Source organism: Hakea prostrata, chromosome 7 (genome assembly GCF_041222555.1).
Source record: "Hakea prostrata isolate BN-2017 chromosome 7, UWA_Hpros_2, whole genome shotgun sequence".
In the NCBI taxonomy this organism is placed as follows: domain Eukaryota; kingdom Viridiplantae; phylum Streptophyta; class Magnoliopsida; order Proteales; family Proteaceae; genus Hakea; species Hakea prostrata.
Window position 1 is genome coordinate 61,582,974 of NC_142606.1, and position 72,089 is coordinate 61,655,062.

The following is a 72,089-nucleotide window of genomic DNA, read 5'->3' on the forward strand; positions in this document are numbered from 1 at the left end:
ATTTTTTGTTGTATCCCTCTTAACCAAGATTGCACTTACCACAATTGGTGAGATGGCTAGCTAAACAGTGAGACTCTCGCCAGGTGAAGGACAAGCCAATACTCGGGTTGTCCCCAGAGTCCTTTTGAACTCGTCGAATGCTATCTGGCATTCTTCGGTCCATATGTTTTCTTCTTTCTATGAAGTGGCTTTCAGAGCTTTAAAAAATGAATTGCATTTTTCTCCTCGCCTTGGAGATGAAGCTATTTAGTGCAGCCACTCTCCCGATTAGGCATTGGATATCTTTTATCATCCTTGGGGGCTACATTTATGCCAAGGCTTTGATCTTTTCAAGGTTCTCTCTGATCCCTCTTTGAGATACCCTAAACCCGAGGAACTTCCCGGATGATACCCCAAATGCACACTTTTCTGGGTTTAGCCACATTTGGTAGGTTCGCAACATGTTGAGTGCTTCTTCTAAGTTTGTCAAATGTGTCGCTCGAACCAAGCTTTTCACGAGCATGTCATCAACGTATACCTCCATGTTTTTCCTGATCTGATCTCTGAAGATCTTGTTCACAACCCTTTGGTAAGTTGCCCCTGCATTTTTTAACCCAAACGGCATCACCCGGTGGTAGTAGCTCTCCCTATCAATCATAAATTAAGTGTGTCTCTCATCATCCCAGTTCATCAATATTTGGTTATACCCCGAGTAAGCGTCCATGAAACTGAGTACTTTGTGACCTGTGGTTGCGACGATTAGTACATCTATCCAGGGTAATTGGTAGTAGTCTTTCGGTCAAGCCTTGTTGAGGTCAGTGTAATCAATGCACATTCTCCATTTCTTGTTTTCTTTTTTGATCATTATGCTGTTAGCCAGCTAGGGTGGGCACTCGATTAGTTCAATGAAGCCCGATCGTTCTAGTTTATCCACTTCTACTCGAATTGCTTCATGCTTTTCCAATGAAAATTTTTGTCTCTTTTGGATGATCGGGATTGCATCCTTCTAAATCAATAGTTTGTGTTCAACTACCCTCCTATCAATCCAGAGCATAACTTTTATTTACCAAGGGAAAATGTCTAAGTTATCCCTCAAAAACTCAATCAACTCTTTTTTGAAAAGTTCAGGTTGTTCTAACCTGATCATCGTCCGACATTCCGGATACTTAGGGTGTAATTGGATTCTTTCTAGCTTCTCTACCAGTTCGGCCCTCTGCATGTTTTCCTCATCCCAGTCATCTCGAACTTCGATGGTAAGTGCACTTCTTGATCCTTCAGACTTCCGCCTTTTCTTCAGGTAGTTGACATAAAATTGTCAGGACATAGACTGATCGGATTTGCATTCTCCTACTCCTGCCTCTGTCGGGAACTTGAGCTTCATGTGTCTGGGTGAGACTACTGCTTCTAAGATGTTAAGCGTCAGCCGCCCGAGTATCACATTGTACGCTGACAAGTCTCGTACTACCATGAAGTTTGCCCAAACCGATGCATCCCTGGGTGAGGTCTTGATCCTTAGATCAAGCTGAATTGTTCCCTCTGCTATGGCCGAAGACCATATGAACCCATACAGGGGGGGTTGCGCAAGGAGTCATCATTTCATCTTCCAGTTTTAACCTCTTGAATGCCTCAAATGACAGCAAGTCGACTAAAGACCGGTGTCTACTAAGACGCGGTGGACTTCCCGGTTGGCCAACCTTAGCTTTATGATGATTATGTTGTCATGAGGAGTGCTATCCAATCCAGATCTTTGTCAGTGAAGGTGATTGGCTCTGGACAAGATTGGTTCCTTCTTTTCTTCGGCAAGTGCACGGCCTCCACAAATCGGGCTTTTTGCTTTGCTTTCTTGATCGACACAACAATAGTTCCCCCTAACACCACATACATGGGAGTCTCTTCCCGATCTTTCCCTTCTCGGATTTTTTTCGTTGTTTTGCTTGGACTCAACGATCGGGGTCTTTTCAGGTTGTTGGGTGACTTGAGTGTGTCCCGAGCCTTTAATGAACTGACCAAGTTTGCCTTATTGTATTAATTTCTCTATTTTTGGATCTGAGACTTCGACAGTCGTCTGTGTGGTGGCCATAGTCCTTAGGGAAATGACAATACTTACTCATGTCTTGATCCTCCGGTTGGGAGTGTAGCTTCCTGAGCCATTTCAAGGACTTCTGATCTCGAATTCACATGAGGATTTTCGAAGGCTTGGTGTTGAGAGGGGTGTATCCTTTTCGGCCTGAGTCTCTTCTCCATTTTCCTTTAGTCCCTTTTTCCCGAGCGTTGGAGTGCTCGTCTCTCTCACGGTCTGGCTTGCGGTCTTTGTTGGCTTTTACTTGGGCGTTGATTACCTCGTACAAGCTTGCTTGTTTATGACACTTGTGAAATAATGTTCCGTAAGTTTTTTGTTTATCCAACAGCAAGACCTCTAGGAGTCTCTTGTGCGTGATGCCACTCCATAGGGCGCTATACGCTACTTGATCGTCCAATTCTATGATACCTCATCAAAGCGCTTCAGATAGTCCCGAATGGACTTGTTCTTGCCTTGCCTGATGGCGAATAGGCTATCAGATGTCTTCTTGTTGCCATCGCACTCCTGAACCTGGCTATAAATTTTCTGGCCAATTCTCTGAAGTTGTCGATGGAGCTGGGCTTCAAACTGCTGAACCATTTAATTGTCGGTCCCTTCAGAGATGCCAAGAAGGTACGATTGAGTAACTCATCTTCGCGACCTAGGACGGTCATGACGGACTTAAAGTAACTTATGTGTTCTTTCGAGTTAGTTTTTCCTTCAAACGAAGTGAATGTTGGCATAATAAAGTTGACGGGGATTGGCATGTTCATTATTTCGTTTGAGAAAGGTTCCCGATCGACCACATAGAAGCCCTCATCATGATTCGGGTCTTCTAATTTCCTTTCAACCTCTGCTACCCCTCCTTCGCAATCAATTCTGGCCCAACCGGTTCTGCCCAGATGACCTGGTACTTGCCTGAGCTGAACGCTATCAGGGGATTGATGTTCTCATTTTTTATCTGGTTTTCGTGGAGCAAGACTCATTTGAGAGTCCTTATGGATGACTCTCTCCCTCTTGGTCAACCTAATTCATTGGGGGGGGGGGGGGGAAGATTTTGGGTTTGCCTGAGGTGTGAGAGTCGATTGAAGGCACTAACCCTCGTACCTTCTCCAGGTCTTCTATCTGCTTGGGTGTCACGCCGCTTATTCCTTTGATCATTAGCCGGGATTGTGTTCGGCGACCGGCTACCCCTTGTCGCTCGGGTAGCTCGTTGCAATCTCCCCGTTTGGGTGTTGTGTGGGGGTCCTTGAGGGATTCCTACCTGGTGCATTTAGCCCAGTAGCTCGTGCATTTGGTGTTGCATCTCTCTCCGAATCTCGTTCAGATCTGCGGCGGTAGCTGGCCCTTGGGATTGCGCTGACGTACCCTCCCTAAAAGGGTTTGGGATTGCTCGAGTGTCATCCCAAGTGGTACGCTGACCTCCATCATCTCGAGAGTTTTGTCCACCATTTAGATTTTGATCGTCTAGGTTTTGATTCCTTGCAACCGGATTTCGCCGAGTAGCTCGTCCGTCATTGCTCGTTCGCTTTGTCATGACTTGTTTTTCTTTCCCACAGACGGCACTAAAGATTGTTGCGTCTTATATCTGATCCATGTCCCGACTTGTAGAAGAATGACTATTGCAAAAAAAGTTAAACCTGGGCTGGCTAGGATGCCAGGTAACCGTCTCTGATGGCTAAGTCAGTCGGGATCAGACTAGGATTTAGAGCAAGGTCTGCTCAGAGATGATCCAGAAAAAGTTTGTGTCATTACCGAAGGATTGGAACTTTGTTAAATAATGTGTTGGTTACCTTTCTTAGAATCGACAAAATCCCATATACTTGCTTGCCTAGCTGTTTTTGGGATGAGCCCCTGATTAGGAGTTTCCATTCATGTTAACAGTCATTTTTTGCCTTAGCGTAAATGTGGGATTCCTTATTGGTTTCATTCAACCGGGACTAGTCCCAACCTATAAACCAGGTGATAGGCCGAGTGATCATCCGATCATGTACTTGTGTGTGTGTCCACATATGTATATCTTATTTGTAACACGTACGAAGGAAAAGGTAACACCAGGTTGAGTTTACATATAAATTTCTTCTTCCAAATCACCATGAAGAGAAACACTCCTTATGTCTAATTGGTATGGTAATCAATTTTTTTTGTTGTTGCCACTTAATAGGAAACTTTGATTGAATTGTATAGTCATTAAAAGCAAATGTTACCATTAAACCATGTACCCAAAAAAAACAAAAATCAAAATACCATTGCACCATATCATAGGTTAAAGATAACCTATTTTCCTTCCTTCCTTTTTGCACGGGGGACACCTATTTTTATACTCAATTGCTAGAAATCGATAAGGTTGGAGAAGCAATTACATCACGTTCCTTATGACATGCTTATCTCCACCCCCACGTTATTGATCTCAAGCTCAAAAGCTGTTGCAGTCTTGAAGTTAGACAAATTACAAATATGTGTAATTTAATTTTCTGGTAAGAAATCAAACCTATTGAAGTCGTTGCATATGATGTTTGTTTGTTTTTTTTTTTTTTAAATATGTCCTTGGAATTATTGATTATTGGGATTTATTTGTTCCAATGTAATGCAAGTGCAGATATCTATAGCAAGCAACAAAGACTCTTATGATATCTGCTGCAAGCAAATTTATCTGACCTTTTGGATTTAGGCAACACAAGAGATGCATCCTCTAATTTTGCGGTGTGGGTCTTGCATTTCCATTTCAATTAACTATGGCTTAGGCTGCGTTTGTTTGCTGGAATAAAGGTGGGATGGAAAATAAGGGGTGGGAAAATTCTTGAAAAATGTGTAAATTTCTTACTTTTCCTTTAAATCCTAAAATGGTAGAGTGTTTGGTTGCTTGGGGTGGGAAAGTGGGAGATTCAAGGAACCTTGTCTGCTGATGTGACAGTTCAACTTTCCCACCCCATGCTATTTTAAAAGAATCTGGATCAGCGACCCCGACGGGGAGCACTTTGTGCTCCCCGGACGCCTCCCTGCTCGACACGTGTTTATGAAAAAAAAAAATTAATTTACGTTATCGACTCCGTTTCCGTTCCGTCTTCCGTCTTCTACGATTTTAAAACTTCACAATTGTTTATTTCGTTTCCCGCTAAAAGTAATTTTCATTTCAACTTCTTCTTCTCCGTCTCTCCTTCTCTCTTCATCTCTCATGCTTGAAAACCAAACCCAGTGAACGAAGCCATATTTTTCTCTCCATCGGCTACTTCTCTGTTTCAACTTCTTCTTCTCCGTTTCAACTTCTTCTTCCATCGACTACTTCTCTGTTTCAACTTCTTCTTCTCTGTTTCAACTTCTTCTTCTCCGTTTCAACTTCTTCTTCTCCGTTTCAACTTCTTCTTCCATCATCGACTACTTCTCTGTCTCTCTTCTCTCCTCTCATGGCTGAGAACCGAAGCACCTGCAAAAAACCCATCTTCCAGTCTCCGTCTCCATCTCCTTCTCTCTTCATGGCTGAAAATCAAACCACCATTGACAGAATCGTGTTTTCATCTCCATCTACATCTTCTCTGTCTTCTCTGGCTAAGAACCGAAGTAGCAACGAAAAATCCATATTTTCGTCTCCATCTCCTTGTCTTTTCATGCCTGAAAACCAAACCAGCAGTGAAGAACTGAAATCCATCTTTTCATCTCCATCTACTTATTCTCTGTCTTCTCTTTTCATGGTTGAGAACCAAAGCAGCAATGAAGAACTGACCAGCAAGGAAACGACCACTCTCTCTTCTGCTGTGCCTTTTCCCTGGCCTGATGCTCAGCTGAACCTCTCTCTATTGGCTGAAAATCACCCAATTGCTCATTTGGAAAGGTAAGGTGTCTCTGTTTCAATATAATGAATGTCTTTGCAGAAATAAAATCCTTGGTTTGGCTAACAAATGAACAACTCCATGGTCAAATATAATCTAATGGGAACCAAAATGGAGTTATATCTAATGAAGATTATGATCCGTGGTCTTTGGCTGTTAATTGTTTTGTGTTTTCCCCAAAGTTTTGTTTAGTGGTGGTGTGGGGAGGGAGATGGTATGGATTGTACTCCCATGGAATTGGAATATCATTGTCATTATTATTTTGGTTCCTTAATCCCTTTGGGCAAAATAGGATTAGATCAAAATCCAATCATGATTGTGTGTTTATATGTTGATGTCTTTTATGCTACTTTTTTTTTTTTTTCACTTCACCCAGTAGTGATAGTACTTTTGTATATCTTAATTTTGAAAGCTCTGCAAGTGTAGAAAGTGAGACGAGGGAGAGAGGGGCCATGATTTAATTTAGACTGAATCACTTTGAGTGTTTTTGACTCTCCAATACAGCCAAAGGAGAGTCTGTCTTTTCTAAATTGGATGAGTTTGCTTCAGTAGTTAGTTGGATTGCTTTGAAGTTATTTACTGATATAGGTGTGTTGTTGGTGGGATCATGATCCACATGAATAATAAGCTTGCCACTAGCCTATGGATATGCATTTCCTTTGGTGAATCCAACAATTGTTTAGTTTGTTTTTTACTAGTGTTTTACTCGTTTATATTATGTGACTATCGATCTCTTGTTAAAGGATATTTAACTTAAATATTTTCAGTATATATTTTGTTCTTTCAAATCTATCTACTTAAATATTACTACATTGATCATGTACAGAGGTACTATGAATATTAGTAGTGAGAGCAATTCAGAGATGAGTAATGAAGAAGAAGTAATAATCGAAGAAAATATTGAGCACATTACAAAAGGGAAAATGGGGATTGACAATATCAATGGTGCACCTATTTCAAGAAGAGGCAAAGATTTAGAAAATGTGATTCCCTTAGTCGGTATGGAGTTTGTATCAGATGATCAGGCTTACAATTTTTATAATTCATATGCCAAAAAAGTAGGTTTTAGCATCCGTAAAGGTAGATCTGGAAAAACAAGAAAAGGCTTGGTAATGAAAAGAATATTTGAATGTTCAAGAGAAGGATTTCGAAAAGTGGATAAAAGGACTCGTAATTTGAAAAAGAGTCAAGCAGAGACCAGAACTGGTTGTAAAGCAAGAATGGTGGTAAAACTCATTGATGGGATGTGGTTTGTTACTAAAATTGAATATGAACACAATCATTCTTTTGCAACTGAAAAGGAAGCATTTCTGCTTAGATCACATAGGGTTATAAAGCCCACACAAGCTTTAAAAATTTCAACATTTGATGGTTCAGGAATATCACCTACAGAAGGGTATGATTGCTTATGTGAGGAAGTTGGTGGACATGATAACCTTGGCTTTACAAAAAGAGATTACAAAAATCATTTGCGTAGCAAACGCATGAAGGATTTGATAAATGGAGATATTCAAGCTGTTTTAGAGTATTTGGAAAATAAACATCTAGAAGATCCAATGTTTTTCCATAGTGTTCAAGTTGATGAAGATGATAAAATGACAAATTTCTTTTGGGTGGATGCAAGGTCAGTTCGAGATTACTTTCTCTTTGGTGATGTTGTTTGTTTTGATGCAACCTATAAAACAAACAAATATGGTCGGCCATTTGCTCCTTTTGTTGGAGTAAATCATCATAGGCAAACTGTATTTTTTGGAGCTGCATTGCTTTTGGATGAAACAACAGAATCTTTTGTCTGGTTATTTCAATCATTCTTAAAAGCTATGTCTGAAAAGCGCCAAAAACAATTCTTACTGATCAACATGCTGCCATAGGGAAAGCTGTTGCCACTGTAATGCCAGATACGTGCCATCGCCTTTGTTTGTGGCATATATACCTAAATGCAGCTAAAAACCTCTCCATTGCTTATTCTCCTAGCTTTAAGAAAAAGTTCAAGAATGTCATATATGGTCCTGAAACTGAAGAAGAATTTCTCTTTGCTTGGGATGAATTGTTAAAGGAGTTCAATCTTGAAGAAAATAAGTGGTTGAAAGAATTGTTTTCAATTCGAAAGAAATGGGCTTTAGTATATGGAAGAGAACATTTCTGTGCAGACATGACAACCACTCAACGTAGTGAGAGTACTAATGCTTATCTTAAGAGGTACTTGAAAAGAAAATACAACTTGAGTCGGTTTTTGAAGCGGTATGAGAAGGCAATTGAAAGACGACGTTTGGATGAACTGATAGAGGATTTTAACTCCAATCATAAGATTCCAAAGTTATGGGCTGATGTGGCAATGTTAAAGGAAGCAGCCAAAGATTACACATTGAACATCTATGGTATGTTTGAAGAAGAATACAAAAGATGGATTGCATGTCACTCTAATATTGTTGGAGAGATAAGGCCAATTTGCACATATAAAGTTTCTGAGGAAAGGAGAAATTGTGAGAGATCAGTCACATTTGACTCTTCTAACAATACAATTACATGCTCTTGTAAAAAGTTTGAGTTCATGGGCATTCAATGTAGGCATGTCATTAAAGTACTCAATGAGAGAAAGATTTACACACTTCCACCTAGATATATATTGAAAAGATGGACAAAATCTGCTAAGGTTGGAATGGGAAGTGATAATGATGGTTGTGTTGTTCAAGAGGATACAAGCACAAGTTCCCGATATAGTGACATATGCCATCAAAGTGTTAACCTTGCAACACAAGCTGCCAATAGTGAAAAGGCAACTTTGTTCGTGAAAAGGTTGTTGAATGATGGACAAAAAAGAGTTGAAGAAATTTTGAAACAAGAGTTAGAATGGGAGCCTAAAAGAAATGCATTAAACCATTGCGATCAAATGTCTCAACAAGTAAGTGGAATTCAAGCAAAATATGATGGTGGACCAGGTGGTAGAAAGGTAAGCATTGTGGAGAAGAAAAGAAAAAATAAGTCTACAAACCCAAGAAATGGTCAAGCTAAAAAAGGCAAGTAAATGTTAATTTCTGTTTTTGTGTTCCAATGCTTTTGTTTTACTGATGATGAAAATTTTGTATTTTTTTCCATTTGCTTACAGGGCCAAAAAGTGAAATCTCAAAAAGAAGCAACCAAGCATCTACCCAAGCACAAAGCCAACTAAACCTATTGCCATGCCCATCAACTTTTAGTGGTCCTGTACAATTTCAATATGCCTTCTCATCTCTTGTTTCACAACATGTTACTAACCCTCAAGGAATGTCTATGGTAAGAACTATTCTAATTACTAATGCATAACCTTTTATTGAAATTATTCTAACTAACAAGCTTCCTTTCACAATTGTGTTACCAAACACCACCCTCTATAGTGTTAGTTATCAATTTCACCTGGTTTGTCATGCTCTACTTCATTTGTTATTCAATTGTCATGTGTCACTAAGTAGCATTTGCTGTAATAATTTTCAAATATTTTGTAGGATTTGGAGCTTCAGTTGAAGCGGCAAGAGGAATAACAATGCTAGAATGAGAAATGATAAGTGCTAGCAAAGGTGAGATTTTTTTTGTTTTTAAATGATTGAATTGAACTTTTTAATCTTTCTTCACTAATTCTAGTTATTGCAGGAATTCAATCACACCATCTAGCACTGGAAGCCTGAATTTTTGAACTTGTGCAAAGAGGGAGCTGCATTTTGCTTAGAAAGGGAAAAGAACAATGTACCCCAAATTTTGAATGCCTTGTTAGTTGCTGTAGGTGAAGACCTGGCTAAATGCTGCTTCACATTTTGGAGTTCAAGTTCAACAAATTCACTCATCTTATTGTAGTTGGAATGAAATGTTTCTTGTTCCCACCAAATCTTGGCCTTTACATTTAACCCCTCTGCTTCTTACACTTGTTATAAACTCTTCAATGTGGCGTTCATAACCAACTGACTTTGTTAGACTACCTTCACCAATGCATAGTCTTGGATTTACACCAAGGGACTTTAACTGCTTGTACACCAAGATGATAGCATGTTATTCTTACATTTTTACTATTAATATATTATGTAGCTTCTTAAAATATTCATCCTTATCTACAAGTATATTTTGATGTGCCTTATGCAGAAATACCAAGTAAACTTTGTTATGACAGGTTGTGTAACTGTATGTAGATACTATTGATGTTAGTGTTATTTGGTAGTTAGCAATATATAAGCCAGCTGCTATTATATAAACCAAAGGAACAAATAGAAATCAGAAACTTTGTCTTCACAAACCAATTGATGAGAAACAGGTGGCACTCAGTTTTCCATTCAGATACATTGTGGTGCAATCTCAACTCTCTTCTGCTGCATCTCATAGGTTTAATTGATCAACTCAAGTAAGAATTCAAGATGAGGGTGAGATGAATTATAACAGAAGAAGTTAACATGTGCCATTTTCTCACAACATTCCTTGCTGAAGTTTGCACACAAAGGGTCAGCATGACTCATTGAAATTATGCACACAAAGGGGCAGCATGACCTAGTTGGAGAGGATCCTAAATTTTCATAGTGCTTCTTCCCCAAACCATAACAGTGGTACACAACCCACCTTCAATCCAACTCTGATTTGGTGTGTACAAAGTCTCACCTTAAAAAAAAAAACTCTGTTTTCTTTCTTCTTCTTTTTTATTTTTATGTTGTGTGTTTTCTACAACTCTGTTTTTATGGGAAAGAATGGACTTCCATGGTTCTTCAATGTCACCATTTTTCTGAGAGCAACAAACGTATTTCAGAGAAAGTAAATAAGAAATTTGTAACAACGTTTTAAGAAAAAAATTAAAGATGGAAAGATGGGTTTTCTGCGGATGGATAAATGATCCACTGGAAGAGAGAAGGAGAGAGACAGAAAAAGAACTAAAACAATAAGAATCTATGTTTTAGCAGGAAAGAAAATCAGAAAATCTTAAAAGATTTAAAATAAGAATAACAGGTGAGCAACCGGCAATGGTGTTTTGATTTCAGAGATGAAGATGAAAAAACAATTCTGTCACTACTGTTTTGATTTTCAGCATAATATGAGAAAATCACTGCTGGGGATGAAGAGAGGAGAGACGGAGGAGAAGAAGATAGAAACGAATGCAGGAACCAAATTAGAAAATGGTAAAATAAGTTTCAAAATGAGAAACAATTGTGAAGTTTTAAAATCGTAGAAAACGGAAAACCAAATTAAATTGTGTCAATGGAGATGAAAACACGATTCTGTAAATGGTGGTTTGATTTTCAGCCATGAAGAGAGAAGGAGATGGAGACGGAGACTGGAAGATGGGTTTTTTGCAGGTGCTTCGGTTCTCAGCCATGAGAAGAGAGAAGAGAGAAGAGAGACAGAGAAGTAGTCGATGGAAGAAGAAGTTGAAACAGAGAAGTAGTCGATGGTCCTTCACTGGGTTTGGTTTTCAGGCATGAGAGATGAGAAGGAGAGACGGAGAAGAAGAAGTTGAAACGAAAATTACTTTTAGCGGAAACGAAATAAATAATTGTGAAGTTTTAAAATCGTAGAAGACGGAAGACGGAACGGAAACGGAGTCGAAAACGTAAATTAATTTTTTTTTTCATAAACACGTGTCGAGCAGGGAGGCGTCCGGGGAGCACAAACGTCGGGGTCGCTGATCCGGATTCATTTTAAAACCCCACATATTTAGTGGAATTTTGTGAGAAAGTTGGAAAAAGTAAAAAATGGGACCCACCCCATCACTTTTCCACAAAACCCTTTCCTTTCCTTTTCTTTTCCCTCACCCCACTACATGTGGGACCCACATATTTTTTTTTCCCACCCCACCTTTGCAAACAAACGCAGCCTTATAGTCCTTGTGTAAGTTCTATGGATAACAAGCCTCAAAACCCTGACAAAGTCATGTGCAGAACAGATTTCCGTGATGGCTTCGTTGACACTGGTTGTCTTTTGGTGTGAGAATCAAAGCTCAGGATGTTAGCAAATGATAAAGGCTCAATTCCTTGAGTGCCCACTTCATCCACAAGACTGTAGAAAGGCTAAACGATCAACTCTGGTCCACCCTGCCAGCACCTTGCCCGAGCAGGACCTCTACCAACCTTTTGAATATCCATTTTGTAAGCCAGGCTGATAGGTTACTGTTCAGATGTCAAATTCCACGACAGAGTTCAGATTCAATCGCATGGTAAATGTGTGTTCTTGTACAATCTAAATCACCAAGAACACTGAGAAGAAACTTTTCACTGCATCTGCCTTGTATGTATTACAACCCAATTGACATTCCAATTTTAATGGGATGTCTCCGAAGAGACTCAACCCAATGACAGTAACAACGGGTGAACGCCGAACGGCACTGTGCTACCCTGAAAACTGCAACTCGCCTCTATCACCATCAGATCCAAAAACCCAGCTAAATGTGCAGAATCACAGTAAGAGAAAGTCAGAACCCATGATGCAAAAAACTTCCCAAATAACAGTACACAAAAGATTGCCCATCAATATCACCATTGTTGTCACAAAAGGCACCCAGTAGAATAAAGAAGCATGGAAGATGTCCTTGATTTAAAACTTGGTAAATCAATTAAGGAACCTGAGACAATTTAATAGAAAGCAACAAAAAGGGGCTCGTAATTCACAATCTTCCAACCAACAAAAACAATATGGCTAACTTTTGAATACACACCTGAACATTACCATTTTTCACCTTCTCTAATGAATCCTGAACTACACGGGACTTGTCCATCAATGAGATGAATAGATTCACCATATTGGCCTACATCACATGGGACAATAGAAATTACTCTAAAGAATTTTCTCAAATTTTACCCAGGTTCCTAGTTACATCAACAAGAGGATATGAGGATATCATAGAGGTATGGGAAGGAATACCCCCTTCACCCAACTTCTTCCTTTCTAAAACCTCACCAGTACCCCCTTTGCCCTCTACCCCCTGCTCTTTAGAAAGTGGAGAATTCAATAAGTTCAAGAAAAGCACTTGAGCTTGTAGAGACTAGTGGTTATGTGAGTACACAGTGAGGAAAGTATCATGGTTATCAAAGCTACCAAAGGAGAGAAACCGTGAATGTAAGCATGAGAACCTAAAAAAGAAAACTAAAGATAACTATTGAAGATCTAAATTTTAAATTCCAGCTGAAACCTAACCCAACTCTTGGAAAGCAATTATATGGAAATCCAAGTTAGTGACTACTAGGTTTTGATGGTCTCAGAGGGTCATAATGTGGTAGAGAAGAAAAAAGCATTAGAAGGAAGGATAGCCCAATGGCAATGGAATCGAAATCCAACAGATAAAATTATTCTATGGCATTGCAGATCATTGTCTCCAATGAAGTTAGATCTTCAAGACCTCACAGACAAGGACAGAGAAGAAACAGAATGCATAATCACCATTTCTGGGTTGGTGGACAGCAAAAATGAGGGTAAAGCTCAGAAATCAACGAGGCAAGAGAGATTAGAAGGAAGGTGGAATGTAGGGTGGGGGGGGGGGGGGGGGGGTTGAGGAATAAGATTGGAATGGTATGAAACCGGTCAAATGGATCTTTCATGCTGTGCTGCCAAAGAAAGCCACAAGAGAGGGAAGACAGCTATCTATTGAAATAGCAAATCCAGTGAAACCCACTTATAAGAAGCAAGCCGGCTATGAACTTTGATGTGAGAAGTCATTAAGTAAAAAGAGCTGCTTTTGAAGTCTCCTATTGATGGTATCATCCTTTCCTTAAGCGTGCAGTGCCATCATAACATGCCAAAGACAGAAGCTGGAGCCTGGAGAGGAAAGAGAATGCTCACCCAGGATATCCTTCTCTCTGAATCTTGTTTGCTGTTTGTTTCCATATTGAAGTTTTGGATCCCCTTGGAAAAGGATTGAACTGTGAAAATTGGGACCAGAGGGGAGAGTTTTGATCGGGGCTACGGTTCTGAAGGTGAGGTGGTTTTGGGGGGGGCGGGGGGGGGGGGGGGTCAGGGCGAGGGGGAGCTGGGAGGAACTGGTAGGGCACTGCAAGATGTGGGGAAGTATTCCTTCACCCACCTCTATGAGGTTAGGAATGGGGACAATTTTAGGGGTTTAAGAACAAAATGGTAAATTTGTCTCTTAGGATGACTTAACAGCAAAGCTGACAGATTGGGTATAGTTGCAATGTTTTTAGGTAAGAGGAGAGATAAATGCCATTAGGCTAGGTTAGAGGGGAGGTAAATATCATTTTCAATTATTTTCAAACTTTTGCAGTGACAACTGCTGCAACTACAACCAGCAGGCGGCAGAGGACACAGCTGTTTGGTGAGGACTCCATGAAGTGGCAAGAGTGTGGCCTTGACATGTCTTCTAGAGCAAAGTATAACACACATCAAATTTAACCTTTTAATGGCAAAAATGCAACCTATAACATCCATTGCATGTTAATGAAATGGAGAAAAGAAGAAACAACTACATTAACAACTCAAGTCTTAAGCAATTACAACATAATTAAACAAACGTTAAGACTAGCAGGAGCCAAAATATGATATCAAGATAATGCAGGTAAGCACTATTTATCGACCTCCAAGTTAAGAATGCAGATTTCAACACTGCAAACAACTTCATGTTACTCCACTTTAGGATGAAAAACCTTTGGAAATATGAGAATATTATTTTTATTGGTTGGATAATGTATCTACTAAATGCTAGCTAAGGATGATCACATTTCTATTATGCAAAATATGCTTCTTTTATACATGTTTCACATACCTTTCATTTTTTTCTGCTGCAGCAACGACCATTTATGAGAAACAAAGTGGCAGCACAATTTTATTAACTCTGTTCTGGTAATCAATAGATGCGTCAAAATTTTTAATTACTGCTCTTTACGTAGCATTTAGCAATCCAAATTTATTCATAGCATTCTTAGCTTTATTCTGGACAGATTACATATATGCCAAATTCTTGCTTATCAGTATCATTATATCCAGGAAACCAAACCTTTACAGTGCTGTATCAAACTGTTGTGGGGAGCTAGAGTCCCGAGTCCCCATCTCGGGAGAGAAAGGCACCCCCGTGGGCGGGTGCATCTCATCCTTGAAGAAGGTCCCGAGGGCCTCATTCGGGAGAGATACCTCCCTCTTGGGCAGGCTCGTTTCTTCGTTGGAGAAGGTCCCGAGGGCCTCATTTGGGAGAGATACCTCCCTCTTGGGCAGGTTCATTTATTCGTTGGAGAAGTGCCACACTTGGGGAAAATATATATCTATATCCAACTCTAGCATTTCTCAGAAGACTCTCTTGACTAAGTCAAGAAGAGTTAGTTACGCATAAACACTCAGCATATCTATTCCGAGAATTGGGGAGGTGAGTCAGCATAACGGCATTATCAGGTGCGACAAAGAAGGAGCCGTTATTCCACTACTCCACTCACTCCTCAACTATCGATCCGGAACTTAAGGAATCGCCGCCTCCAGGTAACTTCTATATAAACCTACCTCCTACATGGAGAAAGGTAACGAGAACTTTCATCTGAGTACTTACTCATTACGTTCTTGAGAACTCTCTTAAGAACCATTATTGTTACCTAGGCTGATTTGAGCGTCGGAGGCGGTTCCCCGGCCAAAACTAGGCCGGACCGTTCTTGCTTTCTTTGTGTGTGCAGACATCTCAGTTATTCCAACTTAGTTGGAGAGCTCTTAAGGTGGTCATCTCAATATCCGGCTCTCGAAGAAGTTCTAGACGCAACAATTTGGCGCCGTCTGTGGGAAACGTCACAAAAAGTCATGACAAGACGTACCACACCTCAGGTGGCAAGTTCTCAAATTCTCACTCGAGCGAGAGAAAGGGAGACAGAAAACGGACGTGTTGAAGAACAAACTCTCCCTTCTCTAGATCGACAAATTCCTATTCCAGAGGAAGGTCAAGAAGGAGTTCCGCAGAATCCCCCGGTAACTATTCCAACTCCATTTGGAGAAGGCGGTTTGAGTCAACTTCCAATTCCAGCAACAGTGGCCGATTTGCAGAATATGCAAAGAGAAGTCCAACAACAAATGTTGGAACTCCAAGGAGTTGTTCGAGGCTTAGTCCATCAGATCGGGGTACCATCCGGACCCCCCAGAAATTCCCAAGAGGGACGAAGACGTGAAGCCGTCCGTCAGACTCGGGATAGGCAACGTCTGGTGAATGAAGAAAGGAGAAATCCCAGAATACCAAGAAGGCCAGCCGAACGAGTTGGAGAAAGATCTCAAGGAGTGCATATTGAAGAGCCACGTCCCCGAGAGGATCGGTCGAGGGGAAGTGTGTTCCACCGTTTGGCTGGGCTTAGACAAACTCAAGATTTCCCTAAAAAAGGGCGCAGAAATGAAGGAGTTCGGGAGCAAGAAGGAGAAAGCCACGGAAAAGGCCATTCTAGATCTAATAACCCGAGAGGGTCGGTTAGTCAATATGGATCTTCTCATGGACCAACTTCCCAATTCTGATTTCGGAAGTGTTCGGTCTCCGCAAGAGCGTCAAGAGGCGCATGGTCTCGGGAGAAGATTAGATGCCATGGAGAGACGGCTTGATGATCGGGACCTCGATGACGACTATGATGTGGTTGATAGAGAACCCTTCTCAGAAGGAGTCATGAGAGCACCTATTCCACCGAACTTTATCATGCCGACATTCACTCCCTATGAAGTGGCGTACAATGCGCTATGGAGTGGAATAACCCAAAGACGTTTGCTCGAGGTATTGCTCCAAGACAAGCCGAGGACTTGTGGAGCCCTTCTCAAGAAATGCCAAAAACAAGCAACGGTTGCAGAAGTTATCGAAGCCCGGGAAGAGTCTACGAGAGGCGTAAAGGAAAAGAAGAATTACGGAGAAAGAGGTCAAAATTCAAATGCTCGGGCAAGAGATGACAAAAAGGGAGTTTGGAAAGAAAGACTCGCTAATGGAGACTTTACACCTCTTAATACTAAGAGGTCAGAAATTCTATTACAGATCAGAAATAACGACAATTTGAAGTGGCCGGGCAAGATAAGAGCCCGACCCGAAGATAGGAATATGACAAAGTATTGCCGTTTCCACAAAGACTACGGTCACCATACGGATGAGTGCAGAAATTTAAAGATCGAGATCGAGAAGCTCATCCAGATAGGGCAACTTGAAAAATATCTTCAGAAGAAGCGACAAGATCGAGAGAAGTCCCCACCTAGATCAACTAAAAGACTCAGATCCAAAAGTCCCGAGAGGGCGGATAAGAATCCCGAGAAGAAACCCGACACTCGGGAGTTTTCCCCCATTTACATCGTTTTGGGAAATCCGACGGAAGAATCCATTAAGAAGGCGAAGCAAAAGGCACGGTTCGTTGGATCGATGCAATTGCCAAGAAAACGAAGAAATGACTTATGCCCAGATCCAATAACCTTCACCGACGAAGATCTCAAGGGCGTCACTTCTCCTCACGACGATGCTATAGTTATCAAAGTGAAATTGGCAAATCGAGAAGTTCACCGAGTTCTTGTGGACACGGGATCTTCCGCCGACTTACTATCTTATGAAGCATTTAAGAAATTGAAGTTTGAGGACGAGATGATGACTCCATGCGGGACTCACTTATATGGGTTCGCCGGGTCGTCCGCCATATCCGAAGGGACTATCCAATTGGATCTAAGGATCGGGACCTCCCCTCGGGATGCAGTCGTCCAAGCAACATTCATGGTGGTTCGAGACCTTTCAGCTTACAACGTTTTACTCGGGAGGCCAACTCTTAACGCCTTAGGGGCGGTGGTTTCTCCAACACATATGAAGTTGAAGTTTCCAACCACAGCGGGAGTCGGGGAGTGCTCTTCTTGATCAGCGACTCTCCAGACAATGTTATGTGAATTATCTTAAGAAAGTCAAAAAAGCCGAGAGATCGGGCAATACAATGAGTATTGAAATTCGGGATGACCAGGATGAAGAAGCTATGCAGAGAGCTGAACCAGTTGAAAAGCTTGAGCGAATTCAACTTCACCCGGATCTTCCCGAGAGAGGGACTATGATCGGGTCCAAACAACCTACGGAATTCAAGGAAGAACTCACCGATTTTCTCCAAAACAATCTAGATGTATTCGCATGGTCGGCCGAAGACATGCCCGGAATAGATCGAAGAGTTGCAGAACATAGCTTATGGATAAGGGACGATGCAATTCCAATGATCCAAAAAAGAAGGAATTTTTCGCTCGAGAAACATGCTGCCATCAGGACCGAAGTGGAGAAACTAGAGCAATCGGGTTTTATAAAACCCATAGAATGCCCAACTTGGTTGGCGAATGTAGTCATGGTGAAGAAAGCCAATGGCAAATGGAGAATGTGTACAAATTACATAGACTTGAATAAAGCATGCCCAAAGGATTGCTATCCACTTCCTCGGATCGACCTTTTGATCGACGCTACAGCAGGACATGAAGTATTGAGCTTCATGGACGCTTATTCGGGATATAATCAAATTATGATGAATCCCAAGGACGAGAAGGATATGGCCTTCATGACGGATCGAGAAAGTTACTTTTATAAAGTAATGCCATTCGGGTTGAAGAACGCTGGGGCCACTTATCAGAGAATGGTAAACAAAGTCTTCAAAGACCAAATAAGAAGAAATATGGAAGTATATGTGGATGATATGCTCATAAAGAGTATCGTCCGAAGAAGTCATCTGGAAGATCTTGAAGAAGTTTTTGATACTTTGAGAACATACCAGATGAGGTTAAACCCGGAGAAATGTGCTTTCGGAGTTTCTTCCGGAAAATTCCTTGGGTTTATGGTATCCCAAAGAGGAATTGAGGCAAACCCGGAGAAAATCAAAGCCTTGCTCGAGATGGAGTCGCCAAGGACGGTTAGAGACATCCAATGCCTAACCGGAAGAGTAGCAGCCTTAAACAGATTTATCTCACGATCGGGTGAGAAATGTTTGCCTTTCTTCAAAGCTCTTAAAGAGCTCGGGAAGGCAAAGGATACCTTATGGACCGATGAATGTCAGCAAGCGTTCGAGAAATTGAAGGAGAAGCTCGGGACTCCACCTCTCTTAGCCCGACCTTCAACGGGAGAACAATTATTCACATACTTAGCCATTTCTCCCAGTGACGAAGAAGCGCGGTCTTAGTAAAAGAAGAAGGTACTTCACAAAACCCTATCTATTTCATAAGTCATGTTTTAATAGATGCCGAGACACGATATCCGGATGTGGATAAACAAGCCTTAGCACTTGTAATCGCATCTCGGAAACTCAGACCATACTTCCAAGCTCATCCAATTGTAGTCTTGACCAACTTCCCGTTGAAGAAGATACTACAGAAACCAGACTTAACCGGAAGAATGGTCACATGGGCTATTGAGTTGAGCGAGTATCAAATTGAGTATAGAACTCGTCCAGCCATAAAGGGACAAGTTCTGGCCGACTTCATTCTTAAGAATAGCATGCCTAGTTCGGGAGTAAAAAATTCACTCGGTCCAGAGTTATGGACTTTACATGTTGACGGCTCGAGCAACTCTTCGGGGAGTGGAGCAGGAGTAATGCTTATCAGCCCGGATGGATTCACTATTCATTATGCTTTAAGATTCAACTTTAAAGCCTCTAATAATGAGGCCGAGTATGAAGCCCTACTAGCAGGACTAAGACTTGCCCGAGCCCTAAGAGTCCGAGAATTGGAAGTCCGAAGCGACTCCATGCTTGATCGTGAATCAAGTTCGTGGCGTGTACGAGGCAAAGGAAACAAGAATGGCAAATTACTTAGCCAAAATTGATGATTGTCGCCATTATTTCGATCATCTTGAGATAAAGCAAATTCCGAGAAAGGAAAATGAAGTAGCAGACGAGTTATCCAAGTTGGCTTTATCCAAATATTCGACCTTAGGCTCAGCCGTTTATATTGAACAGTTAGAAATTCCTAGCATTCGGGAGGCCGAGGCGATGGATATTGAAGAAGAGCCTAGTTGGATGAACCCAATAATATCATATTTGAAGAACGATATCCTTCCGGAAGACGTCAAGGAGGTTAAGGCGATTAAAAATCAAGCAGGAAGTTCACCATTATTGAAGAACAACTTTATAAAAGATCGGTCACACAGCCTCTTCTAAAGTGTGTTGGCCCTTCTCAAGCTCAATATGCCTTAGCCGAAGTACACGAAGGAATATGTGGAGCGCATATGGGAGGCCGAGCTTTGGCCCATAAAATAATACGCCAAGGCCTTTATTGGCCGACTATTCAGAAAGATGCCGTGGAATATGTCAGAAAATGCAAGCAATGTCAACTTCATGCATCTGTTCCGAAGACTCCGGCTGTCCCTCTTACATCTGTCTCCAGTCCGATTCCCTTCGCCATGTGGGGAATGGATCTGGTGGGAAAGCTCCCTAAGGCTGCCAACAATAGAGAATATTTGGTCGTGGCAATCGACTATTTCACTAAGTGTGTGGAAGCCGAACCTCTCTCATCCATTACTGAGAAACAAATGGAGAAGTTCTTTCAAGAAAGAATCATCTACAGATTTGGAATCCCAAAGATCCTTGTGACCGACAATGGAAGGCAATTTATCGGAGCCGGCTTCAAGAATTTTTGTGAAAGATATCACATTGAGCATAGAACATCATCCGTGGCGTATCCGCAGAGCAATGGGCAAGTTGAAATAACCAATCGGACGCTGTTGGATGGAATAAAAAAGCACTTGGAGACAAGTCGAACCAAATGGGTGGAAGAATTACCAAGCGTCCTTTGGTCATATCGCACCACGGCTAGAACTCCTACGGGAGAAACACCTTTTCGGCTAGCCTACGGCACGAAGCACTTGTCCCCGTGGAGGTATTGGCGAATCAAAGAGATATACCGACTTCAATGAAGAAGCAAACGAAGAAGGCTTGAAGAGTAATCTTGATCTAATAGACGAAGTACGGAGCATGTCAGAATACCGGAATCAAAGATATCAAAACCGAGTAGCTGGATACTTCAATGCTCGGGTAAAAAATAGAAGACATCGTACGGGTGACTTAGTGCTTTGCGCAAAGTTGCGGCTTCAGACCCAAGAAACCAAGGCAAGCTCTCACCCACATGGGAAGGGCCTTATCTCGTCGAACAAGAGACGAAACCAGGAACCTACAAGCTAAAAAGCTTGGCCACGGGCGAGACAATTGATCGAACTTGGAATTCCATGAACCTTCGGAAATTCTATCAATAGAATTAATCCAAATATGTAACATTTGCAGGTAAAGTCGAAAGACCATTTGATTTTCAATAAATCCACGTCTTCATTGTCGACATCTATCTCTTCGAATTATTCAATGGCGTTACACTCGGGACCTCGCTCGGGTAGCCACACGGGAGTTTTCCCCACCTCTCATGAAAATCCAAGTGAGACTCTCATGAGATGGAATTATTCAATGGCGTTACACTCGGGACCTCGCTCGGGTAGCCACTCGGGAGTTTTCCCCACCTCTCATGAAAGTCCAAGTGAGACTCTCATGAGATGGAATTATTCAATGGCGTTACACTCGGGACCTCGCTCGGGTAGCCACTCGGGAGTTTTCCCCACCTCTTATGAAAGTCCAAATGAGACTCTCATGAGATGGAATTATTCAATGGCGTTACACTCGGGACCTCGCTCGGGTAGCCACTCGGGAGTTTTCCCCACTTCTTATGAAAGTCCAAGTGAGACTCTCATGAGATGGAATTATTCAATGGCGTTACACTCGGGACCTCGCTCGGGTAGCCACTCGGGAGTTTTCCCCACCTCTTATGAAAGTCCAAGTGAGACTCTCATAAGATGGAATTATTCAATGGCATTACACTCAGGACCTCGCTCGGGTAGCCACTCGGGAGTATTCCCCACCTCTTATGAAAATCCAAGTGAGACTCTCATGAGATGGAATTTCTAAGACGTCACACTTGGGACCTCACTCGGGTAGTCACCCTTAATAAAGGCAATGGCATCTCTCGGAGAACCAGGCTGAGGGCTTCTCGACTCGACGAGACTTTAGAGAAATGATGGCTATCATTCAAGACGACGCATTGGAATTTCTTCAAAAGAAAAAACCTTCAAAGAGGTATGAGAAAAGCATTCCATACACTCGAGAAACCGATCGCACGGAATGGGGGGCTCTGTTGTGGGGAGCTAGAGTCCCGAGTCCCCATCTCGGGAGAGAAAGGCACCCCCGTGGGCGGGTGCATCTCATCCTTGAAGAAGGTCCCGAGGGCCTCATTCGGGAGAGATACCTCCCTCTTGGGCAGGCTCGTTTCTTCGTTGGAGAAGGTCCCGAGGGCCTCATTAGGGAGAGATACCTCCCTCTTGGGCAGGCTCGTTTCTTCGTTGGAGAAGGTCCCGAGGGCCTCATTTGGGAGAGATACCTCCCTCTTGGGCAGGTTCATTTATTCGTTGGAGAAGTGCCACACTTGGGGAAAATATATATCTATATCCAACTCTAGCATTTCTCAGAAGACTCTCTTGACTAAGTCAAGAAGAGTTAGTTACGCATAAACACTCAGCATATCTATTCCGAGAATTGGGGAGGTGAGTCAGCATAACGGCATTATCAGGTGCGACAAAGAAGGAGCCGTTATTCCACTACTCCACTCACTCCTCAACTATCGATCCGGAACTTAAGGAATCGCCGCCTCCAGGTAACTTCTATATAAACCTACCTCCTACATGGAGAAAGGTAACGAGAACTTTCATCTGAGTACTTACTCATTACGTTCTTGAGAACTCTCTTAAGAACCATTATTGTTACCTAGGCTGATTTGAGCGTCGGAGGCGGTTCCCCGGCCAAAACTAGGCCGGACCGTTCTTGCTTTCTTTGTGTGTGCAGACATCTCAGTTATTCCAACTTAGTTGGAGAGCTCTTAAGGTGGTCATCTCAATATCCGGCTCTCGAAGAAGTTCTAGACTCAACACAAACCATTCAAATGTTTTGCAAAAATATTATTGGAGGAAGTAATAATATTACATATATGCCAAATTTATTCATAGCATTCTTAGCTTTATACTGGACAGATTACATATATGCTAAATTCTTGCTTATCAGTATCTTTACATCCAGGAAACCAAACCTTTACAGCGCCGTATCAAACCATTCAAATGTTTTGCAGAAATATTATTGTAGGAAGTAAACAAACTGAAGATTCAGCAAATTAGGAATTTACACAATTGTCTTGCACATTATAATGGTCAGGAAGACCAAACAGATGACATGATTGACATCCAGGCATGAAATTGGTCAGTTTTTGCAGAATCCTTTTTCCAAATGGAGTACTAAAAAATGATAATAATCAGAACACCATAAAATCTACAAAGCTCAATCATGCAAGACACATACTTTGAACTAGGTCATGTCGAACTGATTATAATGACAGTATATCACAAATTTGAGATCATACTTGCACAGATGCAAGAATACCATTAACCTCTGTTCATAAAGCAAATCAATGATTATAATTTCCTAAAAAATTTCTTTACAAATATAGTGCTAGATTTCAATTGCTGCACATCCAGCAAGAACCAAGATATATGGAAAGAGCTGTAGGGATGAGGGTTTACTGATTCTGCGGATGATTAACAAGATTGAGAGGACGACTTACGTTGTTCCATTGCTGCAAAACCGGTATAATTTAATTTATGAGGACTCGGAATATCCAGAGATCTTACAATCAGACACAATGCAACGGGGATTTTTCAGATTCAGCTAGCACAGTTTTGACACATTCAATTGTAGCAGTCATCCCTCCAAAGCATGCTTGATATCTGGGCATCAAGAGCTGGGCAAAAGAACAGTTTCTGGAAAAGACATTGACCCATTATTAGGGGCTCCCTCTATCTTAAGGATAGAAGTGATTAGATTGTAAATCTGGATATTCTCGAAAGATGGAACCTTGCGACCTCTAGCAAACTGAGGTCCATGGCCAATGAATATGGTTCTCATGGAGAAGAATGCATTGTCATATCCATGCGCTCCTCCACATTCTTTCCGCTTCGATCTGGTTTGCTCCACCTTAAAGCCTTCTGCAACTAGTCCAATTATTGGCGAAATTCTACCGCTCCCCACATAATGAAGTCGTTCGGGCAGATCCTCCTTAAGAAAAATCTTAAGATTCTTACCATTCTCAACCTTCCCAGAGCTCAAACCATCCATCATCTTGCTTACAACATCTGAAGTGGAGACACCTGCTGGAGGCCGAATCGCAAGCAAAGGAGTATAAGATTGAACCCAATCCTTCGGGATGTCAATCCAGGGCTTGAGATCATGAAGATAGATGAGCTTTTTATCACAGGTACCAACCATTCCATGATCACCAACCATAATTATGTTGACATCCTCAAAAACCCCTCTTTTCTCCAGCCCATCAATCAGCCTTCCGATCATTCTATCAATTCCTGCAACTGCTTCAGTGATCTCCGGATCGTCAGGTCCAACCTGGTGACCCTGATGATCTGGGTCTTCAAAATACAGAGTCATGAACACAGGGATCTCACTATTAGGGAGATCAAAGTGGCTGAGAACAGTATCAACCCGTTCCTCGAAAGGCACAGAACCATTGTAATATTGGCAGAGATTAGTAGGGCAATTCCAGGAGCCTTTATGTACCTCAGAGCCAGGCCAAAAATAGGTAGAAGCCTTCAATCCATGATTGACCACGGTTTCCCATAAGGGTTCGCCAAGCCACCATTTGGGTTCATGACTGCCCATGTTGAACCAATCACCGGTGACAGGGTCGGCGAAATAATTGTTGATGATGCCATGATAGGCAGGGTAGAGACCAGTGGCGATCGAGTAATGGTTCGGGAAAGTAAGGGTAGGAAAAACGGAGATGAGACCAGTTTCGGCTTCAGTACCGTTGGCGATCAGACGGCCTATGTTTGGGGTATGGGTTTTGAACTGATACCCAAATCGAAACCCATCTGAAGAAATAAGAAGAACAACTGGGTGATCGAGTTTGGTGAGGGGTCGAGCTGTTTCTGCTGGTGTTTCTGTTGGTATTTCTGTTGGTTTAGAAGGTTGGGAAGCTGGAGATGAGGAAGCTTGGTGAGAAGAAGTGCAGGGTTGCTGAGAGCGAGGAGTAGAGGAGAAGAATAAGAAGGCGAAAGCGCCAGAGGAAGCGAGGGAGATACAGGTGATGACGATAAGAACAATAAAGCCGACAGTGGTGAAAGACTTCTGTGGAGGTGGATCTGGTGGCGAATAGTCAGTATCAAAGGCAAGAAGGGCAGTAGAAGCGTTATTTGAGTCTTCCTCTTCTGCGGACGAAGAATTGGGCTTAGATGGGGATAAGACGGGAAAAGAAGCAGAACCCATTAAAAAGATTTTGCTGAAACTCCTCTACTCTCTTGATCTTCACCTTCTTAGCTTGCGATCAGGGAAGAACAGCAAACAATCGAGCTCGTAGAGAAAAATTTGTCGTTCTGGACAAGAAGAGAGGGAATCGCTGGATTGGAAACGATCATGTATTGTTTGGTGCGAGAAAGACTAGTGGCGTCTTGGTCTCCGGTTGAAGTAGAACCAAAGGTTAACATCACAGTAGCTTGCTGCAATGGCCTTGGACTTTTTCTAAAGTGAAATACTTCTCTCTTTGCTAAAATCCATCCTAGAGTGAAATACTCAAATACAAGTTTTACCCAAAAAACTACAAGTGAGCTTGTCAAGATCCGAGTAGGTTGCTGCTATGGTCTTTGGACTTTTTCTAGAGTATAATACTTTTCCTTTTTTTGGTGAATTCTAGAGTGAAATACTCAAATATAAGTTTCACCAATAAATAAAAACAGCAAAAGCCAGCTTCTCAAGAATTTTTGTTTTGAGTTTTTTTACACGATACTTACTATTATTAGGGTGAAACTAGTGAAAAAAAAATCTCTTTATTCATAAACCAAAAGCAAATGCATTGCGATTTCTCCAGTTGGGCATTATTGGTCTCATCCACCTAAACTTGTTAATTAAACTAGATGAGCAAATTGCACTGGTACCCCAAAATGGAGGGCTTAAAGCACTGACACTCCACTTTATGTTTAAAAAACACTGAGACCCTAAAATTGGATTTTCGTTGGATATGTTTGTCAAATTTATCACTAAAAACAGTTAAATTACTGTTTATTTAAAAAATATCTCTATAATAAACAGTGTTTGAAAGGCTTTCAGTGATAAATTGGACAGTTATATCCAATGAAAATCCAATTTTGGGGTCTCTGTACTTTCTAAACATAAAGTGGGATGTAAGTGTTTTAAGGCCTTCGTTTTGAGGTGCCAATGCAATTTGCTCTATTTTAAATGACCTTAAATAAGAGTAAGGACATTTAAGTAATTTATTTGTTATTTAACGTCAGTAAAACTGTTAGGTTTTTTATTAAAATCTATATTTAGTTTCAAAATTAATTTTTTGCATTTCTTTTATTTAATTATTTTGTTAGTGTGTGGGACCCATGAGGTAAGGGTGGTAATGAGGCACCATGAGTAAAGGAAGCCCTTCATAACCTTGGTTATGAGGCTTTTCATGACATTGGTCATGGGTCTTAAAGGTCTTGGTCATGGTGATGAGGTGTGCTTACTTGAATGGTGGAATTTACTCAAATTCTAAATCTTGACATTCATTTCTCATTTCAACTTTATGACCATTCATGGCCAATACCATGAATGGGGTTAAGGTCTTTTAATAGGTTAAATCCAATTCATTCCAAAGAAGTGAATATGAGAGTTACTTCTCAAGTAGTGGGGATGTTCGGTCAATGGGGTTTATCACATTAGTGGAGGAGGGACAAGCCCATTGATTCTCCATTAGTAGATAATTGATTCTCCCCCTTGTGAGGGTGTGTAGTTTTGGCCTACATAAACCCAACCCTTCTTGCATGTGGTGTGCAATTGAAACACTCCTCACTCTCACATTATTTGTGTTACAAAGTTAATTTCTTTCTTTGAATTTGTCTAAGTGTTGTGCTTTAGCTTTTGGCTCTTTGATGGGACTAGAAGAACTACTTCATATTCTAGTTGGATGTTGCTTTATCTTGGAGGTGGTGTTACGAACAACCCTTGGTAGTAGGGGTGCATCAATTACCTTAAAGACAGCACTCAAGGTGTGACTCAACCTCATTGATTTTTTTTTTTTTTTTGTTTTTTTTTTTTTTTTTTTTTTTTTTTTTTTTTTTTTTTTTTCCCTTTTTTTTTTTTTTTTTTTTTTTGGTGAACCTGTGAATTTATTTAAAATGAAAACCCCTTGGGAAGGGGCAGCCACAAGCATCAAAATACAGGTTCCAGTTTAGATGGGGAGGGGGATCGGCAGAAATAAAATATAAAGAAGATTGAGAGGCAGCAAGGGATGCTAGCCTGTCAGCAGCATGGTTTCCTTCTCTTAATGTATGGGAGAAGATGATGGCATCAAATTTGAGTTTAAGAAATCTGATCTCCTCCAGCAAGGTCTTGATTCTCCATGGGTCATGGTCATGATTGAGATTTATAAGCTTGATGATGGCTTCATTGTCACCTTCAAAAATAACCCTTCTATATTTGTTTATGATGGCGAGATGAAGTGCGAATCTGAGAGCTTCGGCTTCTGCTTGGAGAGCTGATAAGTTGTGTTTAGATATTGCAAAGCATAACAGAGTGTGGCCAAGGTAGTCTCGGGCAATACCTCCAACGCCAGCTGATAACATTCCATTTGGATCCAGTCTAGAGGATCCATCAATATTGAACTTAATATAGTCCTGCGAAGGAGGGGACCAGCAAATGTTTGGTATCAACTTCACTTTCCTCCTTCTATGGTTAAGCATCTTATTGGACTCTGCATTCAGGTGATGAGCAAGCCTCCATATCTGTCGTGGAGATTTATGAGGATTCTGATGAGCTGCCTTGTTGAAATTTGACCAGATGATCCATAAGGTAGTGAGGTGAAGAGTTAATGCAGTTTCTTCTTGAGGTAGCTTGGAAGCAGAACTGATCCAATATGAGACCTGCTTATCAATATTGACATTGTGTTTCCACCAGCATATTCTGAAACACCCCCAAACCTGTTTGGCAAAGTCACAATCAAGGAAGATGTGATTAAGATCTGCAATATCAGATGAACATAAACAGCATTTATCCAGAATTTTACATCCTCTGTTGGATAAAAGATTCGGGGTGGGGAGGCTCTGATGAAGCAGCTTCCAGGTGAAGTGAGTAACTCTAGGAGTCAGTGGGAGGTGCCATAGCTTTAACCATGGGGTTGGTTCTGGCTTGTGATCTCTGGTGCAGAATAGTCTGTATGCTTTGAGGCAACAGTGAATTGACCATTGTTAGTTTGGTCCCATATGATCCTGTCCTTCATACATGCTTGTGTCAAAGGTATGGATAGAATGGCATTTGCAATATCAGTATCCCACCATTTGTATATGAGGTCTCTACGCCAAGTAGAAGTAGTATGGTCAATAAAATCAGAGACTCTGGTCGGTGCATCATGTGGGAGGGGATTCATGTATGGCTGATTCATCTGAGGGTTGATCCATTTAGAACACCATGGATTAATGCTGTCACCATTTCCAACTTGATAGAAGATGTTATTGAGCAACATTTCACGCACTTTGATGAGTGATTTCCACCCCCAAGATGCATTGTGGGGGGTGGTAGCTTGAAGAAAGGAGCAATTCTTGAAGTATTTATTTTTGAGAACCCGAAACCACATGGAGTCCTTCTCGGAAATAAGCTCCCAGACTTTTTTTGCAATAAGTGCAAAGTTGAATGCCTCAAGGTTCTTGATATTCAAACCACCAACTCTCTTAGGTTGGCAAATGGTACTCCATCTGATAGTATGAATGTGATCCTTTTCTCCATTTGACCAGAAAAATTTCCTGTTAGATTGCTCCAAAGAGAGGATGGTTTTTTTTGGCATCAAGAAACATGACATATAATGGCTCGGCATTGCTTGTGAGACAGCTTGGATGAGAACTGATTTACCTGCATAGCTAAGTAATTTAGCTTTCCAGCCTTGAAGCCTGTTGTTAACTCTATCAACAAGACCCTCACAATGTTTATGTTTGATTTTGCCACTGAAGAGAGGTATTCCCAGGTAAATGTCCAGATCAGATGTGGGAATCATATTATATAATTCAGAGAGTTGTTTTTTGATTCGGTTTGGGGTGCTTTTGCTGTAATGGACTCTGGTTTTTTGAGTGTTGAGGGCTTGGCCAGATGCCGACAAGGAGAGATCGATGATCTTATGAAACCTGGATGCCTCTTTGTGGTTTGCTTGACCAAAAAGTATGAGGTCATCCGCAAAAGCAAGATGTGATAGACTCTCACCACCCTTGGACAGCTTTATGCCCATGATTTTTTTCTTTGATCTGGCAAGTTCGATGTGGCTGGAGAGGACTTCGGCACAGAGAATAAAGATATAGGAGGAGAGGGGGTCTCCTTGTCTAAGACCTCTTTCAGGTTTGAAGTAATTGGAGGGTTTGCCATTGATGAGGATGGATAGTTGTGGAGTGGTAATGCAAAACATGATCCAATCAATCCAAGATGATGGAAAGCCATAAGCAAGAAGCACTCTCTTAACAAAAGACCATTCAAGTCGGTCATAGGCTTTACTCATATCAAGTTTAATTGCCATGATACCTCTCTTACCCTTTTTCCTTTGGTTGATTTTGTGCATAACCTCATGGCCAATGAGGATGTTGTCTTGAATATGCCTTCCTTTGATGAATCCATTCTGGTTGAAAGAGATAATGCTAGGCAGAATTTGTTTGATTCTATTGACCATAATCTTAGTAATGATTTTATATGTAACATTACATAGGCTTATGGGTCTAAAATCATTCACAGAAGAAGGGATGTCGACTTTGGGAATGAGTGAAATGTATGTATGGTTGATAGCTTGAGTGAAAGTAGAAGTTTTGAAGAAGCATTTGACATGATCTATGACTTCTTTTTTGCAGATATCCCAAGAGGAGTGATAGAAACCACTCGAAAAGCCATCAGGTCCAGGAGCTTTATGACTAGGAATGCTGAGAATGGTGGAGTGTATTTCTTCATTAGAAACAGGGGAATTGAGAATGTTGAGATGGTCAGCTGAAATTCTATTTCTAATGGGATCAAGAAATGAATCTTCAAAGTAGGGGTTTGTAGATGAGAAGACAGCTTTAAAGTGTGAAAGAAAAGCCGATTCAATGAGCAAGGGATCATCACATGTGGTACCGTTGTAGTTGATCGATCTGATCCTATTACGTGCTCTCCTTTTCATAGTGGTCAAGTGAAAGAATTTTGTGTTCCTATCACCATGAAGGTACCATTGCATTCTGGATTTCTGGTGCCATTTTTGGTCAATCTGATTGAGGGTCAATCTGAGAGTAGCTAGGAGTTTATTTTCTGTAATCTCCCAATTTAAATCTCGATGATTTGTTGGGCATTTCATGAGATTGTCAATGTCCAAACGAATCTGAGATTCTTTTTTATGTAGGTCACCAATATAAGACCAGTTCCAATGTTTGAGGTGTTGTTGGAGGTGTTTGAGTTTGGTTGAGAGGATGTGTGAGGGGGATCCTTTAGTACCCAATTTCCAACCAGCAGTTGTGATATCAAGATAAGATGGTTCAAGAATCCAGAATTTCTCGAATCTAAATGGTTTTTTGAATTTGATGGTTGGGGGGTCAATATGAAGGATAAGAGCACAGTGGTCAGATTTAGTGACTGTAAAGTGTTGAACATAGGCTTCAGGGAAAGTGTTAAGCCATGAGGGGTTGGCCATGAATCTGTCAAGTATTCCTTCGACCCTTCTTTTACCCCTTTGTTTATTACACCAAGTGTATTTCATGCCATGAGCTTGTATGGGGCAAAGGTTGGTAGCATAGGTGAAGTCTTGGAATTCAGAGGTTCTATGCTGCCGAAGTGGGAGACCCCCAAGTTTATCATTGAAGGATAAATAGGAGTTCCAATCCCCTCCTAAAATCCAAGCACCTTCAACAAATTGTGAAAGATTGTGTAATGTGTGCCATTGGTATTTCCTAGTGCTGTAGTATGAACTCAAATAAAGAAAGGTCATAGTCCATTGATTAGAGTTACAAGATACAATAGCATGAATGCACCAATCAGATGACCACAAAATAGTAATACTGACCGAAGATGACCAGCATAATAAAAGGCCTCCACTATTGTGGAGAGGGGGAGAGGAGACAAAGGAATCAAATCCTAATTTCCTAGAGAAGGATTCAAGACATATAGAACTACTCTTAATTTCAGATAAGAAAACAAAAGATGGCCTGAATTTCTTGATGTTTCTAGTGATCTCCCTCTGAATCGAGGTTTGGCCAAGACCTCGACAGTTCAAGCAATAGGCAATCATGGCTCCATGGATGGCAATTTCCGGCTTGCCATCAAGACCTCAGAATCAGGTTGAAGGAGTTTCTGCTTCTTCAATTCAGCATCAGGGATATCAGATGATTCCCCCACTTCAAGAATGGTGCATTTTCTTTTGTAGGATATCAGAGTGGGAGTGTGCTGATTGAGAGTATCCTTTCGGTTGAGCATGTTACAGGTGTTGCTGACAGACAATGTGTTATGCTCACATTTAGGGACAGGGGTGAATCCAACATTATGGGCCTGTTGAACTAAACGATTGAAGTGTTGAAAGAGTGGGGATGTGGAGGGTGGGGGGTGGGGGCTGGGAGTGAAGATAGAATGAGGCATGGGTTGTGTTGTGAGAGTAAGGTGTGTAGCTGGTTGAGGGTTGTAGTTGGAGGGTTGAGTGATGGAAAATTCCATGGACTCAAAATCAGTAGGATAAGTATCATTGGATTGATCTTTATCTTTCAAAGGTCTGATGATGTTGATAGGAATTGGGTCATTCATGGCATGGTACCTAGGGATTTCAAGGTTGAAAGTGTGAGACATCCAAAGGAAGGCTTTCACAGTGCAGAGCTGTCTTTCTTTAGTGTAGTTAGCCTCAATGGGTGGGTTTGGGATGTCGTTCAGATCAGTGGGGTTGAAAGGGGTGGTGCCAAGAAAGAGATCATCATATATTTTGCAGATTTCAGTGATAGGGCTCGCTCTTCTAGCTGGGATGGCAGGTTTAGGAAGGAGCAAATGGAGGTTTTCAGCAGCCTTAGATGATGATATGGATTGTGTAAGATGCTTTGTGGTTTTAAATGGACAGTCTAAGCTCTTGTGGCCAATTCTGATACAGTTTGGGCAGACATTTGTGGGAAGGTACTCAAAGCTGAAATAAATGACTTGGTGTTTTTTGGGGGTGATCTCAAAGATGACTGATGTGACGAGGTCTAGGTTGAGGGGGATGGCAATGCGGGCAGCTGGGAGGTTATTTGAGGCAACAGGGCCTTCAGGATTCTCTAAATCGAGCACATGGCCAACAGTGGAGAAGAGATCTAATAGGATATCAGATTTGTGCAGACTCCAATGAAGGTTTGTGATCTGAACCCACAGAATACCAATGTTAAAGGGGGAGAGGTTAGCTTGAACTGATTGGTTCCAAGGTTGCATAAAGACAACATGATTTCTATAGTACCAGGGTTGAGAGAAGAGGACAACATTCATATCTCTGGCTCGACCAAATTTGATAATGAATCTATCCTGAGCACCTTCAATAAGATGGAAACCCTCAACCTTAACAGACTTAGCCTTCAAGCCTCCGTTAACCATCTTCTGAAGCTCAGAGTAGGTGATGTGGATACCATCAGGAACCCATCCAATGATGGTGTACTTGAGATCTTGGGTGACTTCATCAAGTTTCTGGGAAGAAAGTGTGACCTTGCTAATAGGACGAACAGGGAGCTCAATTTTGGCAGCGAAATCAGCAGCGAGTCTCTCGGCCGATGGGTCATGAGGCAAGAAGTGAAGGAAATCAGAGTGAAGGTTAGAGAAAGAGGACGATGAGGATGGATTTGCCATGAGGTACTTACCCACAGAGGTCCTGATCACGGCTTTAAGTACACAAAAAGTGTAGGGAGCAGGGTGTAGGCAGACAGAGGGGTAAGAATAGCACACCCATCTACATCGAAAAATAGGCTGAAGATTATGGTAAAGATATCCGAATGTGGACATGGAGTAAGGCCAGAGGGAGATAAGTTGATGATTGCTGCCGGAGAAGGTGAAGGAAGGCTTATCGCAGTCATGATTAAGGAGGTTGTAGGGGGTAGGAGAGGGAGGCGGTCGCATGTTGAGAAGATAGGGCAGGAGGTTAGAGAATCACACGCCAAAGATCATATCGAGCTTCGAGAAAAGGAGATGCAGAGTTGCAGGTGTAAAGGAACATATTTCCAGAACATGCATGCAAACACAAGGGCAAATGAAAGCAAATGCAATAAAAAGTAAAATGTGTGAAACTCACCTCATAAGTTATCAGCATGAAATACTGCACAATGTAATAAATGTCGCAACCGGGAACGCGGAAGGTTTCAGGACATACCTTGATCTGGGAAACAGTGGTAGTGGGAGAGCAAAGATGAGACCAAAGGGAGATAATATGGTAGGGCAAACCAGATCTCTCGAGCCCGATGTTGTCAGGGGAGAACTCAGGGGCGGGATCGAGCTGTATGTGACAGATCCACGTCGCGAAAGGTGAAAGGAGGAGCCGAAGGGTCTCAGTGCTTGCCCCGAAGTAAGATCGAAGGTGAAGGATCCCCGCAAAGTGAGCAGAGTTCAAGATAGTCTAGCATGGTAACAGCGACCTCAAACGTATCAATCGGGCTACGAAATGAAGGATTCGCGCTCGAAATAGTGAGATTAGGCAAATAGATCACAAAAACCAGAGAAGGGAAGAAGGGTTTATCAGCCCACAGAGCAGATGCCGGGAATCGGGATATCCACGGGCTTCATGCACGAGAAGAGCATCAAAACCCTAAATCGCCCCCCCCCCCCCCCCCACCCCCCCCCCCCCCCCCCCCCCCCCCCCTCCTCCTCCTCTTTCTTTTCTCTTCCTTCCTTTTCCTTCCCCTTCCCCTTTCTTTTTTTTTTTTTTTTTCTTTCCTTTTTTTTTTTTTTTTTTTTTTTTTTTTTTCTTTTTTTTTTTTATTTTTTTTTGTTTTTCTTTGTGTTGTTCCCCCCTTTCCCCCCCCCTTTTTTTCTCGAAACTAAATTCAATTCTCTTTGCTAATGAATTTATGAGAGTCCCACATGGATTCAACAGCAACAAGACTATCAGAGTCCTATACAAACTCAATTGCAACAAATCACAAGAACATAAGTTGAAGAATTATGTCTCAAGCAAAACATTCGAACAATCGCCAATGCAGGGTTGGTGGAGTGGTAAAGATCCATACTTTTCAGTGAAGAGGTTTTGGATTTGACTTATGCGGACGACATTATATTTTCAGTATTAAAAAAGCACCAATACCAAAAAAAAAAAAAAAAATCCAACAGTTAGATTAATTCAAAATGGTAGTTCTTTTCCGAAGCAGTTTAAATTCAAATCAAAATCGTAACAATGTAAAACCCTCTTGAGCATCACCCTAAGAGTATTTGTATACCTGAAATTTGAAATAACAAGAAACACAACAACAGTTCTATTTGTGGACCTAAGTTGAGAGTTTCAACCAAACCATGTTATTTCTTTTTCCCATTTTGCCTCCATTACAAGTGCAATTTTGGTTATCTTTCAAGTACTCTCAACACAAGATGGTTATAAATAAGAAAATATGATTCTTTTCTAATATATGTGAAATTAAAACTATCATATTTAAATCTAAGTTTGTTATATCCTTATGGATTATTCATTATTCAATGTTGGTTTTGAAATTGCAAATTTTGATTTTGATTTTTTTTTTTTTTGGGTTAGAAAGTCTTATTCTTCCTCAAGAGTTTGCCAATTAGGTAGTCAAGCCGACATTAAAATTTTATTTACAATAGGAGAATTAAAGATGTCAAACAACAAGGTTTTGCATTGAAAAAAATATATCAAAACCATGACTCTTTTGTATGTATTGCAGTTTTACCAACTTCTATTGGACTTTATTGTCCTTTGAACAGTCGCTTCATTGACAAAAAAAAAAAAAGCTGGTTTGAAAGCAACTTGCGACATTTGTCTAAATCCAATTTTACCATGGGCTTTTGTATTTTTCCGTATCCTTATTACCTAGGAGAGCAAAGTGTCGAAGAAGAATCTTATTATGGTCTACCCACAGAAAATGATAAAGATTTATTGAAAAATTTATTTTCATAGCTACATCATGTAGGTTATAATCTTCAACAAAAAAAAAAAAAAAAAAGGTAAATATCACTTACCTCCCCATTTAGTTGGACAAATAGCACTTAAGCCCCTCTTAATTGGATAATATCACTTACCTCCCCTCTTACCTAGCAAATATATCAAACACATCCCCTTTGTTAACTTTCTCGGTTAAATTTAACTTTTACCGTTAAATATTTTTCTAAAACCCCAAAATACCCTTGGTTAAAATATTTTTTATTTTAAACCCTAAATTACCTAATCACCCTAACATTTAAAATACTAAATTACCTTCAATTAAAATAATTATTATAAACCAAAACACCATAATTAAAAACCAAATTATCTTTAATTATTAAAATCCCAACATACCTTTTTTTGTTTTTTGTTTTTTGTTTTTTAATTTGATGAAATAATTAAAAAAACACATACTACTATCAAGTAAAATTTAAAATGCAATTGAAAAAAAGGGTATGTTGATAAAATTAACACATACTACTATTTTGGGTTTTTTTTAATTGTTTGATAAATTTTGTTTTTTTTTTATTTTTATAAAAGGGTATGTTGGGCTTTTAATAATTAAAGATAATCTGAGTTTAATTATGTTGTTTGGTTTTTAACTATTATTTTAATTGAAGGCAATTTAGTATTTTAACTGTTAGGGTGATTACGATAATTTATGGTTTAAAATAAAAAATATTTTTAGCCAAGGGTAGTTTGGGACTTTAGAAAAACATTTAACGGTAAAAGTTAAATTTAACCGAGAAAGTTAACAGAGGGGAGGTGCTTGATATATTTGCTAGGTAAGAGGGGAGGTAAGTGTTATTATCCAACTAAGAGGGGGTGTAAGTGCTATTTGTCCAGCTAAAAGGGGAGGTAAGTGATATTTACTCAAAAAAAAATCATGTAGGGTATAACCCACCGGTATAAGTGATGATATGTGTCTTATTATTATTATTATTTAAATGGTTTTGAGATAGTTTTATTTAATTAATTAATTATATCTATATTTTTTGCAGAATTAGTATCAAATCAAGCAAAGATTTTTAGAAGTCAAAATCAGATTTACAATTCTATTTGATTGGATCATAATCGTTGGATTTTGATTCCAACATTCAATTTCAATTTTATACTGACACCGTTTATCTCAACCACCAATAGCCGCTCCCCTGAGTCATGTTATGGCGCAAAACCTAACTTGTCAAGCTTCAAAAAGGTAGGTTAAAAAAAAAAAAAAAAAGAAGAAAGAGAGAGAGAGAGAGAGAGTTCGCAAAACAAAATAACATTTTTTGATTTTTTTTCTTTAAATAATTCTATTCATATACAATACTACCTCAATTGCAGTATAATTAATTTTAGAGTTTTTTACACATCGGATTTCCTAGTATAGCATAAACTAATTGAAGCTGAATCCTATCAAGGTGAAGAGAATAAAGATGAGAGAAAGCGAGAAATACAGAACGAAGAAGATGAGAGTTGCAAAAAAGAGGTGAGTTAGAGAGAATTTAGGGAGAGAAGTGTTGTAGTATTCAACATAAAACATTATTTGTCTTTCACAATTGCCTCTCTCAGCCTATCTAAGTCAGCTTCAGAGTTTACTTTCTATTACTACAAGTTCCAAAATCTATTAGAACCAATTATTATCAACCAAAAACTGTTATAATTGTTTTAACATTTACTTTTAGTTTTCTTACTCTATGCATAATGGTCACATTTACTTGGCAATCTTCTAACTCCTCTAGGGATTCACATCCTCTGTAATTCATTTCCCTGCAATTCCCTCATAGGATTGTGCCATGTGGCATTTAAGTGATTAAACGGTTACCCAATTTAAACTAAATTTGAATTTTATTTAAACCCACCCATAAATTTGAATTTTATTTGAACTCTAGTTTGTTGGGTAACCGTTGGATTACTTAAATGCCACATGGCACAATCCTATGAGGGAATTGTAGGGAATTGCAGGGAAAGGAATTACAGAGGATGTGAATCCCTCGTCTAGACCTTCATTTAGAAATATTAATCTCCTCTTTCCCTACAGTTGAAACTTGTTCTTCATCTCTCTATATTATTCTGAAATTGCAGATTTGCAGTTCCTGTTCCTTGCTCATATCAATACCTTCCCCATCATAAGCAACCTTGTCCTCAAGGTTGAAAAAAAAATAATGTTGTTGAAATTACTCTTAACAATTCTGACGTAATCACCTCATGACTCATGAGGCATGCCAGCCCAAAGAATTGCACCTGAGTTACTTGTTGTCCTCCTTACCTGGTGCTGAAGAACTTGATGGGCTCTAATATTGAATAACCACCTATAATCATCTCAGGTAAGGGAAATGGCTGAATAGTGTTATCTCCTAGCTTTACATGGCTTAAGGAGAGAAACATGAAATGCATGATGAATGCTTGTAGAAGCAGATAAATCCAACCTGAAAGCAACCTTGCCAATGCGTTTCAAAATTGCAAAGCGTCCAAAATATTGCTTAGACAACTTGTTGGACAATCCAGAAGCTACAATAGATTGCCTACAAGGTTGCAATTTTGACCCAACCCAAATCCCCAACTTTATATTGGATGTCTTTTCGATGAAGATCTACAATTTTTTTCATCGAATGCAGTCCAGAATTTGCCACTGAGCTCGAACAATTCAGTCCAGAATTTGCCTAGGAAAATAGTATCTCTGTTAGAAATAATAGATCTTGGAATTCCATGCAACTTGCAAACCATCTATGTGAACAAATTAGCTACTTTAGCAGCATTGAATTCTATAGCAAGGCACCAAAGTGTGCCTATTTGGACAGCCTATCCACAACAACAAGAACAATTATATAGCCATATGATGCAAGGAGTCAAATGATGAAATCCATTGCTAAATTCTCCCAAATCCTCTCAGGAATAGGAATTGGTTGTAAGAGTCTAAGAGGGCTTTGTGTCTGATATTTAACCTGCTGATACATTAATCATGTGTTAATAAATTTATTGACATCATTTCATAGACCAAGCCAAGTAAATGTAGCAGTAGTGCATGCTAATGTTTTCTGAATCATGGTGTGACCACTAGTGAATGTGGCATGATTTTCATGTAAGACTTGTTGTACCAATGGAGAAGCCCCTCATGAAACTACACTACATCAACCTCTAAGTTAGGGACTGTTGGTTTTCTCTCTTCAAGGTGGTTAAGATATCAAACTACACTACACTACAAATAGAGTCATCAAAGACATGACTATGGGACATCTAGAGAATGCATCAACCACCGTATTCTCCTTTCCTGGTTTATTTACTATGGAATACTGAAATCCCAATAATTTAGCAAAGTAATATTATTGTTATGGAGTTTGAACCACTTAATCAAGCAACAACCTTAAACTTTTTTGGTTTGTACAAATGAGAAATTCCCTACCTAGCAGATATTGTCTCCACTTCTTAATAGCCTCAGCAATGACTTTTATTTTTCTGATATAAGCAGAGGACTTCTGCAATTTCAAAGATAATTTCTGAGCTGAAATATGAAATAGGATGTTCATTTTGCAATAGTTCAACCCTAATTCCCAAGTCAGAGGCATCAATCTCTATTACAAATTCTTGAGTGAAGTCCGGCAAGGACAAAACAAGAGCAAAACGTATGGCTGTCTTGAGTTGTTCAAATGACTTTTGAGCAACATTACTCCAAAAAAAAGTCTTTTTTCAATAAATTCATAAGAGGGGCTACTATAAAAGCATATATAATTGCACACAAATCTTCTATAATAGCCTGTAAGTCCCAAAACCCTCCTCAACTGCCTAATACTCTTAGGACTAGGCCAATCCATCATTGCTTTGACTATATTTAGATCCATACTCACTCCTACAAAGAAACTACATGACCAAGATATTCCACTTCCTTTGGAGTAGAAGAACACTTACTTCTGTTGACAAAAAAATTGGTGATTCTTCAAACATAGATGAGTCAAACGAGTCTCAAAAGATGTACTACAAATCAGTATATCATCAAAAAATGCAACCACAAACTTTCTAAGATAAGGATGTAAAAGCAAATTCATTGTAGCTTGAAAGATAGATGGTTCATTTGTTAGACCAAATGGCATAATGAGAAATTCATAGTGATTTTGATGGTCTTAAATGGAGTCTTATGTACAACAAAGAGATGAACCCTGATTTGGTGATAACCTGCCCCCAGATCCATCTTTTAAAAAATTTGTGAACCCCCTAACTCGTCCATCATCTCATCAACAACTGGAATTGGAAATCTATCCCTCATTGTTATACTATTGTGTGGTCTATAATCAATGCAAAATCCCCAATATCCATCTTTCTTCTTAACTCATACAACTAGGGATGAAAAGGCACTAGTACTATTTCTAATGTAGCCAAAGTTAGGCATCTCAGATACTTGCCTTTCTACTTCACTGTTTTGAAAATGAGGATACCTATAAGGTTTGACATTGACTGGAGGAGCATGAGGCTCCAAATAGATCTCATGATCCAGTTTTCAATATGGCAAGAACCCCTTCGGTTCTTGAAAAATCTTATGAAAATCAAAAAGCAACTTTTGAACTTGTGGATCTAAATCTAATTCTTTTGTTGCTGGAACAGAATCTAACACAGTCTATTGGTATAAAGAAGCCATCTGACCTGCATTCTGAATTTTTCTAGACTGGTTGAGTGAGACTGGTCTTGTGTGAGCATTTCCCTGCAACCTAATTGTTGCTCCTTCCCAATCCATTGTGAGTTTTTGACAATCCAAAAAAATAGGACGTAAAACCTATAGCCACTGCACACCTAGCACCATATCAGCACTTAGAATAGGTAACACATAAAAATCAACAAGGGATACATGCTGCTGGATTTGAACTAGTACTACAGCACAAAACCCTTCGCACTGAGCACTTGTCAATTCCCTACCATTACGTCAAACTGCGTTTCAGTGGAAACAGACAAATTCAAGGTGGACACAACTTTTGGTTGCAAGAATTTATGCATACTACCACCATCCACTAAAAGCATCATCTAAGATTTGCCAATGTAGCATGTAAAACGTAAGGTCTATGGTACAACAAAACCAAGGATGACATGAAAACTAATTTGTGGCATGTCCTTCCTTGATAGTAGTGTCTGCCCCCAAAAGCAATTGCTCCTCTTGCAACTCATCAATCCTGTGGTGAATCTCCAAACATTCTTCATCATGCACAGAAGCTTTGCACTTATGGCCAAAGAAATATTTTTCACCATAGAGAAACATAAAATTTTCTCTCCCATTTCTTGTATTTGACTCTGGGTTAAACGTTGTATGGTGGCCTTAAGAGGAACTATAGGCTTATGTGTAGGCTTCCTCGAGGCTTTTCTCTCAATCATAAAGTACTTATTATTACCAACAAAAAAAAGGGAACTATAGATGAGTTAGATGGTACTGAAAGTTGTTTTGACTGAGGTGATGGAGTTGGTAATAAAGTGGATAGGGAGAATGAACAGTGTCTCAAATTCCTGTTGATACTCAAGAATAGAACCTTTCTGCACCAATTTCGTCAGTTTGCCTTGGTAATCGTCTAATTCTGATGGTCCTAAACACACCTGAAGTGCTGTAAGAATGTCACCCAAGAAACAATCTTGGTTTTCTTGTTAAATCACTAGTACCAAGCTAATGCTTTCCATCAAAATAGAATGGAGCAATGCGCAACTTTGGTCTTCACCAATTTCATAAGTCAAAGAACTAACCAATCTTAAAGATCCAAACCATCAAATTTGGGCACCTTGATTCTGAGTATGACAACTGCAGAATCATTAGAATTTGATGATTTGGAATTGACGTAGAGGAAGAAGATGATGAATTCCATTCTCAACAATTGTCTAAAATAGCATCTAGCTTGCATGTAATCTCCTAAAACTTCTTATTCATCTGGTTCTTCAACATTTCTGCATCATATTGGGTTTGATTTAACCTGTCATCCAATGATCTGGAATGAGTCTTTGGTGCCATGTTCCAATGAAAACACCAATTGATAGGAGTTGAATCCTATCCAGGAGAAATTTAGAAAGAAGAAGATGAGAGTTGCAGAAAAGAGACGAGTGAGAGAGAATTTAGGGAGGGTAAGTGTAGTATTCAACATCAAACATATTTGTCTTTCACAATTGCCTCTCAACCTATTTAAGTCAGCTTGAGAGTTGAGAATTTGTGTTTTGTTATAACTTACAACAAGTTCGAGACTGTTAGAACCAATTGTTGCTAATCAGAAACTATTGTAACTGTTTTAACAATTACTTCTCTCTTTCTTACTTTACACATCATGGCTATATCTACTTGGCAATCTTCTAACTCGTCCAAGCCTTCGTTTAGAGATGCTAATCTCCTCCTCCCCTGCACTTGAAACTTGTTCTTATCTCTATTATTCTGAAATTGCAACTCATGCTCCTTGTTCATATTACTAATGTTGAGTCTCTTTAATGCAATAAATTATGTCTAGGTCCCAAAGCAATTGACACGATTTGAAAGGTGTTAAGTTTGTTAATAAAAGAAGACTAAAATATCCCCTCCACCCACACCCCCTTCCATACCCATCTCCACCACCGCCCCCACTAGCCGGAAGTTAACTGCCACAAACATTAAGAAGAAAAAAAATTTAGAAGTCCAACACCAGACCATTATTTTGGATTCATGGACAACTACTGGTCATCCTTGTAATCTCACCTGAGGTTCCTGTAATTCAGTGGGTTCAATAATAGGTATTGACTGAGCAACGCAAATCTGTCGTAATCCTTTCGATTCTATTTGCCAGCAACCCTGAAATTGTGATTTTAGCTTCTTCAAATCTTTATCATCAAAAGACAATACAACTTGATGAATGGTTTTTTTGGAGCTCTGGATCATTTTTCCATTGGTCAAAGATTTTATTAAACTCTTTAGATCCTTCTCAAATCTGAATTTCATCCTCTAGTCTAGCTTCCACTGGTTTGATAGTTGATGATTTTGAACTAAGGAGTTTAGTTTCTTCTCCTCTAATTCTCAATATCTTTCTTCTTCCCAATTTATTCCTACACCACTGATGTTACCAATGTGAAGATTTGGAATTTTTTTTTTTTTTTATAATTTTTCAAACACCTTCCCCCCCCCCCCCCCAATTTAGTGGAACTTTGGAATAGGTTAAAAAGTTGGATATGATGGAACTATCAACTATGTCGAAGTGATAGCTTTTATATTTCTACATGATATGTTTTCTTTTAATCGAATTTTAGTTTATTTTACTATTTAAAGATGTTAAAGAAGTTAGGAGATTAGTCTCGATGGACCATAAGCTCAAGAGGCAAGATCCAAGACCCATACAATTTGTAATTGAAACGGGTTATAATAGTTTGATAATGGGTTGGTAATGACCTCAAAACTTATCCAATCTGAGTCCAAACTTTTCACCAAACGTGAACCCAAATGAAAACCGGATAGAAAGTACAATTTTGCTAATGGTTCGTGTGGGTTTTGGTATTTTCAACCTAAAACCGTTAAGCTCAAACCAAAACCATCTTAGACTAAACCGTTGATACCCTTAATATCAATCCAGCTTTAAATATCAACCATAACAAAGGTGGTTTGAGGATTGTCATTAGAGATCACCAAGTTGCTACCCCTGTTTGTGGCATAGTTGACTTCAACAGCCTCCTTGTTGGGGTAGCCTTAGCTTTGCGAAGCGAAGCATTATAGGCATCAGCTAAGACTTTTGATGATGTGCAAAAGGAGTCAGATAATTTGGAGTTGATTACTTGCCTAAACGACCCAAGCCGCCTGGCCGTTGCCCATCCTAATGGTGTCCGCTTAATTGTGGATGATTAGAAAATTAAGAACATATTTTGTATCTTGTTCACAAGATAAAGAGTTATCATATTAGAGTTGGTCTGAGAGTAGCTTTGAAAATAATAAACTATGAAAAAGTCATTTGAGATAGCACATGCACATTCAACGGAGGCCTATAGATGCCCATGTTCGGAGAAGAGATTAACCTTGGATTGAAGGGATAAGAAAAGCCAGGGGCAGACCTAAGATAACCTTAAAAGAAATGATGAGAAATGGTATGTATAACTTATGCTGTGTATTTGGCCTGGTCTTAAATATAGCTGATTGGAAGACAAAATCCATGCAGCCAACTCCATTTAGTTGGGACAAGGCTTATTGTTATAATTGTACTTTGTATCTTGTTCCTTTAGTCATATTTCTAGGAGACTCGAAGATGTTGCATATCTCGTAGCTTGGAGAGCACAAAGTCTTTGAGGCAATACTGTGGGGCAAAATTCATCTCCTTGGCTTTGAAGTCTTTGCTTTTAATAAATTGGTTTCTCTAACACAAAAAACAGTAAAAAAAAATAATTAGAGCCTCATGCAGCGAGTCATACCTGAACCTGAATCCAGGGCCACAAGGTTTGGGGCCTTGCACTTCGTTTGGTCTCTACCAAGACAGACTTGGAATTATTATTATTATTTTTTGTTTTAAAATTAGTACATACCCAGATTTGAAAATCTGAACTGAAGTTCTGAACTTGATCACCCCGTCACTCCGTTCATTTTAAAATCGATCAACCGAAGCTGCGTGAGACGTTTCGGTTAGCGATTCCGAGATTAGAAAAACCCTTATTGTTTCTTCTGATAACGCCACTCCTGGCTAAAATTAGAGACCATAACCAAAATTTTGGGTTGAAGTCGATTTCCGAACTCAAAACCCAACGGCACGAAGTAGCAGTATAGGCAGTAGCAGTTGGAGAGGTGTTGTAGTTAAGCTTTTCTTGCAGCGATGGCATATCTGAGCATGGGAGAAGCCCACAGGCGAATCTCCGACTACTTGAATCGCTTCTACGATTCTGTCTCTTCTCAGGACGGTTCCTTACTGAGGCAGCTACTCTCCGTCTCTTCTGAGTCTCCTAATCTTTTATCACTTGCCGATGCTCTTAATGTCTTCCAGGTTATCCATCTAATTCACTCTGGTAACTGTTCTTCTGGGATATTTTCCTACTTTGATTTAGTGGCACAGGGTTTAACCCTTTCTCTTGTTTCGCTGGCAGGACGCAAATAGATTGATAAAACAGGCTGATAGATATTCTAATCTCGGAGAAATCATCACTCCTCTCTTTAGGTGCTTGCAGAGTTATCGAATGGGGCACTTGGTTGATGCTTATAATGCTTTTGAAAAATCTGCCAAGTACTTCCTTTTTCCGTATCTCAGTTCCTTTTTTCAATCTTCCAAGCATCTTCTTTGTTAAATTTGTTAGGAAAAAAAGATATTTAGTTTTCTATATTTGATTGAATTTCAGTGCGTTTCTTCAAGAGTTTCGAAATTGGGAATCTGCATGGGCCATGGAGCCATTATATGTGATTGCCTACGAAATTAGGGTCCTCGCTGAGAAGGTAAGAGTTTCTAATTTCATTTATCCTTTTAATCTCATTTTGGGTAGAATTTCCTTTTGATCTTTGAATGCATATGCAGGCTGACAGGGAGCTAGCTTCGTATGGAAAGAATCCGGAGAAACTGCAGGGAGCTGGCTCATTCCTGATGAAAGTTTTTGGAGCTCTTGCTGTATGCCTCACCCTCTCCCAAATTCCTGAACCTTAATTTTCTTGTATTGTTGGGAAGTCACTTTCATTTGTTGAGAGCTTAATCTTGGCTGGTTTTAAGAGTCTTAGCTAATAGTTGCTAATGCTTAGCATTTGGCTGACTTCCCCCCCTCCTGTGTGGTGTTTTGTTGTTTTTTTTTTGGGTGGCTTGGGGGGGGGGGGTTATGAAGATAAACTCCTAGACAAGATCCCAAAGCCAAGTTAACTTAGACATAACTGAAAATTAACAGAAAATTATCTCTGTTAATAGCCAAAGACTGGAAAGGATAGAGCTGTTCTAAGACAATTTTATATCTCTAATTCCAAAATATGGGATTTGCAGTAAAAAAAAGAAGAAGAAGGATTTTGAAGTGGTTTAAGAACCAAAGATCAGTATATATGCAAACACTCAAGTTTTGGTTCTATTTCCTTCTTGGAATTCTGGAGTTTCATCTCAATCTGATTAAATTTTCCTCTAATTAGATGCTAAAAAACAACACGCAAAAATGGGAGCAAGAAACTGTCGTAGCAGTTTAAACTATCAAATTTTTATACCCAAAACACACCTCAAATTCAAGAATATGGATGATTGTAACAGTGATTAAAATCTGAAGAATAGAAGTAATGATCAAATTGGTTACTGATTCACAGAAACCAGAGTATAAAGACTAACACAGACCCAGGTTTCCACATACCTGAATTGATGATCATATTTCCTCTGTTCATTTGGCTTTTGACTGGATCGGACTGATTCTCTCAGAGTTGCAGAGCAGATAGCTTCTTCAATATTTCAATACGTAATGAGCTCTTGGCTCTGCAGCAGCTTAAATAGGGAAAAATTAGAAACATGAATCTTAATTGATCTGTGACAAGTCTTAGTTGTTAATTGCAACAATAGTTGAAACAAATGATATTTAAAATAGGAATAAAACAAATACTAATTAGCCAATGTTACAAAATCCAGATGGACTGTACCAAGTCACGATTGGGCTGAGAGCCTGTTGTTTAGTTTCTTCTTTGCAGACATCAGCAACCATTCTACTATTATCAACTTCTTGTTTAAATTCATTTTGCGTTTTCAACACTAGGCATTTCTAAAAGTTTCTATTACCTTTTCATATGGGACCATCAAATTTCTGGATCCAACTTGATTATCGAAACTTCGTACCAGAATATATAGGTTGTTAGTCTCTCATGGGATCTTTGGAGACAAATTTTATTGGGCTGTTTCTTTTTCAGGGTATTCTTGGGGATTATCTTTATATGATTTGTATGGTTTTTGTCTGTGGCAGAAGAGATAAAATTATGCTATAGAGGAAACTAATTTTAAGTAAAAGTTGGTAGGAGATTACTTACCTTAGAGGTTTGACATATAAGTTTCTGGTGTCTAGGGTGAAATAACATTGAGCGTCCTGTATGAAATTAGGATAAAAAAATAGAAGTATTTTGTAGTATTTGGGCACCCATTGAAGTATATGTGGTAGCATATCTTTTAGATGAGATTTATGGCCAGAAAACATGATTAATTAGCTTATTTGATTAAGAACATGTTTTGGACTTCTTTCTCCCCTCCTCTCCATCTTTAAAAGGATTCAGATTTGGCTCCCTTTCTTATGGTTTTCATGTTCTAGAGTTAGCTTTTGCTGTTTGGTATTATTCTTATTCACTTTTTCCCAGAAAACAAGGAAAATACTGTAATTCACTTGCAATGGACCTTCTAATCAAATACAGGGAATGTTCATTTCCAAACATTTTTTCTTGGGATATAAGTTCCTACTTTCTCTTTACTCCTACTGTTCTACTAATTACTTACAAGTCAATTCGTAATTTGTAGGGTAAAGGCCCGAAACGTGTTGGAGCCTTGCATGTAACTTGCCAACTTTTCAAAGTTTATTTTAAGGTAATGCTTGTTTCCTTCTTGCACAGTTCGTTGACGTGGTATGGAGAGTATTATCCTTTACGCAACCTTTTTTGGCTTACTGGTGGATTATTTTCTGATTTTGTAAGCTAAGAGTGGAATCTAAGTTGCTTTTTTGCAGCTTGGGACAGTTCACCTTTGCCGAAGTGTGATTAGAAGCATTGAAACAGCTCGAATTTTCGACTTTGAAGAATTTCCAGTGAGAGACAAAGTAAGACTGGGGGATGAGCATTCACTAGATAAAATGATCGTTATGCATTTTCTTTGTTCTTGTACTAGGAGTTTCTCAGATTATTTGACTACCCATTCCATGTTTTCCTGACAGGTCACATATATGTATTATACAGGCCGTTTGGAAGTATTTAATGAAAATTTTATTGCTGTAAGTAATCTGAATATTTCTAAGTTTGTATTGTTTATTTAATTTTTTGAGCCTTTTATGATAGAATTTAGCACAGGAACCAGGTTATCTGTGTCTAGTCAGTATACGTCTTTCGACATATTGTATTTGCAAAAACTTGCCCTTTGGATGTCTAGTTTGTATGATTTTTAGGACACCCAATTCCTATTACAGTAATCATCTTCTCACAGTTATTTGATGTGTATTTGGTACACCCTCTTGGTTAAAAGAAGTGGACCAATTCAGACTCAAGTAACTGCTTCCTTGAATGATGAGTGAGATCACTTTCTAAGTGTATGCAGTTATGCACCATCATTGTCAAGGTGCCTTGGAGGGGCCTGAATACCTAAGAGACCCAAAGGACACCTATTTGGCACACTGGCGTCTAGGTGACCAAATAAAGTTTTCAGCAAGGGGATGCCTTGGCAACTATGATATGTACAATGGAGGTGAATTATGCTAAGTATGATAAAGAATAAAGTAATAAGTAGACTACTGGGGGTCAATTGGTTTTGTGGTTTGTTCCATTTTTCATTTTATATAAATGTTGTCTATGGTGCATAGGGTATGATGTAGACGAAAGAATAAAGAAGAGAATCAAAACAGGAGTCGGGAAAAGCTACTGCTCACATTAACAGCACCTTAGTTACTGTTAGTGTCGTGGGACTAATGTTCTAGAAGTCCTGGGCAGAAGCACACTCAAGGATCAAATGGGATGGATTCTAGAAGATCTTGTTCCCCATTGTTTTTAATATGTTCCAGTCTTAGATAAATTAGACTTTCTATTTTTGTTGCTTAGCTTTATTTAGAAGTCTCCATCTGTTAAGTTTTTATTTTAGTCCTTTGTTTCCTTTTAGTTAGATTTAGTTTCTATTTTTGTTGGTTATTCGTTAACCACTGTAACTCCAAAACCAGTATCAGTGTTTGGAGTCACTGTGATCCTGCTTGGACCTAGGTAGTGATGGTCCTACATTAGGGTGTTTGGTAAAAAATTTTCAGTTTGGTATCTTTATATTGCAGAATGTTTATAGTTTCTTTTTCTTCTCTTGGTTAAAAGAAATCTACTCAATTTGGGTAAATATATGGAGAGTGAGTAGCAGGCCTCAACAATCCGTTGAGTGGTGATGTAGATGTAATGACCTAACTTTGCGAGAAGACAAGTAGTACTAGTTGCTGCAGTAGCAGTACTGATGTCCCAAACCAGAATCTAGGTAAACAAATCAAGAGTTTAGGAAGAAGATAGTAGATCCACCCACTTGCCAAATGTAGATGTTAGATCCTTCCCCAGTCTCCGAATGACACCTTGCTTTAGCAATTTTAACTGTTCAAGGCTTCAACTATACTTTTCCATGCACAAGAGGGACTCTGCTGATCATAGCACTACAGGATGCTACAATATGGAAAATAGAGTGATTTCATAAATACTGCTGACAGAGATTTAGGCTTCGAGTAGAGGGTGTGCCAGGCAAGCTTGCATAAGAGAGCTTTCTTATGTAAGCTGGATCACAAAGTCCTAAACCTCCATGCTCCTTCAATTGTCAAATTTTCTTCCATTCGACCCTATGAACTTTTGGTTCATTTTTTTGTTCCTCAAAAGAGTCTGGTGCCCTCCTTATGGATTTGATTATGGATTAAATGCAGTAAGTTGAAATGATAGGCTGCATAGTTTATGACCAGAATGGCAACCTTGGTTTAAGCAAAACCTCTCTTCTGGAGTCATATGGCACATTTTGGAAATATCCTTGGATTATTGAACTCATCCTGTCGTTAATGCTGCAGAAGAGTGTTATGTTTCTAACTTCAAAATTGGTTGGCCAGCCTAAATACTAGGAGGGGCCACCATAAGGGATCTTGGGGACTCTATTAATCTATCTATAATGGTTTGGGGTCATATTTAGGCTGAAGAATATGCTTGACTTGCTCTTGTTAGTCCCTTGTCCACTTGCTTGACCATAAAAATCTACAAAGTCTCTTGAGTTACAAATCTCCTGTAGCTTCACTTCTTAAAATAGAAGCCAATTATCTAGGAATAGAAGATAAGAAAGGCTGAGATCTGTGACTCCCTTAAATACTGGGCTGGTACTTACTAATCCTAGGTTACAATTGGTACTTGGAGACATTCATACCAAAATTTAGTTTTAACATAGGGTGTGCAAAGGCATTTTCCTGATTTATTTTCTTTATTCCATTGATGAGGGTAATATTTTATCCAGGATATAAATTACCACAAAAGCAAAACAGCTCAGAGTACACTTCTGTACCTGTGGCTTCAAAATGTTAAACTACTGTATTCTCAAAGTCTGGGGATAATGTGACTGAGGCTTACTGATGTGAACCAAATTCTAGGGTTTAATTGTTTGAATATTGCCCTAAAGTCAATCTCACTTCAGGATCTTGTTCCCTGAGAAGCAGCAGTCTTCTGGGGCTGAAAGTACCCTTGGTGGATGAGCTTTGGATGGATTTAGGGTTGGTAAGGGTCTAATAGGATTCAGCCGGGCTTAGGATCTTAGGACTTTAGGTTTTCAATCACTAAACTAAGATGTAACTAGAGTTTCAGATCTAGAATTGAGGTTGGGGCTCATTTAAGTTAAGTTTTGAAGGATTCTATGGTTCGGTTAGGTTAGAAATAATTCTGTTGTTATTATTTTGTAATTTCAGAATTAATCCAAAGAAAAATAGGCCTCCTAGTTGGATTGGGACTCTAGAGATGTCGGCTAGGGTTAGGGTTTGGAGGGGAAGTAGGGAATGTATAGGAGAAGGTTATACTAATAGGGTTTAGAGTTTGATTAAAGGATTAAGGAGTTATAGGTGTTTTAGTGAACTATGGTTTAGGGTTGATAGAGGTAGAAAATAAATTGCAGAAAAATTGTAAACTAATGGAGTGAAGGGTTAATAATGAAACTAAAAGGTAGGAATAGGGCTTACGGGAAGGTGCAATCCTAAAGGGGAAAAGAGGGGTTGAATGGGGAAGGGATCTAGGCTTTTGGAGGGGAGGGAGCTGCTGCTACAGTAGGGAAGAAAGGGGAATGGAGAAGGCTGCATGGGGTTAGGAAGGTAAGAAGGGGTAAGGGAAGGGCTATGGTTAAACTCACTTGAAAGGGGTTTTGAACTGCTGTAGCACTTGAAGACAAGTAGCTGGAAATTGAAGAAATTTTGCAGAATAATCACTCTCGTAGCTGCTGTAGTTCCCCTAAGGAAACCATGACTCCTCTTGCCTCAAACTCTCGATCAATGTTTATTAATTCAATTCAACTTGCTGATATGTAGTATGAATGCTTATATATAGCCTCGAAAAGAAAATACAATAGTACTCAACAAAACCAACTTGGATTCTAACTTGCAATCCAATTCTAACTTAAAACTCCTGATACTTTAATTCACACTAATAACTTTCATAACTTACTCTAGTGAGTTCCAATTTGAATTCTAAGAGTAGATGTTGGTTCCTTGCAAAGACTAGAATAACCCTAATGGCATCCTTCACAAACTAGGGATCAAACCTTAATTAGGGTTCTTCAATAACTTACAAAATAAGGACTAAAATTCAGAAATAAGAGTAGATCTAGGGTCCCACTAAACTGATCGACCCAATGACACCCTAACTTGGACTCAATGAAAATGTGTAAAATTACCCCTATGCTTGGATGAAGTTCTCCAGGTGGCTGGTAGGGCTGCAGGGTACTGTAACCCCCTTGGACCTTCTTTGGGTGGTCCTGGATTTGGTTTACATCATTTACCCTAGTTTTCTTAAGAGTTTGCTGGATTGCTTTGTGTTGTTAGCTATTTGATAAGACTCATGAACCTGAGCTCTTAGGTTTAAGGATTGTAAAACCTTTACATCTTTACCATGCCTGCCCTTATATCATGTTCACTGGAAGCTGCATCATTAACTTGCCATGTGAATAATGAGTAAATACTGAGGAATAAAATGTTTCCATCTGTTTTGACATAATTTACAAACCCTGATTTTGTGACATGACAGGCTGATCAAAAACTCACATATGCCTTAATGCATTGCAACCCTCAGAGAGAAGAAAACATAAGGTATGGTTCAGATGCTATTGCTGTGTAGATGGCTAGCTTGTATCAGTGATGTCCAGGATAGACCTCTTCTCTAGCTATTGTTTGTAACCATGCAACAGTTATTTCATGGTTGATGCAAGTATATCCATGAAAAATATTTTGTAGTTCAAAAATAGAAAAAGGGAGAATTATTAAAAAAAATGGGAAAAATAATTTATGTCTGTTCTATGGGTGGGGGGGGGGGGGGATGGAGAGACTTTTCAGTCTGTTATATTTGCTGTATTAAAAAAAAAATTTGTTCAATGTAAAAAATGAAAAAATGATAATGATTTATAAAATGGGAAAAAGAATTTATATCTGTTGATAGGAGAAAATAGAAAAGAGACATTTCAGTCTGTTGTTCCTGCACTTTTTTTTATGACATCAATGTTAAGTTGATATAGCTCATATGCAACTTTATTATTTGGTTAACATGCCTTTTTGATTTTAATGTGAACAGGATGATCCTGAAATATCTCATACCTGTGAAGCTTTCCATAGGCATTTTACCAAAAAGTTGGCTCCTGCACAAATATAATCTTACTGAGGTAGGCCTGATCTTCAATGCTTCCCTTTATGGCTGCATATCGCATCCTAGGTGATTAGAAAAATGACACACAGTTGGTTTTGCATGTGATAAAAAATTTACTGCCTGATTTAGTTCATATTTACAAACTTGTTATTGGTTGCTTGGAAATGCGAACAAGAACCATGTCAGATATTAGAAGAATTATTATGGTGTGGGAACATTTGCTAGGTTAATATTCTTTTAATTTTGGTTAAACTTGTGATTCCATGCAATACTTCAGGTTAGTTTAAGTGTCTTGAAAGTCTTGCCCTAGAAGCAGTGCCAGTGGCAACAAGGAAAAAGGGCTTTTCTGTCCTTAATTTTTCCATTTGTGTTTTGGGCTGTTTTTCTTTTGATTTCTGCTTGTATCTCTTCTGTCACTAAACCAGGGCAGATAAGTCCTTTTATATATAATAGAAGTATTACAAAACAGGTCCTGCAATTAGAGTAAAAATAATCTAATCGCAGGGCCTCCTCTTGGCCTAAGGTGCTCTCTTCTTGTGATTCTCCCTGTTCTTAAGCTGATTACAGAATCCTGAGTTCTATCTTGGTATCAGAGCTCCTGTGATCAGCTTGAGAAAACCCTCTTCCTCTCTCGCCTTGATCGATCCTTTCAGTTTCTTTTCCCTTTACTTGATGCGCAGCTATCTCTTGCTGCATCAATGACTTTTTAGATCCTTCTTCTGAACTTATAAGTGATCTATGTACTGCTCCTACAGCTGCTGCGGAATGCTGCGATCAGTGATTCCTTTTGACAATAACAAACCTTTTGAACCTTTTACAAATCTGTGCCAGCCTAAACAGCAGATGTATTCCCTCTGTTTGGAGTTATTTTGGTTCTCTGGACTGCATTGGTTGCTTGGACAGCATTCTATCTTCGTATGATTTCACTTTCACCAATTGCTACTGCACTTCAACTGGTACCCTAGATGCTGTACCTTGATTGGTTCTATTACGGCTCATATTGCAAATATTTTGCTGCCTGATTTCCTACTGTAATTACCACTACTGCTGCCCTATTTACCAGAATCAAGTTCAATCTTGTTACTCTTCTGGTAAATAGGAGGATTATAATACTATTACTACTGTTGACTTAATATTGCTACACAGCTGCTGTCCTAAACCGGAGTCAGTTTTCTTTTCTGGAAAATAGGAAATGATGTAGGCCAGCCCTAGGGTCAAGGGTTTTCTGCAAGAAATAGGAACCTAAGCTACCTAAGACACTTGGAGGGATTGGGGGAGTGGTTTGTGCAGCACTTATTCAGACCAACAATAGAAATTTACTATGAATATAAATTCAGGAATAAGGAAATATAAGTAACATGCAAATTTAAATCCAAATGCTCAAGAAGAGCAAATCTAATCAAACTTAGTCACTCCACACACTAATCAAATTTTTTTTTTTGGGGGGGGGGGGGGAAGAATAGGGCATTGCATTCACAGTAATAAAAAGAATTCAGCCACAATTTGTAAGCTTCATAAATCCAATAAAGGAAAAGTACATAAACAATTTTAATCTCAACTCAAACCAAATCTAAAACCTAACCCAAGCACCAATGGAACTAATGTAACAAACCTGAAATAATGTAACCAGCAGCAAGTAATGGCAAAGGCAGCAATCTTGCATAACAGTAGAAACAGGGAAGCAAGGGTATTGCCAAGGAAAGACAGCAAAATATATATTGTGGGAAATATAGGTAAGCTGAAAATAGAAACTGCAGTAATATGATACACAACAGAATAAAGATGAAAAGAAGAGGGAGAAGGCAGGGCTACCGTAGTGTATTAAGAGAGTTATCCCTGCAGAAAGATGTGGTTAGAAATTAAAGAGAATGAAGAAATAGATGGCGGAAAATTTCTGCAGTAGAAATAAGATTAGGAGAACAAAAAAAATAAGGGAAAGAGGGAGGGGAATTTATTGGCAGAATTGGGACTATTGTGAGATCCTTGGGAGAAAAGAAGAGAAATAAGACAAGAAGAGAGAATAAATAATGGTTGTACAGAGAAAGGAGGAAAAGAAGCAGGAAACCTCACGCAAGCAAGGAGAAAATGGGGGGAAAAGAGAGGAGAAGAAATAGGGGAAAATCGGGCATAAGAAGTGCTGATTCTAGGAGAGGGGAATGCAACAATTTTTTTTTCCAGATCAAAAGAAGTTGAGAGAGGAGAAAACATACCTGTCGAAAGATGGAAGAAGGGGAGTTTCTGACAGCGAGAGAGGAAGGGACTGCAGTAGTCGATCTCCTTCTCTTTCTAACTTTTTCATGCTTTGATCCTTGTTGATGGTTGGTAAAATAAAGGAAAAACATTATTAAAATAACTCCAATGAATATAAAAGGGAAGCAAGAAAAAGGACTTCCCTAAAATAACTTCAATATAACAAATTCCATAACACCCACGATATGAAAAGAAACTCCCTGAACCATACCAAGATATCAAAAGAAACGCTCTGAACTATCCTTTCAATAGATAATTCCAAATAATCCCAAGATACTAATACTAATGTAACAAAAGAAAAAAAATGAGGAAGAAGTTTACATTATGGTTCAAAGTCTCGTGAGATCTCGGTATTCCAAAATACTGAGACCAAACCCCATGCTGAACATGAGAACTCCTTAACTTGGCCGTGATTTGGGTCGGAATTTTTGGTTCTTTTCATTTCGCATTGTATCTCGTCTCAGAGTCTCACAAAAGCTGGATTGTGCGAGACCTTGAACCATGCTGATCAGTTAAACTATGAAAAGTATGGAGATTTTGCAATTTATTAATGAGGAAGGAATTGTGTCCTATTAAACATTCCAGAGGTTCTCTTTATGATGTGATGTGATGTTTATGAACATTTTCCATCTTTTGTTATTTTTGTGGTGTTATTGCTCATGAATCAAAGAACTACACTTGGTGCTTTGCGAACGTTGCTCATCACACCGAACGTGGCTGTTTTGAAGTGGAAGAATGTGCTAGTGCTTCCATTTAGACCTTCTCTTTGGGGCTTCACCTCCTGCTTTGGTGGCAACTCTAATCCGCCCATCAACAACTAGGAGTGACATGATTGGTTTTACGAGAGCATGGTGGCATGGCAGGTCATGTTGGTTATAACAGTTGCGATGTTAGTTCTGCTGATTATGTACGTCTGTTTCACATTGAGAAACCTACAATTGCTATCCTCCTGCACCCCAGAAAAAGATCAGACATGCATTGGAGGTTCACATGTATTGGAGGTTCTTCACCTTTTGTTTCTTGTATCTACTAGTTCGTTCCAACGAAGATTAACAATGTTTCCTACTCCTTGGCCGGGAGCATTAGTGACATGCATTACAGTTTGGCCCTGCTTATTGGAAGAGAGAAGATTAATTGTAATGAAATATAATATATGGTAGGGAAGAAGAGAAAGAGGGGAAAGGGGAGGGAAAGAAGGGAAGTCAGGCGATCACCCTGGCCATGAAGGCACTTAATTGGCCCAACTTCATTCTATGTTGGAAACTGAAAACAATTAGGAAACTAAATCCTAGTCAATGATAATCAAAAGCCTTTACATACCCATATGAACAAGCCCCAAAGTCAGTCCAGCAAGGTTGTGGGAAGCAGCTGCTGTGAGAGGCCATCTGGTTTGATAATGTGGCAAGTTTTGTTGGTTTGATGGAGCAACACATAAGGTTGCCTAACCCCAAATAGAAGCCTGGATGAAGAATGAAAAAGACAATAAGATCATTCACATTGTTGTTCACGTGAAATGTCACAGCCCCATATCTGATTTAAGTCGAAATTTTCTTAGGAGATTTGTGGGGTCAAGATCAGACTACGTGAAGATGTTATTTTGGAGGACTTGAATGCTTAAATTAGTTTCTATTTAGTAATTTATGCATGTGGCTGAATTATAAAACCTATTACTTTTTAATTCTAGTTTGTTTCTATTCTCTGTATGATTCTATTAGCACTTGTTACTATTTAATTGTTTTTACTTTCAATTTAAAAAGTTTTTATTTCTTGTAAAGCTTTAGCCGAGCTATAAATAAGCCCTTTCATTGCAGTAGAAGGGAGAGTTTTGAAGAAATTGATCTGTGGCCTAGTAGCCTCAGTTATGGAGTAAAATCCATGTTCAACAGCTGAGATAGCTATGGCTGAGACCCAGGGCTGAGATAGCACATCCCTTAGCACCCCCCACCCCAAAAAAAAAGAAAAGAAAAGAAAAGAAAAGTTCTAGTTATTATATTTGTCTTCATTAGTGTATTGATCCTGGCAGCAAGATTTTCTGCTGGTTTTCCTGGTTCTGTGTCAACTTTGCATTGCTTAACCTAGCGGTCCTAGCCAAATAAAAGATTATATGTTAATCCCAAAAATATTTAATAAAATAAAGGGAGAATGCGTCCTGTTAGGGACCCTAGCCTATGCCGGTAAGAAACATCCAATAACTACCACAGGAAATGAATCATTTTAGAAGATAGAGAGGTCATTTCAGGGGAGGTTTTGTGGGATGTACAAACAAGGGAGTGTTAGCATAGGCTACACTCCAGGATAGGAATCTTTATCCCATGACTAAAATCCTAGATTATGCTACTTGACCAAAAACCGAAATTGGACCTGGTTCATCCTTGTCAGGATTTCTAGATGGGTTTGGTCTGGTTCAAGAAACTGTTCCTGCACCAGGTATCCTACAGCTGATCGGGTATTGTAAACGGGTCAGTTCATTAAAACCATTTCTGTTAGCAGAACCTTTCAATACAAATGTGACATCCTGCCTTAATTTGAGATCTGTTTGTTGTCAGTAAGCTTAGTTCCCACGGTGCATTCTCTGTTTCTATTTGCTGTTGGGTTTACTCCTCTAATCCATAACCCATGTGGACAATTCCACAATTAGACATCTAAAGACTTGGAGCTGTCAGCAACCTAATTAACCTTAAATTCTAAATTGGGGTTTAAGATAAAGGACTCTGTTAGTGGCCCACTACTACTGCTTTTTGTCAGAGAGGGATGATGTTTCTTTCGGTTAGTCATTCAAAAATATAATCATAATACTAATATTGTTTTGTTATTGTTGGAAAAGGAGAAGAGCATTATCTGAACTTCCATATTCCGGAACTTACTTCAGCATAGCTTGTATCTTTATTGTTTGAGTCCATTTTAAAGGATTTGTTGGCTGTACCTTTTTTCTGAAATTAGTTAATGGTTGGATTATCCAGACCATAAAATGCTGTCTGTACAATCCAATGCATTCTTCAACTTTAGTTCTTTATTTGAAGAATGGTTGGTTCTACTGTTTGCAGTACAATGACGTCATGCAAGCACTGAAAAGAGGTGACCTCCGACTTCTACGGCACGCTCTCCAAGAGCATGAAGACCGGTATGCTTCATCACTGTTATTCATCTGGACTAACCAGTGAGATACCCATTTTCTGAGCATCTATATCTTTAGATTCTTAAGGTCAGGTGTATATCTTGTCCTGGAGAAGCTAGAGGTCCAAGTTTACCAACGTTTGGTAAAGAAGATGTGAGTTACTCTAGTATGCTTGTAACCTTTTTCTTTACTCTCGTTTTTTTGGGGTAGGGTCTTACTCACTCTTTTGTGGCAGCTACATCATCCAAAAGCAGAGGGACCCCAGCAAGGCACACCAGATAAAGTTGGATGTGATTGTAAAGGCGTTGAAATGGATGGATATCGACATGGATGTTGATGAGGTATTCATCTTTTGGATGCCCCACTTTCTAGCCTTGTTTGAATGTTAAACTGGGGATCATACTCAATTACTTCCCTACCACCACCCACCAAATCCACTCTACACACCACATTAAAAAAATATTAAAAATAAAGAAGGCCAGGGGTGGTGGTGGATTTTTTTTTTGGGGGGGGGGGGGGAAGAAGTTGCTTCTACAGGCCATACTTGTTGAGTTGTTGGATGTCTTAACATTTTAGTTGATGAGAGATTTATCATGATGCTTTGCAGGTGGAATGCATCATGTCTATTCTAATATACAGGAATCTTGTTAAAGGATATTTCGCGCACAAGAGCAAAGTAGCAGTTTTAAGCAAGCAAGATCCTTTCCCCAAGTTAAATGGGAAGCCCATCAATTCATAGTGCTCAAAAGGAAGAAAAAGTAAAAAAATAAAATATAGTGGAATGATTTATTGTACTGGTTTTTTGTTCTGTTCTATGTAATTTTCTTTTTCCCTGGAAGGAGGGGGGGGGGGGGAAGGGTCATGTTTCAGTGCAGATCAATGCATAGCTCTGCTGATAATGATGTATGATTTTCCTTGTAATAACATGTAACATTAGCAGTTCGCTTCTCCCTCTTCCTTCTGTGGCTTTTTTTTTCAGAGGCATTGAATTTACCGTTCTCATGTATTTTCATTTGTATTGACTTAAGCAACTTTGGGCATTTTAACATTTTTTTACTCAGCTATAGGTTATCTCATGCTTTGCAGAATTATGGTTGGAAACTTGGAATTTGTTTTGGTAGACCAGGGCAGGAATGGTGCAAACCTTAATTCAGCTGAAAGAGAAGAACATAGATCCTATATCTAAGCATTGAGGAATTGCTCTGACATGCTGGTGAAACCGTTGAGGAGCTTCCTTCAGGAGAGTAGGTAGCCACTGGTTAATTCTTATCTGAAAAACACCATCAAGCTTTCATTAAAAAGAGAAAAACGAGAAGTCTAAAATCGAGCCGCACCAAGGTCGGAGCACAACAGGAACACATTGGAGTTGAGAACTTTAATGTTGGGCAAGCTTGAGCTGCCCGATTCATTCTGGGAGTTGACTTGTTTGGCTATTGTGAAAAAGAAGAAAAGCTCTTCCCTTCTTCTGTTCCTCAGTGTGCTTACATTCTACTTTTTCTGATAATTTTCCAGAACTATGTAAGTTCTACTTTTCTGATGCATTCTCTGTCTTTCCTTGTTTAATGGTGTCAGTCTTATTTTCTCAAAATCACTTTGGTAGATTTATGATTTATCTACAGCCGAGGCCAATGATTCCTGAATCATCTTGGTGTCCACCCGGAAAATGTCTCCATCTTCATATGCACCAACTGCCAATTCTTCCGAATCTTCTACGCCTACCAAGATTGCGATCAGTTTCTGAGTCATGGAATGATGTTAAAGATGTACAAGAGTATTCCCTGGAATCTGATGACTTCATTTTCAAGTTTGAACATGAATTGGATATATAAAATGTTCTACTTGATGATCTATGGAGTCTTTGAGTGCAATTTGTTGGTTCTAGGAAACTGGAAGGGGGGGGGTGTTTGTGCAATGGGTTTCATTCATTTTGACTTTTGAACACATTGTTGGATGTTCCAGGGGATCTTCTAAGATCTAAAGAAGCAGGATCACCACGGATAGATGCAAATTTTTGAGTTCAAGTATATACATCAAGCATTGCGGTGGTAATTGTCTTGCTATTCCTTGCTGGCTAATGTTTTCCTCATTATTGTTTCTTTTGTTGTTCGATTAGGCATTTTGGAGAGAGGAATACATATCACCTATTGGGCATATACGAGAATGAAAACAAGATTGTGTTCTATTGATAAAAATAAAACATTACATCAGGTCCTATATACAAAAGTCTACCACAGCACATGTGGTTGCACACAAGGTTTAAAGTATCGGTATCAAGTATCGTTCGGCCAAGTGTGTTTTAAGGACCTAACATCTTGTATCGCGTGTTTTTTCTCCCTCGCCTAATGTTTTTTGTGTAATTCAATGGAGAGCGTGTTGGGGTCAAATATGGATCGCGGCTAGTATCATAGGGCGTGGCTTTAAACCTTGGTTGCACATGTTTAACCTCAATATCCACCCTCAAATTATTAGAGGTATAAGGCCAAGTTTTATACGAAGAGCCTCAGATTCATGGCAAGGCAATGGCTTAGTAAATAAATCAGTCAATTAATGATGAAATGATACAAAATTGAGTGAGATGTCCTAGAACATCTTCGATCTGATGCTATAAAGTGACCATCAAGCTTAATGGGGGCATGAAAGATGGGATTCAGTGTTGTTTACAACACTAACATCATCACAAAACAAAGTGGTGGTACAAAGGTTGAGGAACCCTATCTCAAGAAGAAGAAAACTTAACTGAGTCAAATTTGCTGTTGTGGAGGCCATAGAGAAGTATTTAGCCTCAGTACTAGAATGGGAGACGGTTGGTTGTTTCTTGGCACTCCAAAAAATGCTCCCCCCCGCACCACCCCCCCCCCCCCCAGATGTGGAAAATGTAGTAGTCGGACACCGAGATAACAAGCAAACAATCATCAGCATCAGAATATCCATTGAGCTGAAGGGAACTGTCTTGAAATATCCAAATACCACAGTCTAAAGTCTCCTTAACATAGCAAAGAATGTGTTTAACTAAAGCAAATCATTCAAAGTTGGAGCATTGCATAAACTGATAGACTGTATTGATCACATAAGAATGTCAAGTCACCCTAAGGTGTTATAAACCCTCAACAGTATTGTGATACAACCTAATATCATGCAAGGAACCAGAGGAAGAATTCTGAGAATGAGGAACAATGGGTGTATAAATAGGTTTGGCATAAAAAACGTTTGCATGATGGAAGTAAACCTGTAGCATATTTGGTTTGCAAAGGAAATAAAGTAGAAGTACAAGCCACCTTCACCTCGAAGAAATTAATGGACTACCCCAAAACCTTTCATGGCAAATGAGATTGAGATACATGAAGTGTGAAACTTTGAATCATTATCGCCAAGCACTATATCATCCACATGAGGAAGCAAATGCAAAACACGGCTATCATGATGATAGACAAACATAGAGCTATCATAAGTGTTAAATGTAAATCCAAGCTCAACCAAGAAACCACTAAATCAATCAAACCAAGCATGAGGTGTTAAAAAAATAGAGCAGAAAACATAGTTGAAAATAGAACTTGCTACTGTTGAGATCTAAACAAACCCAAATGACTCCCTACAAATCAAGCAACACTATCTAATGACTCCTTACAACTCAGGTCCTTACTCCTTAGATGACCATTTCTTATTTGGACCAATTCAAAACCACATCTAATAGCTCCGAAAATCTGGTCTTCAATGGATCTCCTCAACAAGTCATGTGGTTGGCTATGTATCTCAACACTTCCCCTCAGCGCCAACCCTCTGTTCAACACTCCCAGAGTTCCCTAAAAGCTTGAGAACTTCTTGTAATAGAGTTCTTTGATTAATATATTTGCCTCCTGATCATCCATTCAAATTGGCACCAGCTTAATTTTCTCTTTTTAGGACTTTCTCCCTCATGAACGGTGTATCACTTCAGCATGTTTTGTTCTAGTGTGAAGTACAAGATTTTCTACAAGCTTAATTGCACTTTGACTATCACAGTAAAACTTAACCTGATGGTCCACAAACTAACAAAGTTCTAGTAGCCTTACTAGGTATGTGCTTTCTTGTGCAGCCATTGCTGCTGCCCTATATTTTTTTTTAAAGAACAATTTTTTTTTTTTTTTTTTCCCACAGCCAAAACCCCCCAAAAGACCAATACTAAAAACACCAACCCCCAACCCCCCCCCCACCCCCCCCCGAGGGAGTGGTCTAAAAACACAAAAAAAAAAGAAAAAAAAAAACACCCCCCATAAAAAAAAAAAAAAAAAAAAAAAAAAATAAAAATAAATAAAAAATATAAAATAAAATAATAATATTAATAAAAAAAAAAAATTATTTTATTTGGAAAAATAAAAAAAAAAAAAAAAAAAAATAAAAAAAAGAAAAAGAAAGGAAAGACACTCCCCAAAGAAAGTTCAAACAATTAAGTAAGTCAACTTAGGTATATTGTGTTTTTGATTGTTTAAGAATTTAAAGATGGATATTTTCTCATCTTCTAAATATGTTTTTTTTTTTAAAAATATTTAATTTGATAGAGACAAAGTTGATTGTCTTTTGCTACACATGAGACTACTCCTATACCAAGGCTAATGATATAACCTGTGGTGGATTTCCTTGTAGATTTCTCTCTAGCATAATCAGCATCATAAAATCCATTAAACATACAACCACCTTCCTTTTTATACAATATACCAAAATTAATGGTACCTTGTATATACTTTAATATTTGTCGAGTTTCTCAAGGTGGGACTTCTCTGGAGCTTGCATGAATTTGCTCACTACACTTACTACTTGAGCAATGTAAGGCCTAGTTAGTGTCAAATATTTAGACTTCCAACCAACTGTCTATATCTTATTGGATCCTTGATATCTTCCTCCTCATCAATGCAAAGTTTGGCATTAACTTCCATTGGAGTCAAATGTTGCTCTTAGACATCCCAAACAAAATAAGTATATCTTTTGCATATTTCTGTTTATATAGGAATATCCCTTTCTCACTTTGCTCAAGCTCAAGCCTAGAAAGTGATGTAGTTCTCCAAGTTTCTTCATGTGGAATGGCACTCCTAAGATTGTGGTTATTTTTTCCTTATCATCATCTATTATAATTAAATCCATCAACATATACTAGAACAAATAGAGAGATGTTCGTTTATGAATTTCACAAATAAGCTAGAATCTAAAGAAGTCATCAAGTACCCAACAACTTGAAGAAATTCTACAATTTTTTCCAAACAAATCTTTTGGGGCTTTCTCAACTTACATACATAATGTGGGACTGTTGTGCTTCGAATCCCTTAGGGTTGCTCCAAAAAGATCTCTCGATCTAGTTCAACATATAAAAATGTGTTGTTTACATCTAGTTGCCACAACTTCCAATTTGAACTAGTATCAAGGGCAATGAGAACTTGAAGTGTTGTGGTTTTAGCCACAAGACTAAATGTTTTTATCATAGTCATACCCATACTATTGAGAAAAACCTCAAGCTACAACCCGTGACTTGTACCTTTCTATATCACCATTAGCTTTTGTCTTGTTCTTATAGACCCATTTACACAAAATAAGCTTTACACTAGATGGTGGTGCCACAAGTTCTCACGCCTCATTCAACTTTAATGCAACAATTTCTTCCTCCATTGTTCTCCACTCTATGTTGTTCTATGCATCTTCAAATGAAGTTGGTTTTGCATCTCTTGTTCTAGTTGTGAATGTTGTTGCCATATTTAGATTTACATACCTTGGATTTGGTTTGGCACACGCTTAGACCTTAGTAGTCCTTCATCTTCATTGTCTCCTTCTTGTGGGTTGCTAGGTTGGTATGATCTAGAATCAATTTCCTTATCATGGTTGCAGACATCTTCATGGGTAGATATAGGTTTAGTGAAGACATTTGTTTTCTCTGAAACTTCAACCTCAAGTGGTGCATCTTTTGGTGCAATGGGTTGGTTGGATGACTACCATGAAGTTGACTCATCGAAAACCACATTTCATGATACATATGCTCGTCAAGTATTCATAGCAATGCACCTCCAACCCTTTTTTCTTGATCATATCCAATGAATATGCATATGATAGTTTTCTTGTCAAATTTGCTACGAAAGTGATCAGGCACAAACACATAAATAACAATACCAAAGACTTGAAAATTATTTAGACTTGGGTTATGACTGAATAATTTTTCATATAGTGAAATCTGCCCAAGTCTTTGTTGGGGTAGCCGATTTGTGACATGAACAGTAGTGGTCATGCACTCTGTCCAAAATTTAGTAGGAACATTCTTGAAATTCAACATACTTTTGGTAGCCTCGACAAAGTGCTGAATTCTTTCTTTCAGCCATCCTATTTTGTTGAGGTGTATTGGGGCATATAAGATGCCTAGAAATTCCATATGTAAATATGATGAGAACTCAATAGAAGTGTATTCCCCCCCCCCCATTGTCTAATCTCAAGCATTTTTATTTTATGCTTGAGATCAGCTTCAACTTGATTATGGAATAACTAAATGCTTGAAATATATTAGACTTTTTTCTAATAAAGTCTGCCCAAACATACATGGAGAAATCATGAATAAATATTACCATATATGATTTGTCTCCAACATACTTTGTTTTGATCCTTTCAAATACATCTCGAGTGAACAATTCCAAAGGCTTTGCTGCTTCAAATTTTGATTCAGCATAGGGTAGTTGATGTGCTTTTCCATATTGGAAACCTGAACATATTGAATCAGTACATACTTCTAGGTTTGGGAGTTGTCTTATTAGCTTCCTTTGCATCATGACCTTGAGCTTGGTGATGCTTACATGAGCAAGCCTTGCATGCCAAAGATTGGTCATTTTATGGTTTCTAGTTCTATCAACATATGCTTCTTGAGCTATCATGTCATAAACAAAATTATCTACTTCCCTACAAATAAGAATCACCTGGAATTTGCACATTTTCATATATCTTCACATCATCTGGTCCAAGCACAACATACCCTCTAGATTCGGTTAGTTGGGAAACTGAGAGTAAATTTTTCTTCATTACAGGAATATGATACTCATCTTTGAGTACAAGTCCTTCTTTACATGAAGTGGATGTGTAGCTTACATTACTAATATGAGCTATTGGAAGCTTGGAATTGTTTGCAATGACAATTACTTTTTTTCCTTTTGTAATTAGCTTTGCTCATAAACTTTCTTTCATCACCAATCATATGGTTTGAGCAGCTAGAGTCAATGATCCACCCTTTGGAGTATGTTGAACTACCTTGCTTGCTTTTGCCAAGCCAATGGTAGCCTCTTCATCAACTGATTAGAGTGCTACATCAGGTTTTGGTTTAGGGAGTAAGAGTTCTTCCCATTGTTGATCCTCTAACTTGCACATACTTGGTTCATCTTCAAAAATAGAGATGAATGCTCCCATTTCATCTTCATTGTTGTTGTTAGAGTTAGAATTATTTGAAACAACATTATTACCTTCTTCTATCTTCTTTCTTGGTGAGCAACAATCCTTGGAAAATGACCATGTTTACCACCTTTGTAGCAAATTAATCTACTTTTGAAATTGACTTTTTGTTTTTCTAACTCTTGACCTTTTGAAGCTTCTCCCATTTGAGAACTTCCATGATTTTTTTTTGTGGTATGCTTTTTTATTTATTTATTGATTATTAATTTATGATAAAGACAAAATTTATTAATCAAATGACACAAGCACACATAGGTAGTACATTAATAGGATGCATAATGAGGTTTCTTGTAGAACCTGCTTCTCGAACAATACTTCCTCATCCAGTGAACAATATTTCCTCATTGTCTTTGATGGACAATTCAACCATTTGTTTGGCGAAACTCTCTTGATTCACAAGAAGACTTTCTAGCTCAAGCAAACTTAGTTGAGTAGGCCATTCATGGATTACAATTATAAAACTACTACTCTTGCTTCAAATCACGGATAATGATTGATCATTGCTAAGCCTCTAAGATTTTTAATTCAACATTAAGTTTAGAGATCTCCTTACACAATATCTTAACCTTCATAAACTAGTTTGAGATAGTCAAATACCTTAACTTATTGATCCAATCTCATTCTCCAACATTTGAAGCCAAGCTCCATTTTGTTTCCAAAATAAAGTTGCAAAGGCATCCCATGCCTTCTTGGGAGTTTTTGCATCATGGATGTAACCCAATAGATTCTTATCTATGGTAGCCTTGAGCACGACAAGGCTTTTTCATCCTTAATTTTTCACTTTCCGGTTGCTTTAGTAGCATTAGGCCCACCACTTGCTCCATTCATGACTTCCACCAATCTTGCCCTTGGAGATATGACTCCACACATGATTTCCAATCATGGTAGCTAATGTGAGTGAGCTTCTCAATTGTACCAATAGAGTTGGAAACCTCCTATCACACCCCACCCAGCTGGTATTGGACTTACCCAAATACTCGTGATGTGATCCATAACCACATCATATATAATAGAAAAATTAAAGAACAAGCATTTTAAAGGTATTAAATATATTAGTATTACAATCATCCAAAATTAAAAGTCAGAGTCAAAGTCAGCGGAAGTCTAAAAGAATTATCATATCCATGAAAAGAGTTTTAAGTGTGTGTAATTAGCGGTGTTGCCTAACAACCAAATAGAAAATACACATAGTCCCAACTAAGGCAACCATGTTCGCAACAAAGTTTCCTTGGCTCTCAAAATGGTTGGACTCCATAGGAATAACCCATGCAGGGCACAATTCTCTGTGTGCCTTGATGTCCTCTTTGCTGGTCGCTCATAGGGCTCCACCAACGCCGAACTCTTGGAGAATATGGAGTCCTCATAACCTATCAAAAAATCTAAAGAAGAAGAGTTTCCATATGGGATGAGTTCTAAAGAACTTAATGAAGTCAACAATATCTTATACCACACATGTATATAGTTATAAAATACAAATGAAATGTAAAGATGTAATGTAAATGCGAGTATGCTCATATAAATCTAACCATGCTAGTTTTTATCTAGGTAGACACACATTAAGACATAGCATCAGTCTTCTCTAGGAAGTCTCACATAAATCGCAGCGGCACCATCCAAACTTGGCATCACTACCGATGTATGGGGATAACAATCCAATCAATGACCATTTCTGGAGATTAGGGCCACACTCTCTCACCACAACCATTGGTATGAGATCTTGCATGTGTTAATCAATTTCCTAGCCCAATGCAAGAGATCATCTACCAATATGGTTTGATATCCTTGCCTATCTAGGAAAAGTCACATTTTATGGTGCCAACCAACTCAGATTGTGGCTCCCTTAACCATATGGTCATCCAAATATAATAGGCAAGCTAATTCATGTCTACTTCACTTACTCCAATAGGCTATTGGGCGACCATGAACCCCTTATTATACAACCTTACCATGAATGACACATGGTTTGTTTATGTCCCCTTGCCTACTCCAATAAGCTATTGGGCGCCCACAACCCAGCACCGTTGTCACGGGTCATTCGGTCTCAATGCTTTTGCAGAAAAGGTGATGGCAAGATAATGGGTTTCTAACCATGCATGTAGACTCCAAGAGCATATGCACATAAAGTCTATATGAAGTGCAAAGTACCAAGGGCAATGGGTGAACCCACAACCCCAAGTATGTATTAATTCAAAATAATTAAAAAGTAATAAATACACTATAAATTATGTTATTGCCCATGCATGCATGCCCTACAACATTAGTCACAATAACATACACCCAAGCATGATTAACATGATATAGAACATGAATTAAATACATGATTATATAATATTGTATCCCTCACCTATCATGGCATTAGCACTCCCCAAGAGACCAAAATATATATAATTGGAAAGACAAAAACAAATCATCCAAGACCTAACAATTACAAGTAGAACATTTGAATTACAATTTGGAATCAATTTGGAAGGACATCGGACATCACCATTCAAATGGACCTCGGGAGGGGCGGTCGGTTGGCCTACCAGGGCTGGTTGACCGCCACCCTGGGTACTAAACTAGCTTGGTCATTCATTGCTCCATTTTCAAACTCCTAATTTTGGGGGGGTTTTGGAGCTGTAATAGAACAATAACAAAACCTCAAAAACATTCTCCAAACAACCCAACTAAGCCCCTTTGGATTCACCCCAATTTGTTAATAGAAAGGTTTACTATAAGCATCTTTTTTGAGATTGGGAAATCAATCTCAAATGGGGTGAACACCAAAATCCAAGCTCAAGGGGATTAGGAAACATGAAGATGAACATCAAATCATCATCAATAACACTCACCTACCTCAACTACTAACATTCAATATCATCAATACCAACAACCACCTTAAAATTAATGAAATAGTTGAAAGAGACATTGAGGGTCTCTTTCTTTACCTCAATAAGGATTTGCTCTCACAATTCGAGCTTCGGCACCTCCCAACTTGCAAAGAGTCCTTCAATCTCCAAGTTTACTTATCTTAAGCTCTCAGCCTCCAAAGACATAAATATTTGCTCGTGAGGCAAGAGAACATTAAAATGGGATTTTCATAAGAAAAATACAAAAATTGCATATTTTTGGGTAGGGGCGGTTAGTCTACTAAACCAACGCGGTTAGTCTACTAAACCAACTGCCTTTAGGAGACCACCCCTTTAACTTTATCATCCAAAAGCGATTTTCATCAAACTTTGGCCAAGAGACTCCTTTCAACTTGCTTGACTCAATGACAACATTTACCTAAACATTGGGGTCCTTCAACCTTGATTTCCGTGCATGTTAAATCCACCTTCCTAAACCATTTGGGTTGGCTTTATCTTTCCTCTTGAAGTCATTTAAGCTAAGTGGGTCATCTCTTTCGCTGTCTCTGTCCATGGGTTCAACTCCCAAATCCATAGTTTCGACTCGGATGGCCCACAGTTGCTTTCTACCGGCACTCTTGGTTCTTGGACTTGAAATCATGGGTTATCGGATTAAGATTCTAGGGGATTTCATACTTGTATTCTGAATTGAATCTACTAGCCTCTATTAATATGCAAACAACCAAGCAACCTGGTTAGATATCAGATTGTTAAGAAAATAGAGCAACAAACAAAGTGGAGAATAGAACCTTTTCTCTTTTTTGGGTAAAAATACAACTTTTTATTGCTAAACTCTAAATAACAAGACAGTTTACAAAACTATATTTTCTGAATTGAAAAACTGAAACTAAAAAGTAGTTCTTGTAGACTTTTATACAAACTAGATGACTCCCTACAAACCAACGACACTATCTAACAATTCTCCACAACTCAGTTCTTTAGATGACCCTTTCTTATTTGGAAAAAAAAAAGGAGTGAAAGATGAAAAAAAGGAGAGAAGGGACTTCAGAAGTAACAATGGCAGAACTATGGATTTCAAATTTTTTTGGGGAAAGAGTGATGTGATGTTCCACGTCTCCTTTCATTAAAGAGCAGTGATGCTTCTAACATGTGATGATGTCCATATACCTAACATTAGTTTTATAATAAGGTCTTTTTATTTGCTAATGTTAGCAAAAAGTGACAGTCACACAAAAATATGAGTCAGGTTATCTACTTAGGTATAATTGTATAAAGGACAATGGAGTCGTTTCTCCTTAGGTAGTCATGTGAATTGAAAAAATCAAAACGCTTTCCTCAATATATGTGTTAATCATATAAACTTTCCAAGATGTGGTCAATTAAATTGACTACAAGAGAGTAATAGGAAGTTACAAGTCACTATGTGTTTTTCTTTTCTTCTTCTTCTTCTTTTTTTTTGTTTTTTTTTTGGAAAATGAGGTTTATCCAGGCCAGTTTGCGCGAACCACGACTACATCCTCAAGGCACTTTTTATATAATTAATATAGGCGGGGCTTCGCCCCTGTCCCCGAGGGGATTTAAATACTAAAAGAATAGAAGGAAAATTGACTCTGATGGAATCAATTTATGTGCTTACAATTTGTTTTGAGCATTTCTTTCTTTTATTTGAATCAATTGCCATGCATGATTTAATTTTTAAAATTTTTTCTCTAAGTGTGCATTTTTTTTAAGAGGCCATTGCATTATCTCGTGGCGGTTTAGATATCTGATTTGCTCCATCTGTTAGATGCAGAATCTATCTTTTTATTTTTAAGAAAAGATTTTATTTGGTGCATGCAAAATGACACATTCTTATGTATGAGCGTTAGAGTTTGTATTTGAAAGTGATGCAAAGTGTGGTATACCCTATTAATGTTGTATTAGGGTTTTATGTGATGTAATTAAAGGGTTGTCACCACACTATGTATCACAATTTTATACTAATTCGATATGTCATTTCAATTACTAAAATTTTGGGCTCCTTTAGTGGGACCCATGCGCATCCGTATGTATGGCACAATTTTGTGGGTTGTAGAATCTTAAATTCTTCTTTTGTTTAAAATCAGTTGAAATTATATGTTTTCAATTCACTCGTGTGAGATTTTATTATAAGCTTAGCGAGTTGTTGATCTCACAGTGTGGGTGTGAAAACTATTAATTTTAATTAAAAAAATTTGAATAATATATAAATGTGTACTGAATGTCCTATTGTGCATTGTTGAATGTAGTGATGGCCAACCTATATGAAGTAACTGACCTTAAAAAATGTTGTAAGTTGGATGAGACCAACTATGACATATGGCATCGTATGATTCTATCTATGCTCAATGAACAAGGTTACCTATACTTCCTAACCTTTGAAATGACGAAAGCCGATGAGGGTAAAATGCCCGACACTGTCAAGAGACTAATGCCTATGAAACTTAGTTTAGAAAGGATCGATGGATATGCTATTTCATGTTTAGTAATATGCATAAAGACTCGATTAGAGTATATCAGAATTACTCTACAGCTACCAAGTGTATGTGGGACCAGGCAAACTAGAGTATGGAGGTACGTCAATTACGAGGTTAAGGGCTATGACTTTAAAGTTAGATATGTACCATAAGGACCCTGAGCATACCATGCTTGAGCACCTAAGTATTATGAAAAAGCATGATTAGGAAATTGGATGATGCTCGGAACACCCTTATAGATGAGCAACAAGTACAAGCAGTCATTAAGATACTATCTGATTATTGGGCCTAAATGAAAATGGTTCTCACAAAAGCGGTGACATCAAAATTGTTAATGATGTTGCCGCTTATGTGGAACTAGAGGTAGAGCTCCAAGAGACGACCCTACAACAACTCCTTGTTGTAAAAGAGGGCAACAAAAGACATCTTAGCCTAAACGTAAGAGACAAGGTAAGCAAGAAATCATGTTAAGGCTCTAAATCTAGTACCAAATAGAGGCAAATCTACCAAGCAACAAAGAGACAAACATGGTAGAATAGAGATATTTGAAAGTCAAATGCTATAACTGCCAAAAGATGGGACACTTCGCTCGTGATTTCACTGAGCCGGAGAAGGTACAATTCTAATATCTCTCTTTGTATACTATTATGTGTATACATGTTTTTGTTGCTCATACTCAGTATGAATGGATTGTGTATAGGAGCAAGAAGACGTACTGCTAGAGATTGAGGATGACTTATAGATTACAAGACTTTTCTAGATGGCTCCCAAACTATCTACATGAAAATTAACATGAATGAAGTAGTACAATGGGGTGGTTTCCCAAGCTTGATTTGCATACTGAGTGCACCTTACTTCTCCATGACTTGCTAAAAAAATCAGAAATTCGGTGTAATCTAGTTTCAGTTTTAGCACATTTTTGTCTTTGTTAAATTCTTTAATATTTTATAGCTGTTTTGGAAATACGTTCCAATGACAATTTATTTGGACATTGTGACTTTAAAATGGTTTCATCAGGTCAGTTTTCTATAATCTAACTGTTTCTACTTCATCTTTTATGACCCATGTCTATTGTGATCTTATATATTATTCAAGCATGCTATATTAGGACACATGAATGATGACAAAATTGCCAAGCTAGCAAGCTAAGGCCAATCAATCGATATGTGGGCCTTGTTTAGCTGGTAAGATTTGTTGGAACCTTTTAAAAATGCATCTCATACCTTTGAGCTTATCCTTGTGGACATTGCAGACAATTAATGAAAATGAAATTTGAAAATTTGTTCTTCCCTGTAACAAATAATAATAATGTAATAAGAAATAGAGAAAGTTTTCACTTCTAAATATGTTTAGGATGGTAATGACGCAAGTCAACCTCTTAATATCTTCCTAGAGAACTCTTTAGTCGCATTTGGCATCCATAATAATATATCATCACATACAAAGTCTAGCAATGTTAGTTTTCTTGAGACTGATTTCTTAGCATAAAAGACGTCAACATAGATCTTGAACTTATAAGAAAGAGATTGATGAAAGTATCTCATCTGCTCTAGGTAGGGGGAACTTAAAACCCAACATGTAATCGCTAGAAAAGATGAGATTGATCATCAGTCCAGTGGGAGTGTGCTACCAAGTGGGAGCATATAACCAAATACTCAAGATCCCTTTGCGCGTAGAAGCACATGAGAACACATTCATATTTCGTCATTTTGAGGTTGAAAAGAATGCTATTAGTAGTGCTTCATGATATGAAAAAATAACTTGCTTCATTATTTAAAGCGCTCCCTTTAAGCTAAGGAAATGAGATGAACATCTATGGAAGATGAGGTCGATCTTCTAGTGCATGCCTAGTGGCATAGGGATATGCCTAAAGAGAGGGGATAGATGTGGTGTAGGCTACAATGATGAGAGACATTTTTCCTTGTGGTGAGAATAATCTCATTTCTATTAACTAAATGAAGATTTCTTTATCAAATTATGTTGACAATATCCTATATGTTGGGGATTTTTTGTCGCCACTCAAAATTGGCTATCTTATATTTTTTTGAGATGAAGGACATGGGTGGGGCCAACTTTGTGTTGTACTTAAAGTTGGTGAGGGAATGCATTAGGAAATCCCTTGGTATGGTAGGTCTTACTGTCACACTCCACCCGCCAGTCTCGGTTACCCGCCCGACAACCCGTGGGAGTGATCTGTCACAGGATCTACGGTTTTTGTCCATCAATAATAATAAATGCAAGTAAAGATAATCGTGAGCAAGAATAAGTTCAATAATTAAATAAAAGGATTATAGGAGTCCAAATACTCCAATAAAATAATCAAGGAAAGAATAAATGATCAAAATGAATACAAGTTCAGTGGAAGCAATTCAAAAAGAATCAAATGATTTTCTTTCCAGTTTCTTTCTCTAAAGCTAGATAATGTTTCTCATGTATTTCAAGAAAAGGGGTTTTCCAATTCTTCTCCATACGATAGGCAAACTGCCTGGCAACCTATTTCCTCC

The 72,089-nt window shown here is 38.8% G+C and overlaps 2 protein-coding genes and 1 pseudogene across 2 annotated transcripts; 2 read left to right on the top strand and 1 right to left on the bottom strand.

Moving 5' to 3' along the window:
• Window positions 1-5,442: 5,442 nt before the first annotated feature.
• On the top strand, window positions 5,443-9,383 carry LOC149011588 (protein FAR1-RELATED SEQUENCE 5-like). The gene is given in 5 exon segments (XM_089160802.1): window positions 5,443-5,867; window positions 6,692-7,689; window positions 7,692-8,882; window positions 8,972-9,138; window positions 9,348-9,383. Coding segments are annotated over 5 exon segments (2,817 nt in total).
• Window positions 9,384-22,682: 13,299 nt separating this feature from the next.
• LOC149011589 (nucleotide pyrophosphatase/phosphodiesterase 1 pseudogene) lies at window positions 22,683-25,394 on the bottom strand (annotated as a pseudogene).
• A 17,931-nt stretch (window positions 25,395-43,325) lies between these two features.
• On the top strand, window positions 43,326-57,633 carry EER5 (proteasome family protein). The gene is made up of 13 exons (XM_089161837.1): window positions 43,326-43,889; window positions 43,990-44,126; window positions 44,239-44,332; window positions 44,412-44,501; window positions 46,353-46,418; window positions 46,558-46,647; window positions 46,762-46,818; window positions 50,819-50,880; window positions 51,359-51,446; window positions 56,725-56,801; window positions 56,874-56,948; window positions 57,031-57,136; window positions 57,403-57,633. The coding sequence occupies exons 1-13, from the start codon at window positions 43,722-43,724 to the stop codon at window positions 57,532-57,534; spliced, it is 1,242 nt and encodes a 413-aa protein (XP_089017963.1). The 5' UTR covers window positions 43,326-43,721; the 3' UTR covers window positions 57,535-57,633.
• Window positions 57,634-72,089: the final 14,456 nt, after the last annotated feature.

Coding starts and splice junctions, on each gene's coding strand:
- EER5 (XM_089161837.1), top strand. CDS start 43,722: ATGGCATATCTGAGCATGGGAGAAGCCCACAGGCGAATCTCCGACTAC. Junction 44,127..44,238: donor GCTTTTGAAAAATCTGCCAA/GTACTTCCTTTT, acceptor ATTGAATTTCAG/TGCGTTTCTTCAAGAGTTTC. Junction 56,949..57,030: donor CAACGTTTGGTAAAGAAGAT/GTGAGTTACTCT, acceptor CTTTTGTGGCAG/CTACATCATCCAAAAGCAGA.